General features: G+C 38.3%; 1 protein-coding gene and 3 gene segments (V, D, J or C); 3 read left to right on the top strand and 1 right to left on the bottom strand.

Annotated features, from left to right (window-relative positions):
* The first annotated feature begins 10258 nt into the window (after nt 1-10258).
* LOC308648291 (T cell receptor alpha variable 13-1-like) lies at nt 10259-11554 on the top strand. The segment is given in 2 exons: nt 10259-10277; nt 11172-11554.
* Nucleotides 11555-21126: 9572 nt separating this feature from the next.
* Nucleotides 21127-21804, bottom strand: LOC308647911 (selenoprotein K-like). The gene has a single exon (XM_081292433.1). It carries the CDS (start codon nt 21773-21775, stop codon nt 21500-21502), a length of 276 nt encoding a protein of 91 aa, XP_081148559.1. The 5' UTR covers nt 21776-21804; the 3' UTR covers nt 21127-21499.
* Nucleotides 21805-52111: 30307 nt separating this feature from the next.
* Nucleotides 52112-52642, top strand: LOC308648290 (T cell receptor alpha variable 8-4-like). The segment is given in 2 exons: nt 52112-52157; nt 52284-52642.
* A 111-nt stretch (nt 52643-52753) lies between these two features.
* Nucleotides 52754-56879, top strand: LOC308648289 (T cell receptor alpha variable 17-like). The segment is given in 2 exons: nt 52754-52799; nt 56572-56879.
* Nucleotides 56880-72089: the final 15210 nt, after the last annotated feature.

Below are 72089 nucleotides of genomic sequence, written 5' to 3'. Positions count from 1 at the left end.
TTTCCCCTCACCCTCTGTCTTTACCGAGGCACTTCCTACTGATGGTTTTGGTTATTGTTTTTCATTTCTTCCTCGTGTAGTGTTTTGCTCAAAATGCTTTGCAATGCTGGTTTTCTGGCTGCAAATTCTTTTAACTTTTGTTTATCATGAAAGATTTTTATTTCGTTGTCATACCTGAAGCTTAAGTTTGCTGGATACAGAATTCTTGGTTGGCATCCATTGTCTTTCAATGTTTGAAATACATTGTTCCATGACCTTCTTGCTCTCAGTGTCTGTGATGAAAAATCCCTTGTTAACCTTATTGGTTTACCCCTGAATGTAATCTGTCTCCTTTCTCTTGTAGCTTTTAATATTTTCTCTTTGTTCTGTATATTGGATATATTCATAACAATGTGTCTTGGCGTTGGTCTACTGTGATTTTGTGTGCTCGGTGTCCTGTATGCGTCTTCAATTTGTATATCTGTTTCCTTTTTTAATTTCTGGAAAGTTTTCTGTAATTATTTCATTCAGCAGGTTACTCATTCCCTTGGTTTGAATCTCTGTACCTTTTTCTATCCCGATGACTCGTAAGTTTGGTTTTTTTATGTTATCCCATAACTCTTGGATGTTTTTCTCGTGATTTTTTACCAGGCTTTCTGATTTGGCTAGAGTGTTTTCAAGATGATATATTTTGTCTTCATTATCTGACGTTCTGGCTTCTACTTGCTCCACTCTGTTAGTGATACTCTCAATTGAGTTTTTAATTTGGTTTATCGTTTCCTTCATTTCTAGAATTATTGTTTGATTATTTTTTATAATCTCTATCTCCTGATAAAGATGCTTAACTTCTTCTTTTATCTGTTTATGTAATTCATTCTCAATGTGTTCTTTCGCTGCTTGAATTTGCTGTCTTGTATCCTCTTTAAGGTTCCATTCCATCTGTCTAAGGTGTTCCTTGACTTCTGTATATGACCATTTTTCTGATGACTCTAGGTCCTCCTGAATATTTAGGCTGTCCTGCATTGTTTGTACTCCCTTTCTTCCTTGCTTTTTGAAGCTGCTCATGTTACTTCTTGTTCTGTTTGACTGATGAGTTACTGTTTACTCCTGTAGCCGCAGGTTTCAATGAAGTTATCTCCTCCGCCGCAGTCTGATGATGTCAGTTCTCTGCCATGGTGGTATCTCTTGCAAATGGTGACAGTTTGTTTCCCTCCATAGGATGAGAAGGGCTGACCAGTTGTTTCAGCCGGATGGATTAGTGCTGAGTCACAGCTGTTTGTTTGCGGGAAGCAGGCGAATGGGAGCTTGAATTCAGCCAATCCCGGCTCAGTGCATGTTCTGAGAGGCCCAGACTGTTCGCCCCAGATTCACGTCAGCTCAGCATTGCCTAGTGATCCGGCCGGGTTTTAATCACCTCTCAATCAGGGTGTCTGGGTAAGCTTATTAGGGGGATTCCGGATGAGCCCCCATATGTTATGGACAAATTCGGGATCCCCAAAAGACCACCAGAGACCCAAGATCGATGTAAGCAGCAAAGAGGTGTTTATTGCGAGCTAGCTCGGTCCTCCGCATGCACACACAGCAACTGGTGACGCTGAGAGGCCATGAAATGTTTTTTTTATTTCTTAATGCTCATTGCATGCTATCAAATAGTTTCTTTGATAAGAATTTTCATATAATTGATTTCTCAAATTCCCTGTTAACCACAGAATGTAAGGAAATGGGCTTACTCTCCCTGTGAGTTGACACTTAGGTTATTCCCTAAAGTGTTGCTGCCCTTCTTCATATATTTTCCCACAAATTTCTCTTCCATCAGCTACTGAAGAAAAAAATGATCTTCATTCCTTGGATACATGGCCCCCTACCCCCTGCATTGTCCTCACACAATCCTGGAGCCACCACTGCTGTCTCCCTGGGCCACTGGGGGTGGAGCTCCCTGTTAGGGGCAGGACAGAGCTCAGATGTGACTGGTACTCAGGGTGTCAGGTGGAACCTGTTGCCTGGGAGAACAAGCTTGTCTGGCCCAAGACCTGACACCTGCAGAACAGGGAGAAGAGCCAGCAGCCAGGCCAGCAGCCATGCAGAGGGGACTGGGGGTTCTGCTGGGGCTTCTGTGGGTGCAGCTTTGCTGTGAGTCGGTTTTCTCCCAGACGGGGGTGGGGGTGTTGTAGGGCTGACAGTGTGAGGGAGGGCAGGGAGAGCTGGCACCAAGCCCCCTCCCTGTGCTCCATCCTCAGGGCGTTTCCTGGGATATTCTACAGGTGTGTAAACTGGTCATGGATTCCCCAGTGACACCAGCTGAGTTTGCTTTTCTCTTTCCAAGCAGGGGTGAGAGGGCAGCAGGTGGAGCAGAGTCCTTCAGCCCTGAGGCTCCAGGAGGGAAACAACTCTACTCTGAGGTGCAATTTTTCCATCACCATGCAAACTGTGCAATGGTTTCAACAGAATCCTGGAGGAAGCCTCATCAGTCTGTTTTTCCTGACTTCAGGGACAAAGCAGGAGGGAAGGTTAAAGGGAGTACTGAATTTCCTGGAGCCCTACAGCATCCTACACATCTCGACCTCCCAGCTGGAAGACTCAGGCACCTACTTCTGTGCAGGGAGGCACAGTGCTCCCAGGGGACCTGCAGCCTGTCTGCAAACTTCAGCTGCACTTGCAGCCACCACTTGTACCTCATGGAGGACTTACACAGCAGCCTCTGCTGTGGGTGTCCTAATTCATGTCATAGCCCTGTTACCTATTGTAATGGGAGAATTCTCAGTACTGTCATTCTATTAGAGTGGGACTCTTCTACACTGAAACCCTTTGCAGAAAAATTTCTAATAAAAAAGCATTGGAGCAACTGATAAGGATATCAGGGACCGAGATACTATTAAAACAGTTCCCCCTTTCCCCTACATCCTTGCAAGTACTTATTGTTGCTTGAATTCTTGATAATTGTCATTCTGACTGGAGTGAAATGAAATCTTAGAGAAGTTTTAATTTGCATTTCTCTAATTTCTAGAAATATTGAACATTTTTTTCATATCTTTGTTGATCAATTGTATTTATTCTTCTGTGAAGTGGCTGCTCATTTCCTTAGCCCGTTTATTGATTAGGTTATTATTATTATTTTTTTGGTGTTAAGTTTTTTCAATTCTTTATATATCCTGGAGATTAGTGCTCTATCTGATGTTAATGTGGTAAAGATACTCTCGCATCCTGTTGGCTCTCTCTTTACATTGTTTGTTTCCTTTGCTGTGAAGAAGCTTTTTAATTTGAACCTCATCCATTTATTGATTCTTGATTGTATTTCTTGCAAATTAGGTATCTTGTTAAGGAAGTCAGGTCCTAAGCTGACAAGATGAAGATTTGAGCCTGCTTTTTGTCCTATTAGATGCGAAGTCTTTGTCTAATTCCTAGGTCCTGATCTACATTGAGTTGAGTTTTGTGCAGGGTGAGAGATAGAGGTTTAATTTCATTTTTTTCTGGATATGGATTTCCAGTTTTCCCAGCACCATTTGTTGAAGAGACTGTCTTTTCTCCTGGTGAAATTGCAAAATGGTGCAATCACTTTGGAAAGCAATATGGAGATTCCTTAGACAACTTGTGATAGAACCATCATTTGATCCAGCTATCCCTTGGTTTGTACCTAAAGGAGTTAAAATTAGCATACTACAGTGAAGCATTCACCTTGATTTTCATAGAAGCTCAATTCTGAATAGCTAAACTATGGAACCAGCCTAGATGCCCTTCAATCGATGAATAGATAAGAAACTCTGGAGTTGGACACAGAGGTGCATGCCTGTAATCCCACAGACCGGGGAGGCTGAGGCAGGAGGATTGTGAGTTCAAAGCCAGCCTCAGCAAAAGTGAGGTGCTAAGCAACTCAGTGAGATCCTGTCTCTAAATACAAAATACAGCTGGGGACATGGCTCAGTGGTTGAGTGCCCCTGAGTTCAATATCCAGTATCAAAAAAAAATAGAAAGAAAGAAAGAAAGAAAGAAGAAAAGAAATATCCATGGTGGCTATTACTCAGCCTTAAAGAATAACATTGTGGCATTTACAGGTATATGGATGGAGGTGGAAAATATCATGCTATGTGAAGTAAGCTAATCACAATAAACCAAAGGCCAAATATTTTCTCTGATAAGTGGATGCTTATCCATAATGGGGGATGGAGGAAAGAAAGAATGGAGGAACTTTGGATCAGGCAGAGGGTAGGGAGGGGGAGGGGAACAGGTGTGTGGAGGGAAAGATGAATGAGATGGACATTATTATCCTATATATGGGTATGATTGCTTGAATGGCGTGACTCTACATGATGTATAACCAGAGAAATTAAAAGCTGTGCTCCATTTGTGTAAACAAAAGCAATAACAGCAATAATAACAATAAAAACAGATTCCCTGGGTGAGCTTGTAAATAACATCTAAGTTATTGTGATTGAAAATGCTTGAAAAAGTATATGAGTATCAAGAAAAGAAAGAGATGTCCCAGTGTTCCAGCAGATTGTTCAATTTCCACCAAAAAGGAAAATATGATGTGACTTTAGGAATCTTGTACATATGCAATGTTTATATTCAGATTTTTTCACTCCCATAATCTCTGAAAAATGTAAAGAAAAGTTGCTTTTTATTTTTGAGTGTGGGAGTATAATGGGAAAGTGACTTTTTTGAACTTAGATGGTTACAATCCACTGAATTTTGGGTGGGATTCCCATTCAGGAAATCTGATTAGAGTTTTTGCTCTGAGCTAGACAGGGCAGAAGACTCCTGAATGCAAAGATGACTATGGATAGAATTCTACAATGTGTTCTCATACAACAGTGATGAAAATATCCATTCAATCATTTCCATATAGCACCGTTTAAAGAAATGCTCATTAATGTATAATTTTGTTATATGGAAATCCAGTGTATTTTTGCAGTTTGAATGAATCTATTACTCATGATTTTCTAACATTATTTAGCATGTGGGAAAGGGAGTACAAATCTTTCCAGCATTACCCCCAAAGAAATCTTTATTTTCTGTAGCCACCTACCCAACATTCTCACAAACAAACCCAAAGTTTAACTCTGCATGTGGAATAATTGCAATGTGAATAGATCTCAGCATTGCAAGCTCCTCATGTAAATGTAAGGGATTGCCTAGGAAGGAGTGAGTCCATGTCCTCACACCCGGGCAATTCTAGTGAAGCTGGGAGCAGGACCAGCTTCCTGGGAATGTGACCTGTGTAGTTCTCAGGGCCTGGCACTCAGAAAGGGTCTGGAGCTTGACATAATAGTGAGATGTTGCTATATTGAAATCCTTAATAATTTTGTGTTTGAACTTATGTTTTGTAAGTGAATCTGATAAGAGGATGGAGCATGTGCATGAGCAGAGGAAACACTTGGGGCTTTGTGAAAAGGACACAAGTGACCTGAGATTGAAGGGCACAATGGGCAGCCTATGAGCTGAGCAGCTGGTCTAGCCCATTTCAAGAGCAGGTGCACGCAGGGATTCCTAATGTCTGTGGGTGGGTGGCAATCAGTGTTGCTGGTAAATTTTTACAAAATAAATAAATATGTGTGGACATTGCAATAAGGCATTTTGGGGAGATTAGAATCCTTTGAAAAGTTTATAAAGTCTGGTTTTGAAAATTGATGCCATATAGCAGAGTTATTATGCACAGATGTAGAATCAGGAATGCCTGTTATTATTATTACTTCATAGAATATTAACATATATTAACATAACAAGTTTTAAATCTGCATAACAGCAAGGACAGTATTATTACTAAGTGTTGAATTAAAGCTGAAAACATCAGATTAAAGCATATCAAGTGGTCACTGTTATAGAAAAATTGTCATATAATGAAAGTTTCATATGTTTAATCACATAACTCTGTCAAGGATATATTAGGTAAAACTAAGATCTTTCTGTGGAAAGGTCTGTGAAGAAACAAAGATAAAAGCAATTGATGGAGTGGTAGCATTGAGAAATAACTTTTCAATCTTCATTCCTATTCATGCTGTTGTAATATTATTTGTATTGTGCAATTTAATTTAATTTTTTGTGGTATCTCTTTTTAAAATTCTTTCCATTTTTCATTAGTGCACTATAATTATATATTAATGATGGATTTATTGCTACATATGTACTCATACACACAATATAACAATATAATTTGGCCATTATTATTCAATAATATTTTCCCTTTCCCTCTCTTCCTCCCTCCCTCTGGTCCCTTTTTTCTACTGATGTCCCTTAGATTTTCATGAGATTTCCACCCCAAACTTTCTTTTACTTTTTGTCTGTGGCTTTCACATGTGAGAGAAAACATATGACCCTTCACTTTCTGAATTTGGCTTATTTCATCTAATCTAATGTTCTCAACTTCCATCAATTTTCCGGTAAATGACATAATTTCAGTCTCCTTTATGACTTTATAAAAACTTTAGTGTGTATATAAACCATGCTTTCTTTATCTATTCATCCACTGATAAACACCTAGGTGGCTCCATAGTTTGGCTATTGTGAATTGTGCTGCTATAAACATGGGCATGCATATATTGCTATAGGGGGATGTCTTTAATTCTTTAGAATAAATGCCCAGGTGTGGTACAGCTGCATCATATGTTGGTTTTATCCTTGGTCTTTTGTGAGACCTCCATATTGGTTATGTATGTATTTGTATTTGGGAATACAAATTAGTACAACTAATTTTATTCCCAGTGTCAAAGTCTTCCTTTTTCTCTACATGCTCTCCAACATTTATTATTATTTGTATTCTTGATAGTAGCTATTCTAACTCGTGTAAGTAGTGTCGTTCTCAGTGTTGTTTTGATTTTAATTTTTCTGATAGCTAGGGATGTTGCAGATTTTTATGTGTTTATTGGCCATTTGCATTTCTTCTTTAGAGAAGTGCCTGTTTAGTTCATTTGTTCATTTCTTAAATGGGTTATTACTTCACTTTTTGTTGTTAATTTTTTTGAGTTCTTCATATGTTTTGGATATTAGTCCTTTGTCAGAAGAGTAGCTAGCAAAAATTTTGTCTCATTCTGTAGTATCTCTCTTTCTTTCTTAATTGATTCCTTTTAGATTGTTTCAAATGTTTTTTTTTAATTGGTGTCATCCCTTTATTTACATTTGGCATTATTTCCTGAGTCTTAGGAATCCTTTGTGAATATCATTGCCTGCACTTATATGTTGGAGGGTTGACCGTATGCTTTCTTCTAGCAGTTGCATATTTTCTGATTTAATTCCTTGTTTGACACATTTTTGAGGATTTTTTTTTGCAGGGTGAGAAATAGATATCTAACTTCATTCTTCTACACATGGATATCCAGTTTTCTATCACCATTTGTTAAAAAGGCTTTGTTTTCTGCAAAATATCTTTTTAGTATAATTGTCAACGATCAGATGATTGTGTCTGTATGGCTTTTCTGTGTCTCCAGTCTTTCCCATTGGTCTATGCATCTCATTTTATGCCAGTACCATGCTGTTTTTGTTACTGTAGCACTTTAGTATAAATTGAGGTCAGGTATTGTGATGCCCCAAGAATAGCTATTTTTCCTTTTTTTCCACATGGCTACTGTAGATCTCTTACTCTTACATATGAATTTTAGGACAAATTTTTCTAAATTCTGGGATGAATGCCCATGGTATTTAATGGGGATTGAATTGCATCTCTTATTTGTATTTGGTAGCACCATCATTCTGACAGTATTATTTCAGCCTATCCATGAACATGGGAGTTCTTCCCGTCTTTTAGTGTCTTGTTCAATTTCTTTCTTTAGATTTCTATAGTTTTCATTGTAGAGTTCTCTCACCTCTTTGTGTATGTTTATTCCCAGGTGTTTTATTTTTGTTGAGGCAACTGTAGATTGGATTGTTTTCCTGATCAGATATAGGAATTATATGTAAAGATAGTAACTGATGAAGTAGAATGCCATTTATGTTTAAAGTTTTGAATGAACTTAGTTTTTCTAAGAAAGATAATTTTAAAATTAATTGTTTCTTAAAATTAAAAATACAGCATCAGGATGCATGAATAAGCATTCTGTGTTATATACACATTATGGAGTCTCTATCAAATTATCAGATATCCACCAGTTATAGAAAATATCACTGCAAATATTAAAATTTTGATGTATTAATTTACATTTAAAATTAAAGTCAGACTCACAGGAAATTGATTTGTACAAGAAGGTAATTCATGTTACAAAAATCAATTCCCTAGAAACACAAACCCTAGATTTAATAAAAGTTATTTTTCCAACTAAGCTATGAAATAATATTATTCTAGCATTTTAAGAGCTTCTGTATCTGTTCCATCATTCATCTTAAACAGAAATTATCAAAAAATCAGTTCATAGTCTTTTTTTTTAAAGAGAGAGTGAGAGAGGAGGGAGGGAGGGAGGGAGAGAGAGAGAGAGAGAGAGAGAGAGAGAATTTTTTTTTTAATATTTATTCTTTAGTTCTCAGCGGACACAACATCTTTGTTGGTATGTGGTGCTGAGGATCGAACCCGGGCCGCACGCATTCCAGGCGAGCGCGCTACCGCTTGAGCCACATCCCCAGCCCCAGCAGTCATAGTCTTGTATTGAGTAAAAGTTTTTGACAGCACTTTTAATTATAGTGCTTGAAAATGAAATTGCTAAGAGAAGGAATTTTGAAAATATAAATACAATAAATTGTATGAGCTCAATTCAGAAAGTCTTATTTTCAGTTTTGTTGGTTTGCGTCTTCTCCGTCTTTCTTTCAGGTGATTTGGCTAAGGGCTAATCAATCTTGTTTACTTTTTTCAAAGAAACAACTCATTCTTGCATGATTCCTTGTATTGATTTTTATTCTTATTTTCTTGTTTTTCTAACAAATCAGTCCACCACCACCACTCACTGGCTGCTGTTGGAGTGAGGTATAAGTGACAGGCCATCCTCAACACCCAGATCATCTCTATGGCCTTTCCTAAATGTAGCAATGTATATTCATTAGCCCAGGAAGACATCCCTGATGGGAGCATACCAACATCATCAGCATCACTTGTACATTGTAAGTCAGAATGATCACTGAAATTGAGACTCTAAGGACAACATTGTCCTCCTGTAGCTGATAGTCCCTGAAGGTAGCACAAAATCTTTTTTCTGACTGTCACAACTCAAAAAGGCAAACATTGACCCAAAGTATCTGTATCCAAGCATAGGGAATTTTGTCCCAGAAATTGAAAATTCTATTATATGAAGAATAGGCAAGTAATAGAAAAACTTAGAATGGATGAATGTTATATATATGGAAATATTTTATACACACACACACACACACACATACATACTTATTTATTGAGTCAAACATTACCATCACACATATCCTTAAATCTATAATGGCATGAAATGTGTCAGATTTACTCTCTGTGATTCCAGGGGAGTAGTGAGGACAAATCAGTGCAAAGGGACCTTGAATCTGGAAGTGAGGTCATCTTGGTTTGCCTAAAGCCATTGCTGATGGTTAGTTTTGGGGGTTCTGTGTCCTCCCTTTGTATTTTATCTTATCTTATACAGGCAATTGGCAAGCATTTCTAGATTTTTTCTTATATATATTTCAAGTAACATCAAGGAATTAAAGTAGATGAAAGCAGGCTTTTTGGCAAATAGAAATAATCCTGGAAATATGCAGAGCTGAAACATTTTATCAAAGTTTTGGGGAAATAAATTTGTAGTGTAAATCTGAAAAATCATTGATCAAGACAGCAGAAGGCCATCCTCAGAAGATTGGCTCATAGGTTAAGAGGAAATTCCAGGGAAGATATAAGACAGTCATTGCATTTACGGACAATAATCCATTTGATAGCAGAATATAAAGTTACATCAAGAATAAACTTATGGGGGCTGGGGATGTGGCTCAAGCGGGTAGTGTGCTCGCCTGGCATGCGTGCTGCGGGGGTTTGATCCTCAGCACCACATACAAATAAAGATGTTGTGTCCGCCGAAAACTAAAAAAATAAATAAATATTAAAATTCTCTCTCTCTTAAAAATTGTTCTTATAAAAAAGAATAAACTTATGTGTAGTTACATATTTTGAATCTGTAGTTTGATGATTTGAGTATCTCTTCTTTTTCTCTCAGTACTTTGCAGAATAGAAGCCATCAGAAATAGGAAAATTTTCTCAAGCATATCAAATTTCTCACTGCAATTTGATCCAATCTGTCCAACTGTTTCTGAAGTTGGATTATTAATGACTCAAGAATGTATTCCTGTACATTAAAATTATTACCATTAAAATTTGATCTTTTATACCAGGCACTTTTACTGAGGGAAGATGTCACAGTTTGACTTTGGTACTGCCTCTTCTTGGGGAATGATAAGTTATGGGCAGGACCAGGCTTGGAATAGCAGAGTCTGATATAATGTGCACTTCCAATATTCAGTGGTCTTATGTTTTTCTGTTCTTTGGCTTACAAGTTCCTTTGATGAAGAGTTTTTCTCTTAGTCATACCTTGGAGGAAGATTTTGCTGAAAGGGGAAGTATTAAGTGTTCCTTCAATTACGAGAGTGCTTCCTTGATTTCAAACTTATCAAGTCAGCCCATGGTTGTATCAACACCAACAGCACTTTTCACTTTCCGATTTATTAACAATAGCTCAGTAGTGTGCATGAACATCAACTTTGATCTCCACAAACTCACTGAGCATTTAATTTATAATCGGATATCTATTTTATTAGATCTATTGCCACTTTTATGTATCTGAGTTCCTCTTGGGGAAAGAGACCATTTTACCAGGGATTTCAGTAGTTAAGGTTGTGACCACAAGGGGGCAGTCTACTCCAGCTGGTGCAGAATAGATGACATGTTCTTTGTGATAGTTTCTGAATGCATATGCTGATGTCAGAAGCCCTTTTTTTATTGGCTGTGTAGGTAATAAGATAAGCCACCATAATTGTTAGAGGAAACAAAGTGACAACCTGATAACAGAAGGAGCTCTCCTGGCTAGAGATCAAATCTGTGGTCTAAAAGAAGAATAATGAAGACAGTGATTTATTCTTTATTCACGTTCTTGTGGCTACAGCTGAGCTGTGAGTTGAGGATTGGGGGATAATAGAGTATACTACTTAATGTTCTCTTAATATCCAGAGAGATGATTAGGTTTATTTAGATCTCCTGAATATCCTGCAGGAAAATAAAATTCTGGAGAGTAATGGCCAAACTTCTTGTTTTTCTTTTTCTTTCCAAGGTATGAGCCTAGGAAACAAGGTGGAGCAGCATCCTTCTACCCTGAGTGTTCAAGAGGGAGACAGCGCTGTTATCAACTGTACTTATTCAGATAGTAGTTCAGAGTACTTCCCTTGGTATAAGCAAGAAGCTGGAAAAGGTCTCCAGATGATTATAGACATTCGTTCAAATAAGGAGATAAATCAAATCCAAAGATTCATTGTTGTGTTGGATAAGAAAGCCAAACACTTCTCCCTGAACATCACAGCTGCCCAACCTGGAGACTCAGCTGTCTACTTCTGTGCAGCTGATGCACGATGCTTCCCAGACACCTGCAGCCTGTACTCAAACCTGCTATTGGGCCAAGCCCCACCTGTTTCCCTTACTACAGACTTTCCTGAATAGCATTTGCCATATAGTTCAAAGTGGCAAATAGCATATTAGTATATAGTAAGAAATATAGGTACATTATTACCCTGGTGCTTAATATTTTTACTATATATTACTTAACATTTTTCCTAACATTTTGTTAGGAAAGGCAAAGAGCACAAACTTTTGCTATACATATACATAGTGAAAATTGGACAGATGGATGAGGAGATACATAGGGAAGGCAGGGGGAGGAATCCCCAACTCCTGGTATGTTCACATGATCAACAATTCTAAAGCATATTCTTAGGGGGGAATTAGAACTATTTTGCCTTGAAATCTAGACATTGAAGATGCATTTACATCTGCTGTTCAGACTCTTTTCATATAAATAACTCCTTGTGATCAACATCGTAATGCCTATGATTGCTGGCCTTTGACTCTTTAGATATTGTGTTAGTTATTTTTTCTGACTAGAAAACATTATGCACCAAACACAGAAAATATGTATGATACAAAAAAAATGGGAAACTGATAATTTTGTACCCAGACAATCTGTTTCTAATATTTGTTCTAAGAATACAGAGAAGTAGATATATAGGATGAACTAGTCTAGATATCTAATATACGGTATAAGGAATATAGTTAATGGTACTGTGTTAGGGATTTCTGTCAAGTAAGTAGACTTTAGTTTTTTTTGTCAACACAAAAACTTATTATGGAAGAGAATGGATATGTAATTTGCTTCACTATATAACCATTATACTATCCTAAAACATCCTATTGTAAAAACCCCAATTATACAAACAAAATTTATTTTGAAGAAATCTATTTATTTCCAGTTATCCATGTTTCTCTTTCTTGATAAGACTCCATTTTATTAAGACAGTTAAATTTATTATTCAATAGTTAATTTATTACTCAATAGTATATGAAAAAATTATATAAGTATATATGTACAATCCTAGATACATACATATTAATCCCCACTTTACTCAACTCTTACTAGTGGATTACAGAAGGAAATTGGTTAATGATTAATTCATAGATGTCTTGATAATATGCTTTCTTTATGTCTAGACTGAATTAAACTTTATTATCACAATTTTTTTAAAAAATATATTTTAGTGATCACAATAAATCAAAGAAAATGAAGAAGCTATATAAAAAAGAAATTCCTGAAGTCTTTGACTTCTTGAGAAAGGAAGGTGAATTTTAAGAGCTCCCATATTAAGAATAGACACAGCTGGCTGTTGGTATTGATTATTCATCGGTAGATACATTTCTAACATTTTAAGTCTAATTTTATTAATCAAAAGTCACTTAATCTATGCTTCTGAGGCTGGGTTATAAGTTGGATTATTCAAGAAGTGGCATTGATGACATACTCAGCAATTCTTTAGTTATATTTTACTATTAATGGCTTTGTAGAACTGAAATAAAACACTATTGTGGCCATTGCCTCAATAAAACCTGTACCATACCACATTATTTTGCTAGTAGAAGAAGAAAACAAGATAAATTAGAAACATGTTCATTCTACCATTGAGGTGAGAAAATACTACTTAAAGTATAAAAAATTAAGGATTGGACAGGAGATATCACTGTGAGTGTTTCTAATTATCCAGAGAATTCTGTTCTGACAGTCTCAGAGACACTGTATAAGTTGTATCAGGGTTTCTGTGTTTCAAGGATCCTGGGTCAGTGCCCATATTTTAAGGACTTTCTTCTTAAGGACATTCTCTACAGAATCTTACTTAAGATCTTTAATGTGAATTACTTTTTAATTATTGTCACTGTAGGATGAGTGATGTCATACTAGTTGTTAAGTGCACTTAGGATCAGTTCCTTGTACTTTATTTGTTCACCTGCTAGTAAATACCACTTAGGTCATTTCTACAAGGTTTAAAGGCATCATTCTCTGGGTTGTTTCATCAGGTCATCGAGGTTTAGGCCATGTAAGGGCTGATGACATTAGAGGCCAGGAAAGGCAACCTGTTAGCATGCTGATGAGGATACTGATTCATAAGTTTACTTATCTTCTTAAGTTTGTGAAACATGGAATCTGTATAATTTGGGAATTTCCTGTACCTACTGGTAACTAGTTCCTGTGAAGGGGAAAAGCATAGCCACAAAAGCTTAGGTTAACAATACATTACATAGGACATGGGGGCTCAAGCATGTCTGATACAATAATTAATTTCACCTGATTTTTGTTTTTTTTTCTTTGTGGCAATGGGGGTGGAACTCAGGGCTTCACATATGCTAGGCACGCGCTCTACTGCTGAGCTATATTGTAGCATGATTCAGTACTTAATTTGATTTTGGACATTTCATTTGGTTCCAAATTTTCAGAGTATATTGAGTTGATGAAAAAAAGTAAAATTTCTGAATGAGGACAAAGTCTTGCTAACTGTCCCACAAACTTGCTTCACATGAATTGAATCAACTCAGGCAGAGAACACAAAACCAAGCTGAGTTTTGTTCATTGCAGGTGCTGTGGCTTTCTGATAGGAGGCTGCTTCAACTCATAGAAAATAGAAGACTTAATGGTACACACTTGTGACTCATGAAGGTTTTGCAACTTCATGAAATTCTTTTGGAGATGGTCAAATTGTTCCATTCCTGTTAATGTCCCATCTTTACTGTATTTATGGAACTTTTTTGGTACCAGGAAAGGCATGAACTGGCCACATTCTCTGCTATGCTAGGAAAGTTTTCCTACAAGTAAGTGTTCATTTAACGTTGCAGCCCACATGTTCCAACTGTGATGTGTTGTCTCTGAGGACTTAAGCCAGCATTCACTGGAGATCAGTTGGCTCTTCCAGGGGGTCTTTCTGGCTTTGGTAATATCTTGTGTTCATTGATCAAAGAAATCTGTCTTTTGTAGTATTTCTATGCAAACTTGGGAACCAAATGTTCTGGATCTGAGAGGAAATTGTGGAGCTTTTCCATGAATTTTTCTCTATATTGTATAAGAGATCCTTACTAAGGACTGTAGTCAGACAGGCATGTTCAGTTCAGCATGATCATCTGATCAAGCATCACCCCCTCCCCAGCTTCTGAGGTGACTCTTATAGTGTGGAACCTTGTCTTCATGACAAAATCTCTAGGATTAGCATGAAGATATAATGCACTTTAAGTATTTAGTGTCTATTTTCAAACTATCAAATTAAGAAGAGGCTAACAGGGTTATTCCTGGAGTCCTGGAGGTTTTTTAACTACATTGAAAAATGCTGACATCACTGTATATATTTTTTGTTTTCACTTTCCTCAGAGGGATCCACAAATTCAGTAACCTGAGTTAATTTTCCTTCTAATTGAAGACTAGATATATATACTGGAATCTGGTATGGTCTATGTTCAGGTTTTTATTGTTTAACATATTGAAATCAAATGTAATTCCAAATTTGGCATGAGAGTGTCAAAATATCTTTTCTGGACATGAACACTTTTTGAATAACAAAAGTACAATCATGGGATTTCTGTGAATGAGCAGTATAATGGATTTAAATAGTGTGAGAATAATTCCATCGTATCTCTTTAATTAATTAGTCATCCTCCTGGTAGAAAAATGTTCCATTTAGTACAGAGCAGAACAGTTTTCCTGTTTGTAGCATAATCAGATTTAGTGTGACTCCAGTGCCAGATCTGAAGTCTGTGTTGATGAGACCGTCAGCCAGCCACAGAGAAGTTTAAGATGACACATGCCACCTCCTGCTCCGGGAAGCCTTTGTTTCCTGCTCAAGTGCAGCAGCAGTTCATAGCCCAGTGGTTCCTCCCTCACCCTATCGGGCTCCCCTCCCAGTGCAGAGCCTGAAATCCAAGAGAAAATAGATATTTTTCAACTAGAGGAAGAACACCAACATGGTGCTGCCCAGGCTGCTGAAGCTGGTCATGGTGTCCATGTGGCTGGGTAGGGATGGTCCTTGTGGGAAGGGGCCTCCTCTGTGACCAAGGGACTGGGGAACAGAGTAGCTTTAAAGGGACGTTAGGAGGAAGGTTAGCAGGGAGCAAAAATGTACTTTCTTGTTCCCACCACTTGTTCCTCAACTTTCTGATTATGTCCGTTTTCCTTCAGGATCCAGTTTTGCCCAGAAGGTGACTCAGGCCCAGCCAGCCATGTGGGTGCAGGAGAAGGAGGCTGTGAGCCTGCTCTGCTTCTATGACACCATTTCTGGAAATTATGGTCTCCTCTGGTACAAGCAGCCCAGCAGTGGGGAGATGGTCTTCCTCATCCTTCAGAACTCTTACAGCCAGCAAAATGCCACAGAAGGTCGCTACTCAGTGAATTTGCAGAAGGCAAGCAAATCCATCCAGCTTGTCATCTCAGCCACACAGCTGGGGGACTCAGCGGTGTATTTCTGTGCACTGAGAGAGGGCACAGTGGGAGGACTGTTGGAGGGAGGTGCACAAAAACCCAGGGTCTGCCTGAGACAGCCACCTGCTGGAGGGACCAAGGCAGGGAATAGGCACCCCAGACAGGAAGTGGCCAGGGCTGTGGCAGCTCATGTCTGGGGTGGGAGGGAAAACACTCACTCTGAGGAACCCCTCTCTAGGTTCATAGACCACATCAGAATTATCACTAAACAAATCAGCCATATTCCTGAATCTCTGGATTGAACGTGGATACAGAATTTTTTTTTTCCTGTTTGGTACTCAGGGGCACTTGAACACTGAAGCACATCCCCAGCCCTATTTTGTGTTTATTTTATTTAGAGCCAGGGTCTCACTGAGTTGCTTAGTGCTGTTGCTGAATCTGGCTTTGACCTCACAATCCTCCTGTCCCAGCCTCCGGAGTTGCTGGGATTACAGATGTTCGCCACCACACCCAGCTCAGAATTTTTGACAGAATATAAAAGGGGAAGAAAAAGCACAATAAAGAATTTGTCATTTGAATGTAAAGTTTAGCTTATAGAATTGACTAGAGTAGTTTAGAAACATATGACTGAAAAGTAAGTAGCAAAAATCTTTATGGACTGTTGGATTTTCTGAACAAAATTTCCATTGAGTATTTATTGAATAAAGATTATGTTTCTAGTGTATCTTAAAATAAGGAAGGCCTTGAAATCAGTGTGTGTGTGTATGTTTAAGAAAAGTCATGCTGTTTCATACAATTTAATGAATTTTACTTATGTTTGCTTTCCTTGAGTAAAAGATACACACATTTACTTTCTCAAAGTGTCTATTATGCTATAATATTTGTTCTAAGTGTTCCTTACATCTTCTCAACAACTCTACCATGGAAGAGCCCCATTCCCATACTGAAAGCTTCGTCTCACCCTTCACATCTATGGAAAGCTCAGTAACTAGTGGCTCTTGGGTATGTGGAGGATCCACCCCACAGAGACCTCTTTACAGGTAGATAAGGGATCATTTTATCCTAAAACAGTTACCATACCTTAAAAAATATTAAATTCCCACTTTCAGTATAATATTTCCCTGCTTGATTTTTTAGTTTTATTGTTCTATTTGTTTCATTATGTGCCAGTCACAGAAAGTAGTAAATTTTATTACCTGTTAGGACAAATCACTTCTAAGCAGTAAAGTTTTCCATGAAGTTTTTACTAATTTATTGCAGAATTATTTTGCAACATAAATGTTCCAATCTTTCCCAATTTTTCCATATTCAATAACCTTACCCTAAACTAAATAAAAAAATATAAACCCAAAGAATGCTTTAACAGAAATTTGGAATTATATCTATTGAACATATTTACACAGGAAATATCCACTTACATATTAACTTAATTCAGGTAAGTGCTAATTTTCTCAACTCTTTTAAAAATTAAAGTATTATAATTCTACATAGTAGTTGGGTTTAACCTTAAACAATCATATATGCATGGAATTTGATTTTGGTTCATGTTCCTCCCGTTTTTCTTCCTCTTCTCCCTCCCTCCCCCAATTCTTTTCTCACCTGTACTGGCCTTCCATTCCCTCATCTATTTATTTTTGCTTGTGTCTTTCTACTTACACATAAAGTTGAAAAATCCTGTGGTGTATTTATATACATGTAGCACTTTTTAAAGTTAATTTTGATTTTTTTTCCAGTTTACCATACCTTCCTCTCTCCCTCTTAATCTCCTTCTACTCCATTATATTAACCATATCTTTATGATATCCAATCCTCCCTTCCTTCTTTTCTTTATTTTACTCTAGCTTCCACAAAAGAGAGAAAACATTTGACCCTTGATTTTCTGAGTCTGGCTTATTTTATTTAATATGATGTTCTTCATTTCCTTCTATTTACCAGCAAATGCAGTAATTTCATTCTTACTCTTTGAGTAAAATTCCATTGAGTGTATACAGTATAATTTCTTAATCTATTCATCTATTGCCATCTGGGTTGACTCCATAATTTAGTCATTGTGATTTGTATTCCTAAAAACTTAAAGGTAGCTAAATCATTATAGTATATTGATTTTGGTTCTTTTGGATAAATATTAAAGAGCAGGATAGCTCAGTCACATGATGGTTAAATTCCTAGTTTTTTGAGGACTCCATATTGCTTTGAAGAGTGGTTGTACTAGTGTGAAGTCCTACCAACAATGTACAAGTGTGCCTTTCCCCAACGTCCTCACCAGCCTTTATTGTTGTTTGTGTTTTGGGTCGTTGCCACTCTGACTGGAGTGAGATGAAATCTTAGTGTAGTTTTGATTTGCATTTCTTTAATTGCTAGAGATGTTGAACATTTATTTATTTATTTATTTGACCACTGTGTTTCTTCTTTTGAGAAAAATCTATTTAGTTCTGTTGTACATTTGTTAAATGGGTTATTTGTTTTTTTTTTTTTGGTGTTAAGTTTTTCGAGTTCTTTATATATTCTGGATATTAATGGCCTGTTCTAGTAGCAACTGGCAAAGATTTTCTCCCATTCTGTACAGTCTCCCTTCACATTTTTAATTATTTCCTTTGCTATGCAGAAGCTTTTTAATTTGATGGCATTCCACTTTTTCTTTTCCTTTTTGGTACCAAGGATTGAAGGCTAGATTTCTTTGAGGGTAAGCGGCTGCGGCATTTCGCCTAGCTGTCTCCATGCAAAATTCCTCATTGGCAACCTTCCATAACAAATATTGTCCTCCATTTAGCACAGATCCACACATTAGCCCAATCTGCTGGCGTCATGTCTAAGTTGGTAATGGATTCCACCATGCTCACAGTGAAGGGTGATTGCGGCCCATAGGTTGTTACAGCCTCCTTTAATTGCTTCACTGTTTTGAAATCTAAAGCACAGTGAATTCGTTGCCCTCCTGCCTGCTCAAGTACAGGGCATGCTAATCTTTGGGGTCCTTCCTCAGGATTTTGTCCATCAACTATGGGAGTTGAGGGCCGCTCAGCTGTAGATGGAGCTGTTGTTTGAATTACGCCCTCTGGTGATAGAATGGAGTTAGTAGCTGCTTCCTGTTGTAATTCTCTGCCTGATGGTTGTTTTTCCTCTAAGCTTTCTTTCTTCAAATTTTCCTCTGACTAGCTCGAGAGACCTTCTCTTTTGCTTGACCTAACATGTTTTCTACCATAGTCTGGACCTCTAACAATTTACTTAACAGTCTTTCGGTTTGTTTTTTACTAGTTTCTAATCTACTATAAAGGTAACACAACCCAATAAGATAGCATAAAACAAAACCAAAACAGAATGAAACAAAAACGGAACAAAAAATAGTTGTATCAATTTTCTCTTTCTCAGGGCCGAACAACTTCAAACCTTGAGCCAACCATTTTTCCCAGTTTGCCTGAGAAAATTCTAGGGATAGGCAGCTTGAAACAAAAACAAAATAAATCAAAACAAGAACACATTGTTGTTTGAAATGGTCACCCATTCTGTCGCCTTCCCTCAGGGGTGAGCAATTTTACTCACCTCCAAGCTTCAGGCGTCCCCCGCACGGGCCACCAATTGCCGCAGTCTGTCTGGGCACAAAATCATGAGCCACTCAAGCAGGAACAAACTTTATTTTTTGAAACTGCCGCCAATGCCCCGTACGCGCCCAGGAAGATTGCTGATCCATACACGCTGCGTTCTCCCAGAACCCCAGAGGAAGTTCCTCCCCCGGGATTCCCTCCTACTGCACTTCCCCAACCAATGGGAACTCTCCATGAGTCCCATAGCAGTCCAAGGTGAACAGCAGGAGTCCAATATCCATATGAATGCAAATCTTAACATAATCATATCATCTCAATGGCTAGCTGGCGTCACCTTTCAACCAAAAATGCCAGGCATCATATTACTTGGCTGTGGCTCTTAGCAAACTGTACTTTTTCTTTTGAAAAGGGTCTGTTTAGTTCATTGGCCCATTTGTTGAATGGGTTACTTGTTTTGGGGGTTGAGGTTTTTTTTTTTAATATGTATTCTGAACATTAAATCTCTGTTGAAAGAGTAGCTGGCAAAGATTTTCTCCCACTTTGTAAGCTGCCTCTTCACACTGCTAATTATCTTCTTTGCTGTGCCAAAGATTTTTAAATCCATGTTATTCAATTTACTAATTCTTGCTGTTATTTTCTAAGCTATAGGAACCCTATTCAGGATGCCATTGTCTGTGGCTATATACTGAAGTGTTTCCCTTGTTTTTTTCTTGTATTAATTGCAAAACTGTCTGGTCTTATACCTAGATCTTTGCTCCATTTTGAGTTAACTTTTGAGCAGGGAAGAGATAGACATCTAATTTCTTTCTTCAATATATGGATATCCAGTTTTTCCAACACCATTTAGTAAAGAGGCTGTGCTTTCCCCCAATATATCATGTTGGCACCTTTATCAAACATCAGATTACTATAATTATGTGGTTTTCTATGTCTTTTATTTCATGGTGCACATGTCTGGTTTTATGTCAGTATGATGTGCTCAAATTTATGTTATGAGTTTTTTACCACAATTTAACATAATTTTTTAAAATTGTAAAAGATACTTCCTTTTAAGATTTCTTCCCATACCTCTGCTTTCCAAATGCAAATATGAGAGTAAATTACAAGTTCACTTATTGACTGATCACTACATCTAATTTTACAGCATGAGAAAATGGAATTAGAGGTTTAAGGAAGAAATCAGAGAGAATGAAGATTTGAGACTGTGGAACATTGATTGAGCACAGCAGGACTGGAGGAGTGCAAAATGTTCCACATGATAGACTAAATGTTTTTGGAGATGAAGGGGAGGACAAGAGCAGAGAAAAGAGAGAACTCATTCTCTTGCCCCTTCACAATGTCTCTCCAAGAATTAGCAATGACTGACCATTTTATGGGTAAGATTGATACGAGATTGGTGCAGGTCAGGTTTACCAGTAGTATAGAAGTTAAGCTCATTCATCTCAGTTGTGGTAACAAGGTCATAGATGGAATAAGTGCTCCAATTGAATCACACAGGAGGTACTCACTAGTCATTATTTTGAATAAATGAATATATAAGTAAATTCCTTTTATAAAAATCAAGCTTCACTATTCTGTTATTCTTATTTATAATTTCTTAACTTAAAAATTTGTGTCTATATTCAAGAGTGAATGTTTTTATTGTTCTCTATAATATGTTGGATTAAGGTTAGGCTAGATCCATAAAATAAAATTTAAATGTCTAGGTAGTATTACACTGCAATTTTTTTTTTTAAAAGGGACACAAGCACTGAATATGCAGCCTTTATTTTCTTCAGGTTTAGAATGTTTTGTGATTAATTATATAAAGATGAGGAACCAGTTTTACAACCTAAAAATATTTACTTATTAAAACTATATTAATACTTTAATAAACTATACAAAAAAGATAATGAGACAAACATGTGCATTTATGGAATTGCATGTCAGTCAGGCCAGATCCCTGCAGAGGGAATTCCCAGCATGACCTCATTGATCTGTGAGGACACAGAGCAATCCTTATATAGATGTACACATTCCTCCACTTGTCTAGCATGGTAGCCCTCCGCTTCTTAATGGTTTCCTTCTTCTATGAATGTGTACATTTAGTTGTCTGCTTCTTAGAGCAGACATTTACCTTTCTCATCCACCACCCATTGGGGGAGGGCTGGGGCCCTGAAGATGATTGATTCGACCCATTCTTCGGGGAGGGTTTCCTGGTGGCCCTCTTCCATCATCATATCTGGAATCGGATGAGTTTCCATAGCCTCTTCTTTTTTTCACACCTTGCTGAAGCAGAGTTTTAAAAAACAAAACCACAAACTCAGCTATTCCCCAAAAGAAATCTGTTATCAAAGATAGTCTCCATGGGGACTGACTCCGGCTGTCCAACACTTGTCCGTTCGAGATGTAAACCATCTTGCCTCCGCTTCCCGGCTTCCCAGCGACTAAAAAATCAACACTGCAAATTTTAAAGGTAAAAATTCTTAGTTATATAACCAATGTAATTTTTTTAAATAGCATTTCTTTATATTTGGAATACCAAAAAAATGAATATGTAAAATAAAATTCAATTGAAAAAGTGTACACATGGAGAAGAATATGTAGGACTACATTTAAATCTAATTTATGATAACCTTTAAATATTATTGAACAACACAAAATGTCCCTTATGAATTGAGAAAATACCTTTATTCAAATTAAGAAATACTAAGTCAGTATTTCCCGTGACATATTCTATTAATGTAATTCCAACTTTCTGGTTTTATATTTTTCCCTTTGTTTTAAAGGAGTTTGTTGAACTTGTGGAAAATGGAGCACAACTTTTAACATTTGTATTGAAAAATAATTGTGCAAGTATTATCAAAAACTTCTTGAAAAGGTACTGTTGAGGAAAGATTTGTTCTAACAGGTAACACAATTTACTATGAAACTAATTCCTAAGATTACCACAGAATTAAACAAATAGATAGCAGGAACTAAATGAGTAATGTGGAAACATTATAGAGAAAGGGATAATATATTCAAAAGATGGTGATTAGGAAAAATGGTGCCTATTTATGTACAAACAAATAAGCCTGAATCTCTGTGGATGAGATCCTCCACATTTCCTCACAAAAGCCAATAATTTTTAGTCATCTATGGATTTAACAGTGGAGGGTTAGGGAAAGTTTCAGAATAGAAATTGAGCTCTTGATGTTAGAGGTGTTTAGACAGAACAAACTCTGAGAACTAAGTATGTTGCATAGTAGCAACTTCTAGAAAGTAAATGTGAGGGGCTAGGGTTGGGGCTCAGTGATAAAGCCCTTGTCTCACATGTGTGAGGCTCTGTGACCCATTCCCAGGACCACAAAAAAAAAAAAAAAAGAAAAGAAAGAAAGAAAGAAAGAAAAAGATACTAAATAAATGTGAGTATCATTTACTCTCAACAAATAAACTTAAACCAAACTAATACTTTAAATAGTATTTTAAAAGCATATACTTTCAACAAGGAAACATGCAGAGAGATTCCAAGGACTTTTTTATTAAAAAAAGGTAATACTTGTTCAATAAATGTTTATTAGACAAATTGATCTGAATATGTAACAATTCATACAGATATTTATTGATATTTTTCAGCCATATGATTTGCATAGCCAATTCTTCAACCAACACTGTTTGTTGTAGCTGCTCTCTCTTTTCTGTCTTCTGTCAAAAATTATGTCTCTGTCTTCAATCCAAAGATTCAGGACTATGGCTGGTTTGATTAGTGATGACTCTGATGTGTTCTATGAACCTAGAGAGGGGTTCCTCAGAGTGAGTGTTTTCCCTCCTAACCCAGACATGAGCTGACACAGCCCTGCCACTTCCTGTCTGGGGTGCCCACTCTCTGCCTTGGTCCCTACAGCAGATGGCTGTCTCAGGCAGACCCTGGGTTTTTGTGCACCTCCCTCCAACAGTCCTCCCACTGTGCCCTCTCTCAGTGCACAGAAATACACCTCTGAGTCCCCCAGCTGTGAGGCTGAGATGACAAGCTGGATGGATTTGCTTACCTTCGGCAAATTTAGTGGGTAGCGACCTTCAGTGGCATTTTGCTGGCTGTAAGAGTTCTGAAGGATGAGGAAGACCATCTCCCCACTGCTGGGCTGCTTGTACCAGAGGAGATCATAATTTCCAGCACTGGTGTCATAGGAGCAGTGCAGGTTCACAGCCTCCTTCTCCTGCACCCACATGGCTGGCTGGGCCTGAGTCACCTTCTGGGCAAAACTGGATCCTGAAGGGAAAAGGACAGAATCAGAAAGTTGAGGGACAAGTGGTTGGGACAAAAAAAGAAAAGGTGCAGTTTTATACATTGCTAACCATCCCTTTCAAAGTCCTTGTAAGTCTACCCTGTCCCTCAGTCCTTGGTCACAGAGGAGGCCCTGTCCCACAGGCATTGTCCTTACCCAGCCACATTGATGCCATGAGCAGCTTCAGAAGCCTGGGCAGCACCATGTTTGCCTTCTTCCTTTAGAAGAAATTCTTCTTCGACTTCAGGGCTCTGCACTGGGAGGGGAGCCTGACAGGGTGAGGGAGGAACTGCTATGCTCCAGGCTCTGCTGCCCCTGAACAGTAAACAGAGGCTTCCTGGTGCAGTGAGTTGGTGTGGGTCACCTCACACTTCTCTGTGTCCTGGCTGATAATCTCACCCACCCAGATTCCCTTCTTAATTTAACTCTTAATTTAACGACCATTGAACCTGAAAGCAAACATGGGCATACAAGAAGGCAAATAACCCCACCAACAGTTGAGCTCAGTCTTCACACCTGTGATAGCACTGGGAGGTGGCACTTGCTTAAAGCACTGTGTGTGATGGATTATGGAGACAGGTGAGAGGCCATAGTCATGTATACTCTCACCTGTGTGTGGTGCCTTTTATTCTAGTGTAAAAATCAATCATTTTATCAACAGAAGTCTCATCTGTGTTTACTAATCACTGCAGCTCTCTTCACCTGCTTACTGGTATAATAATATTCCCCCTCACTTCTAGTGTCTGTCTAGTTGCTTATCTTGGACCAAGCAGCAGAAAATGATAAGGATAATCATCATCATCATTATCATCATCATCATCATCATCATCATCATCATCTATTTGCTAAAATGTTTAGAAGGAAGCCCTCAGACAGTGAATCCTGTCATAAAAGTCCCCTTATTTTCTCAATTTAGTTTTCCCTGCCCAGCTCTGTTCATGAAGGCCAGATTAGGTACCAGAGTTGCGTCAGCAGATTATCCAACCTCTGAATTCTTATTTTTCCTTTTGCCTCAACTGGGGCCTTGATGAACCACAGCAAGTTCCCATATTCTGTGCCCAAATCTGCATGAAACCTATACTGAGTTACCTCAGACACCTCCCTAGGACAGATGACCATGGCATGAGAAACTGTGAAAACCCTTTTTTTTAATGTGCACATTAAAGATAAGGACATGTCCTAGAAACATTACTGAACAACATGATAAGCAACAAAGACACATTGCTGGCCACCCCCTGTATTTTGACAGTAGTCAAAATTATCCTCCTTCTCTCAAAATATGTGAAATTGATAATTCTGTATCTAGACAATTTGTTTCTAACATTTTGTCAAAATATATGAAGAAGTATATATGAAGAATGCGCAAGTCCACATATCTAATATACAATATAAGAATTCTAATTACTTATTTTATAGTATATATTTCTGCCATATTAATAGGTTTTTGTTAAAGAGATAGAGAGAATTTTTTAATATCTATTTTTTAGTTCTTGGCAGACACAACATCTTTGTTTGTATGTGGTGCTGAGGATCGAACCCGGGCTGCATGCATGCCAGGCAAGCGCGCTACCGCTTGAGCCACATCCCCAGCCCCAGCTGAAAAGGTTTTTTGTCTTTTCAAACATAAAAAAAACCACTAAATAAAAATATGTAATTTGGTTCTCTATATAACCATTTAACTATCTAAATGCATCCTATAACATTTTGTTGTAAACCCAAATTTTGGGTAGCAAAATTTACTTTAAATAAATGTAGTTATTTTCATTTATATATGCCTTTCTTTCTTGATAAAGTTCCAATTTATAATGAAAGCTAAATTTATTCCTTCACATTTAATATTCATTTCTCCCTTATCTTTTTTTTCTGGTGAATGTGAAAAATTTTGTATTTAGTAGGGGCATGGAGATTTACAAGGTCAATTATCTAAGGTAATACAAGGAACTAATGAACCTTATGCTGAATTTGTAGATATGCTTATTCAAACAGCTTCTAGAATATTTGGGGATACAGAACAGGCAATACCATTTATAAAAGAACTGGCTTATGACCAAGCGAATTGTTGCTGCAGAGAGGTCATTAGACCATGGAGACATGAAGATTTAAACACATATATTAAATTATGTAGAGACATTAATGAACAAGGACAAGTCTTGGCAGCAGTACAACAGGCTTTAGATGCCAGGCCAAAAACATGCTATAATTGTGATCAAACAGGACATTTTCAAAGGAGTTGCCCCAGAGTAGGAGGGTTTAACAAAGCTAGGTATCGAAGGAATAGAATACCGGGTATTTGCCCACGATGCTGTAGAGGGAGACATTGGGCTAATGAATGCCATTCTCAAACCATCATAGAGGGTATTCCGTTATCAAAAACAGACAAGGACCAAGTGTTTACCCACGATATCATGGAGAAAGGCATCAGGCTCCATTGCCAAAAAACAGACTGGAGGGCCCAATGCTCCGGGGCCCAAAACCACAAATATACGGGGCAATGGAGGAACCCAGAAGCACCATCAAGGTAGTGCCCAGGACACATTATCCATTAAATCCCTCATCAGACAAACTAGAGGGAGCACAGGGTTGGGCATCTGCGCCTCTGCCAGAGCAGTACTAACTCCAGAGATGGGAGTTCAAATCATTCCCACAGGAATAAAAGGACCTCTTCCCCAAGGAACAGTAGGCTTATTATTGGGACACAGTTCTTCTACACTAAAAGTACTTATGATAAGTCCTGGGGTAATTGATCCCGATTATGAAGGTGAAATAAAAATTATAGCTAGTTCTCCAAGAGATATATCAGTAATTTCACCAGGAGATAGAATAGCACAGTTATTAATAACACCCAACCTACATGATAAATTTTCCAGTCGTACTGTAGAAAGAGGTTCCAGGGGATTAGGCTCCACAGGTGTAGATTGGGCTATGCTGTCTTTAAATTTAGATTCTCGCCCCATGCTAAAACTAAATATTCAAGGACATGACTTTAATGGGCTACTGGACACAGGTGCTGACCTTAGCATCATATCTCGTCAAGAATGGCCAAAACATTGGCCATTACAAGAAGCCACTCAAACGCTTCGAGGCCTAGGAGTGGTGACTAATCCCCATAGAAGTGCAATGGTATTAGATTGGAAGGATCCTGAAGGATGTGAAGGAACTATACAGCCCTATGTATTGGATCATCTTCCTATAAATTTATGGGGACAAGATGTCCTAGATCAATTAGGTTTGACATTAACAAATAACATCAACCCTAACGCATCCACTACTAGGGCTAGACAAGGCTTTAGGAAAGAAAAAAGATTAAGAGAACAAGAACAAGGTATAGCAGCACCAAATCAAATAGATCAAGGAATAAATAGACATGGATTGGATTTTCAGAAAGAGCCACTGAGACAATCAAAAGTACTTGGAAATCAGAAAGACCAGTGTGGCTTCCTCAGTGGCCCCTAACTAAAGAAAAGATACAAGTAGCCCATGACCTAGTCAAACAACAATTAGCGGAGGGGCATATAGAACCTTCCATATCTCCTCATAATACTCCCATTTTTGTCATTAAAAAGAAATCTGGTAAATGGAGATTATTGCAAGATTTAAGAGCCATTAATAATGAGATGGTTATTATGGGACCTGCTCAATCAGGGATTCCCCAATTGTCTGCTTTACCAAAAACCTGGCATGCTTTAGCTATAGATATTAAGGATTATTTCTTTTCAATTCCAATTCATCCCGAGGATAGTCCACATTTTGCATTTACTATCCCTGCACTTAATCATGAAGGTCCTGATCAGAGATATGAATGGAAAGTACTCCCTCAAGGGATGGCTAACAGCCCAACTATGTATCAAATTTATGTTAACAAATCAATCCAGCCATTTAGAAATCAAAATCCTGAACTACAAATATTTCACCATATGGATGATGTGTTATTAGCACATAAAGATAAAAACACATTGCTAGAATGTAATGCCACACTTACAAATTTATTAAAAATTATAATCTAGAGATAGCAATAGATAAAGTACAATTAAATCTTCCAATTAATTATTTAGGAGTTCTATTATCCTCAAGCATGGTCTGTCCACCAAAAATTCAAATACGTGTAGATCAACTCAAATCACTTAATGACTTTCAAAAGTTATTGGGAGTCATAAATTGGATAAGGCCTTATCTAGGCATACCAACAGGAGAGCTAGGACATTTATTGGATATCCTAAAAGGTCCATCAGATCCAAATTCACCCCACATGTTAATGCCTGATCAAGAAAGGCATTACAAATCATTGAAACATATATAGAAAATATCCATTTGGATAGAATTGATATAAGTTTGCCTTTATTATTTATTGTACTACCAACAAAAAATATTCCTACAGGAGTTTTTGGCAAGAAGGTCCATTATTGTGGATACATTTATCTTATTCTTCTAACACTATTCTTACTAGGTATCCTGAGGCTGTAGGACAATTAATACTCAAAGGAATAAAAGCAGCAAAGGGAGTGTTTAGGATTTCTCCCAATAAAATTATTACTCCATATACTATGGATCAAATTGATGAGTTAGCTAATGAGTTAAATACTTGGGCAATAATCATGTGTAAATCTAATGTTTCATTTGATAATCACTTACCATCTAATCCTTTGTTGTCTTTTTGGTCTAAGCATCCTGTAGTTTTTCCAAAAATGACAAGAAAAACCCCTATCATGAATGCTCCAAATATATTCACTGATGGGTCAAATAATGGTACAGCAGCAGTAGTTACCCCTGATCAAACTTTTACATTTTTAGTACCCAAACAATCAGCTCAAAAGGTAGAGCTTAATGCAATATTACAAGCATTTATGATGTTTAAAGATTCTGTATTTAATTTATTTTCTGATAGTTAGTACATAGTTAATGCTATAGTATCCCTTGAAGATGCTGGTAGGATTTCCCCTTCTTCTACTGTTTTCTCTTTGTTTTCCACTATACAAAGTCTAATCTGGGACAGAAAAGATCCATTCTTTATAGGACATATCAGGGCACATACAGGATTGCCTGGAGCCCTTAGTATGGGCAATGAATTAGCAGATAAATCTACACATGATATACATATTTTCTCCACAATAGAAGAAGCTATAAATTTTCATAAAAGGTTCCATGTCAATGCTAATACTTTACAAAAGCATTTTAAAATAACTAAAGAACAAGGCAGACATATAATAAAACAATGTCAAAATTGTGTGACCTTTTTACCACAAGTTAATCTTGGAGTCAATCCTAGAGGACTGATACCTAACCATATTTGGCAGATGGACGTCACAAACTTGCCAAAATTTGGAAAATTAAAATATTTGCATGTTACAGTTGATACTTCTTCCAGATTTTTGATGGGCTCCCTTCATGCCGGAAAAAAAAAAAAAAAACAACTAAAGATGTTATAGCTCATTGCTTACAAAGTTTTGCCACTGTGGGCGTTCCTAAACAGTTAAAAACAGATAATGGTCCTGGTTATGCTTCTACCACTTTTAAACAATTTTGCTCATCATTTGGCATTACTCATATAACAGGAATTCCATACAATCCACAGGGACAAGGCCTAGTTGAAAGAGCTCATCAAACTATTAAAATGTGCTCATTAAAACAAAAGGAGGGAATTGGAAAGGGGTATATATCCCCCAAAGATAAACTTAAAATAAACTTTTTTACTCTAAACTTTTTAGATTTGGATTCATCAGGGCTTAGTGCTGTGGAAAGACATTTTTATCCAAAAAATGTACATAAGCCTAAGGTACTTTGGAAGGATATTCTAACAGGACAATGGAAAGGTCCGGACCCAGTGATTGTCTGGAGTCAGGGCTGTGTTTGTGTTTTTCCACAGGGAGAACAGCAGCTGATTTGGATTCCAGAGAGATTAACCAAAACAATTTCTACAGACCAAAAAGAAGATGATTTGACTCAAATCCATAACAGCTGATATCCAGAACTCCAGCTTGGCTATTCTTACATCTGTGACAGTGATTAACCAGGATGCTTTTTTCAATATCTATTTTATTATTGCTTTTTCCCACATCATAAAGTTCTATTTTATTTTTGAGCTCATACAGACCTAGGTTAATGTTTTACTGATCAGTTTTATTTTTTGACTATGGAGTTTTTAAACATTGCAATGGAGATTTCACCTAGGTAAAGCTACAAGGCCTTTACTATTATCTTATGTGTTGTATGTTACGTGTGCACACTTCTGTTTTGTGTTGTATGTGTATATGTGCGTATGTCCATATATCATATATGAGGAGCGCTCATGAATAAATGGATCTGAATTTTTTTATTATTCACGTGATTTTAATGGTTTAATTTAAATTGGGTAAACAGCTGTTGAGGATTGTTTTAATATGTGTACAAATAAGCAGGATAACAGATCTGTTTACTTTCACCTTTCCTTTTCATTATATTTAATAATTCTGTTCAGGATAATGTAAATTGTTCAAAAAATTGTTTTCTTAGTACCTGTTGGAATGTTACATAATTTTTTTTTAGCATCATTGTCAGAATTCCTATCTTCATCCCAGTGCCGGTGAAAACAAGATGAAACCAAACTACTGTTTCTTCAATAGTTATCACAACAAACTGTATAAACTGATGCATCAATGAATAATGACTCAACAAGTAATGCTCAATCACTGACTTGATTTATTTTGGGAGAAAATGGCCATATTGATAGATTCCTCCACTTTGAACTGCTTACAAAACTTGCCTGGACTATGTATCACTTGTATGCATTGTGCTCTATCTGTTGATGCAGCGAATTATGGTAATGCTGGCGTATCTTTGCTGATGTGTCTCCAGTGTTGCAATTTTCCCTAAAGAGCCGTCAATTGACTTGGTGTTGTGGCATTTCTGTATCCTCTTCCCTTCTACTAGTGATGGTCTAATTTTGGGGGCCAACAGAGGTGAGGCAAAGAACCTCATCCCCCCACTGGCACCAAGGCCAAATTTGGGGGCCAACAGAGGTGAGGCAAAGAACCTCACCCCTGCACTGGTGCATAGGCCTATCCACAAGTATGGCTATATGCTGGACCAGTAGTCAGTGACGGGTAGGATCCAATTGCAGTGGTATCAACCTAAGACAGGAGGCTGACGCCTAGAGGTCAGTTTTCCGATGACGGGTAAGAACCATATGTTGAATTGGACAAACCTAACAGGCACGGTCCCTAGCCACATTGCTTGTTGCTTAATGAAACAGAAGGGGGGAGATGCTAAGAGCCACAGCCAAGTAATATGATGCATGGCATTTTTGGTTGAAAGGTGATGCCAGCTAGCCATTGAGATGATATGATTATGTTAAGATTTGCATTCATATGGATATTGGAGTCCTGCTGTTCACCTCGGCCTGCTACAGGACTCCTGGACAGTTCCCATTGGTTGGGGAAGTGCAGTAGGAGGGAATTCCGGGGGAGGAACTTCCTCTGGGGTTCCGGGAGAATGCCATGTGTGTAGATCGGCAATCTTCCCGGGCGCGTATGGGGCATTGGCGGCAGTTTCAAAAAATAAAGTTTGTTCCTGCTTGAGTGGCTCGTGATTTTGTGCCCAGTCAGACTGCGGCAACAGTTGGTGTGCAATTACTCGAAAAATTGTTCTACATATTTAGCTATCATGGAAATGAAAATCAAAACTACACTGAAAGTCTCTCTCGCTTCAAAAAGAATGACAATCACAAAGTATAAAATAAGAAATGAATGCTGGTTAGGATGTGGGGGAAAGGAAGGCTTATACATTGTTAGCACAAATGGAAATTGATACAGCATGGAGATTCCTCAAAACTCCTGAAAACAGAACTGCTATATTACCTGTAATACCACTCCTTAATACTTACCCAAAGGATACCCGTGTTTATTACAGCATAATTCATAATAGCAAAATTATGGAACTATCATAGGTATCCATCAACAGATGAATGGATAATGAAATACTGGTATATATACACAATGGAGTTATATTCAGCCATAAAGAAGAATAAAACTATGTCATTTGCTGGAAAATGGATGGAACTGGACAGCATCAGGTAAGTAAAGTAATCCAGACTCAAAAAATTAAGGACTTTATGTTTTCTTTGTTATGTGGAACCTAGTGGAAAAAGAGGGAGGGGAAAAAAACACAAAGGACTCCATGAAAGTAGAAGGGAGGCCAACAGGGTAGAGGGAGGAGATTTGGGAAAGGAAGACAGCAGAGTAGGGGAGGTACTGGGGAGTGAAATTGATTAAATTGTGTTATATGCACGTATCAACATGCCACAGTGACACTCACCATTCTGTATAATTAATACACACCAACTTAAAAACATGACTACCTTAATGATTTTGGGAATACCGTTAAGTACATTCACATTGTTTTGCAGCTGAACTATTTTTATTCTGACAGACTTAACTCTGTGATGTACTATTTTTGTTGATATTTCAACACCATTCCAACTCATTTTGATGTCTGCCCATATATCAGAATAAAAATTTGCAAGTAATTTTCCAGAATTTCTTTCTAGAATGGTTTTGAGTTAGTGTTTGATACTGGGATCTGGAAGATAGAGGAAGGGGAGAAGAGACATTTGACCCACTCAGATATCTGGGCCTGAATTACTTAACTATGTATCTGAGAGGCTATTACAGGTTGACTCTGGACTCAGGAGATCCTTTTTCTGAATCCGTGGAGAGAGAACTCCTGGCAACAGACTGGATTAAACTTTGTCTCCCTTGTGAAAAGCCCTTGAGGCCAGACCTGCATTGGAGTGTAGCTTTAGCGCCTGCCTGAGTTGCATAGCTGGACTTCTTGTCTTGGATCCATTGAAACAGTGGGGATCTTGGATCATTCTCTAGGGATCCAACTGCTTTAATTATCATGTTCTTCTGTCATATGTTTTGCTTTGCAATGATTTGAAATTCTGGAATACTTGTGTATTGTTTAGATAGTGAGTGACCCACCTAACTCCAAAAAGCTCTTATTGAAAAGATAATATCTCTAAAATCTGATATTATTTTTAAGACAGAGAAACTGTAGTCTTTCCACTAGCAGTGACCCCTCACCCAAAAGCCACCTATTTATTATTCTTGTTTCACTTAGTACATATTAATTGTGTACCTATGAAATGTCAGTCACTGTTCCACAGGTGGAATACAATGCTAAAAACCATACAATCTCCGAATTATGACTTGAATTCTTATTACTTCCTAAGATTCAAAGCCAAAACACTTTTATGACATTTCAATGAGATGCATGAGAATACAAAGGCCTGAATTACAATGTCCAAGATAAGTGGTATCTTATCAGTTACAAAGACATTCTAGGATGTTCATCTAAAGCATTTACATGTCAGATAGAGTTCTAGGAACAAAAAAGACCTTAGAAATTATGATATCTGTCCCTTAGATTTACAAGGGCCTCCTAAAGACTAATATGTGCTTAATAATGAGGCCAGGGATGAGGACGTAGTTCTGACTTCTGAAAGGAGTCTAGGAAATCATTCTTCCCAGATCAGTCCCTGTCCACCAGGGGGTGCAGCTTCCTAACCCTAGCTCACTTCCTGTATGAATTGTAACTTTAGGTTTATCATTTCTCTAAGACTTCAACATTCTTCATGTTAAGAATCAAGAACATTATTTAGTTGACTCTCTAAAGATGAACGCTTCTCCAGGATTAGTGACTGTGATGCTCTTGATATTTGGTGAGTAAAGTGTCTTTATTCTATTATGTTAGCAATTCATTAGCCATGAATTTATCTGGGAGTTTAATCACCAAGATGATACATATCTCTTTTTTTCCTCCTAGGAAGGACCCTTGGACAATCAGTGACCCAGACGGAAGGTCAAGTGACCATATCAGAAGGGTTTTTCCTTACTATAAACTGCACTTATTCATCCAGTGGGTACGCTTACCTGTTCTGGTATGTTCAATACCCTGGAGAAGGTCCACAGCTCCTACTGAAAGCCATGAAGGCCAATGATAAGGGAAGGGAGAAAGGTTTTGAAGCCACATACAAGAAAGAAACCACCTCCTTCCACTTGGAGAAAGCCTCCATCCAAGAGTCAGACTCGGCTGTGTACTACTGTGCTCTGAGTGACACAGTGGCAGAAACTGCAGGGGGAGCTGAGCACAAACTCTGAGCAGCACCTAGGGGCCTGCTGCTGAACAACTGCCTCTGGGGTTCACTCTGGTTTCAGCACAGTTAATGGTGTGTGCTGCTCAGTTTCTCAGAGCAGAACAATAAGAATGGACCTCCCCCAACTCAGCTCTTCATTAGTAAAAGTCACAGTGGAGACTGGCAGTGATACTTCCTTAAGCAGGCTTAAGTAATTTCAAAGTAATACCATGTAAACAAGAAAGTGGTCTGTGTAGTCATTCTTGTAGACAAAGTGCAGTCCCACATTATTTTTCCTCCAAAATTTGGAAAATAATTTTATTTGGGACAAATAAAATCTCCATTATCAGTGGACAATGTGGAGTCCTTAAAGCATAGTAGTTGAAGTGGCACAAAGATGACAGGGATTTGGGGAATGTGGCTTCTATTTGGGCAGCATTCTGTCTTTGCTCTGAAACTTGTCTCCCTTCAGGATCCATCCATGCAGTCACCACACCTTGTCCCAGGTCACCTATGTAGACACAGATGTGTCCTATATTTTTAGAGAGCCAATTGTGCCCAAGAAAGTGGAATGTGCAAAACTTCTCCCTAGCTGAGTGTGGAAGGACAAGTGGTAGGAAAACAACCGTCCAATAGAAAGAAAGCAAAAAACCCAGGACAGAAAAGAAAACACCAGGTTCTTCACAGAGAAGAAAGGAGGAGAAACAACCTCACGTGCAAAAACAATGTAACAAGAGAAAGCAGCTTTAATCATGCAGAGGAGGGGGCTCATTTTGGTAAGTCAGGCTGGTGTTGAAAAGGGAGGGAGGGAACAGAAGTATAATTGAAGAAGTCTAAGTGCTGAGTAGTTCAGGGCAGTCACCTACATCAGCTGGTTTCTAACAAGGCCTCCAGTGCGCTAGTTTTCAGGGGCAGGAGAAGACTACGTGTACAGTTTATTCTGCATCACTGTGAAACCCAATGAAAACACAGTAAGGAAACTGAAAAGGGCACAATCCCATAAAATACCGAAGAGATTTTGGCAGTGATATCAATGAAATTTTGAAGGGTGAGAAATATATAGAAAAATGAAAGCTTTTAGAGCAGACCAGGAAATGATGAAATCTGGGCCCAGTGGGAGAAGCCACCAACCTCATGGGAAGTTTTAGTAGAAGTGCTACCCTCTTACCTTTGAATCCTTGGGAAATGAAATGGTGTGTGTGTGTGTGTGTGTGTGTGTGTGTGCGCGCGCACATGCGTACCCATGTGTGTGTTGAGGGTGTTTGGAAAGGAGAGGATGAAGGACCTTGTAAGAAATGTAAAAGTAACAGACCACCCACACTTTCCACTACCATCTGCAAATGATTTTTTCCCAGAAAGTTGGAAATATCTGAGAAACCCAGGAATAGATCCTCAGCACCACATAAAAGTAAATAAATGAATTAAAGATATTATGTCCATCTATAACTAAAAAATAAGAGTTTATTTTTAAAAGAAGGTAAGCAAGACAAAAAATTAAAATAAATGAATAGAATAGTTGATGACTCAACAGAAGGATATAAAATATTGTTAAAGAAAAGGACATATTTATAATATGCCATGTGGTTCAAAAAATTGTCCCCTGGATAACTTTTACTCTCATATCATCAACAGTGCTGACCGGGAAGCATACCTGTTTCCCCCAATTCTTGTATACTACCAAACTTTTTGGCTTTTACTTATCAGTTAGGTTTGCTTTATTTATATAAATAATTCATTCAATTTTGAATCAGATTGGGTTTCTTTTAATATTTTTAAATTTATTTGCATTTCTCTATATATTGTCCATTTATCTGTTCATTTTTAATGTTATTGTCTTTGTTATTCATATTTACCATTATTACATCCATCACGTATTAGCACACTTCCAACATATTATTTAAAAACAATAGTTCTAGAGTAGTTACATTTTACAGTGAAATCAAGAGAAGGGTACAGGAATTTCTCATATATTGATAAACCTCTCCTACCTCCCATAAGCACACCCTCCACCAGAGTAGTACACTCATTACAAATAATGAAACTAAATTCACACATCATTATCACCCAAAGTGCATGGTTTACATTGGAGTCACCTGTGTTGTTTTATGTCATATACACTTGGACAAATGCATAGTGACATGTACCTACCATTATAGTATGATATAGAATGATATCAGTGCTCTAAATGTCTTCTGTGCTTTACCTATTCATTCCATTCCCACCCATACCTTAGCAATCACTGACTTTTACTGTATTCATTGCTTGTCTTTTCCAGACTGTCATTTAATTGCAATCATAAAGTATGCAGTCATTTCTAACTAAAAATTTTCACTTCATAACATGTGTTTATGCTTTCTTCATGTCTTGATAGCACATTTCTTTTATCATTGAATAAGATATCATTTTATAGATATATCAATTTATTTAGACATTCTTCTCCAGAAACCCATAGTAGCTGCTTCCACATTTTGGCAATTAACAATTGTTGGGATGTGGGCAGATGTTTTCAAGCTCTTTAGGTAAATACCAAGAACCTTGATTGCCAGATCATACCAAAAGAAGCTGTCAAACTGGCAGTACCCTTTTGCATTCCCATCTGCATATCCTCACCAGCATTGGGTGGTGTTGTGTTCCTCATTTAGCCATTCTAATAGGTATACCAGTGGTATGTTATTGTTTTAATTTTTATTTCCCTGATGACATATGAGATGGAGTTTCTTTTCACATGCTTACTTGCTATTTGTACATATTTATTGGTAAAGTGTCTGTTTAGATCTTTGGTCCATTTCTATTAGTTTATTTTTCCCTTATTGTTGAGATTTTCTTATTGCTGAAATTCAAGATTTCTTTGTATATTTTGGATCTTTGGTTTGGAAATGAGGTGTCTCCCATAATCTCCTGTGCTAATACAGGGATATACAAGGTAAATGATTACATCATGAGAGCTGTAACCTAATTAGTCCATCTTATTTTCAATGGGCTTAGTGGTAACTCAAGGCAGATGAGGTGTGACTGGAAGAGATGGCACATGGGGGCATTCCTTGAAAGGGTTAGTCTTCCCTGTGGCCTCTTCCCCTTTTTCTCTCTCTGATTTCCAACCACCATGTCCTGTGCAAATTCCTTCCACCAGTGCTTCTTCTCCCATGATGTGCTATCTCACCTGGCTAACCATGGACTGAGTCTCTAAAACTGTGGGCCAGAATAAACTTTTTCTCCTCTGAGTTGGTCTTTTCAGGTATTTTGGTCACAACATTGAAAAGCTGACTAACACAAGTTCTTTATCAGATGTGACATTTCCAGTATTTTCTCATAGTCTGGCTTTTCCATCAGTAACCTAGTACTTGAAGTATCTCAAGGGTTGTAAAACTGATGCTGGAGACCAAGACAACACTTCTTGATTTTACTGGGAAGAAGAATCATATATTCCAGACTATGATCCTCTACTTACCTTAGGGTCAGGAATTAAGATACTCCTTCATGAGATGGAGGCTCTGAGCACTCTGATTTTTTTTCATTATGCTCACTGCATTGCAACAAGAGGGCCCATAAGCAGAGAATTATTTATGTCTCATCTGACAGAAATCAAAGCACTTAGGTAATCAAAATTCAATACCATGTTTTCCTATAGTTCTTTGTAGTATTTTCTCCCTCAAAGTCCATTCTCTTCTTTCTTGGAGGTCGACAATGGTGTCCAGACTGTACCTTTACTCTGAGCATCATTTCCATAACATCTTTGAATCAAATGGTGCTGTGCTGCTGAGTCTGCTCTGTGACTTCATGATAAATATGTCATCTTTTCACAAACTCATTAATACCTGGAGCATTTCAATTGACATAAAGGGAATACCATCATTTGTTAAGTGATTATTGATTATGGACTAAAAATGAGAAATATAAAATCAATAGTTAAGAGCAAGGATTTAGAATTGGATGTGTTTGAATTTGACCCTGAAGGCCTTTATCATTAGGACCTTGGTTAATTAAGTTACTAACTTTTTAACTCCCAGTTGTAGTGGGGATTCAATGAATTAATTCATGTGGTGTTAGACCAGGATGCAAAGAAAAGATCACTGACTCCAATTAAAATCAAATTACAGCAAGCTTATTATTTCAACCAGCTGGGCTGCCTCTCCCAACAAAAACCAAGGGAACAAGACAGCACTGCATTTTCTTGCAGTCCAGCTTTATAGGCCAGAAAGTTACACAAAGGCAGGGTTACAGATAACAAAACTCTTAGGAGCACAACACAAAGGCTAGTGTACATTTTTGCTGGCCCTGACATCAGAATTTATGAAGGTCTTTAGAGCCTCAGAGAGGGTGTTTATCTGGTCACGGAAGGCCAAGATTTATGAGGTGTCACTAAGGTTTCAGAGAGGGCTGCTATCTGGTCAGAGAGAGCCAGGCATGGGTGAGTTCAAGCATGGGAAGGCATTCCAAGCTAGTTCAGAATTTGCAGTAATTTATAGTAAAGCCGAAATTAGCTTTCCATATCTTTGTGGTGAGATGGATCCTAATTTTAAGAGGGAATCAGATTGGGTCTATCAGTGGAAACCTGGTTCATAACAGTGCTCAGGAAGCATATCTGATAGTAACAACTATTATGAAAATTTACATAATATCAAGAAATCAAGAAGTTCTGTTCAGGGATCAAAAGTTATTTTCCTCTTGCTTTATCAGTTAGCAGATAAATAAGAAAAGAGAATGATTATGAAGGGCTCAAATGTACCATATACTGCATGAGGAACTTTGATTCTACTGATAGCAGTATAGAATATTGATCGGATTTACCCAGAATAAAACTATCACAGTAAACTTAGAAATTGAGGAACAAGTATATTGAGAAATAAGAATTTACCCAATAGGTAGAATTCCAAGTACATGGAACAAAGTATGTAGAACAAACAAATTTTAAAAGTATTCTCATAAGATCATTGTGGCACAAAAAGATAAATGGAAGCTTATGAAGAAATAGAAATTATAATTTGATCTTAAGAAGAGACACACATGGAATTTCTTCATTAGATAATTATTTATTAAATATCAATAAGTGACTGGTGTTTTAGTAGATATAAGGAATAGAGTAATAAACAAGAGACAAAAGCAAACACAAGAGAGCTTTCCCAGGAGGCTTGTCTCTTGCTTTGTTTATAGTGTTAAATTTATTTTTTAGTAATGACCTATGAGGTTTATGTTCCAACACAGGCATTTGCTTTGGTTATTTTAGCAACTGGAAAGTTCATATAGTGGTGAAAAGTCATAGGCACAGAAGTTTTGTATCTGTCACTTACTAAATGTTGTAACCATAGACAGAGTTTATGAGACTTAGAGCATTTTTTGTTTACAGTTCATCTTTTGTAATAACTTAAAGATGATCATCCCCTGGTTGTAAGAAATGAATTAAATCTATGACTTTAATTCAATGATCAATTGTTATTAGAAAATGATTTTTTAACTAATGGTAATTATTCCTGGACGTAGATGGAATGATGTAGTTAAGGTAATTTTAGAAAAAAATAACAAGAAAACTTAAGAATGGATTAAACTTTGCTCCATTCTCTTGATATTAATTGTATTTTCTCACCATGATTATGTCTGGGTCACTCTTTGTTTCACATTGACTTAATCCCAAACAAATATTTGTACTGATTATAATGACTTTCCTGTTTGTTTGTTTTTCTCTCCTAGAATTTAAGCATAGGAAATGATAATTTTGGTGGAATTCGATGTAAATTCTATTAAAAAACAAAAAAGTTTGATGGATCAAGGCTCATGTATAACATCAATATGGTGCTACCATGCCAAGAATTACATTCATACTTAGAAGCTCACTTAAAAGATTTCTGCATTGGAAAGGATAAAAAAAATGTTTCTAATTTTTTTCTTGGAGAAGAGATGCTTTTTATTGAATGGTAACTGCTAAAATAATATTATAAAAAAAGAAAAAAATCTTAAGAACAAACAATAGTTTAATTTTGGGGTATACCTATACAGCTATACCATTCTATGAAAGGTACATTTTTTATTCTGCATTTATTAATTTTCTCTTTTATCTTTGCATTATATTTAGTTATTTCTATGCCAGAAAACCAATTTTAAATAATTGTAGTTTTAAATAATTGGTTAATTTCTTTATGTAGATTTATTTAAAAATGTTAAATAAATATTGTTAAATAAATATTAAATTTTAATATTGTTTCTAATTATCTAATATTATACACAATGTTTCAATTAATATAATTATATTTTCATTTAAAGGAAATAAATTTGCTTAAATATGAGAAAACATATGACATCAAATGCTTAATATCCATGAAGATATTTTTTCACCAAACTATTTTTAACAGTAGCACAATATGATGTGGATTTCCCAGTATTTTACAAACTGTGAATGATATTAAAGCAGCCATTTTGGTAAATAAATAATTTTACACTTTTTAATTTAATTGCCTATTAACCTGTGAGGTTATACACTTTGCCTTTAAGAAAATAGCTAAAACAGGATTAAGAAACCATCATAGTCCATCGCACACAAAAGTATCCTTTCATACTGTAAGATTTATTTAAAAAATATCTAAAATGCATTGTTCTGGTCCAAGATATCTTCTCACTGTGCCTTCTCTCTTTCCAGGAATCAATTGCACATGCTCCTCAGAGTGAGGAAGAGCAGTATCTGGACTTGTGAAAACTCTCAGCATCCCCAGGTCTATGGAACTGAGTTTCCCTGCTAATAAGATCCCCCAGGAGCTTCCACCACTTACAATTTAGAGAAGCACCAATCTGAAGGGTTGGCAGAGTGATCTTTTTAGAGCATAAATCAGAAGCTTCCTTTCCTTGATTGGTGTGCTTCAATGATTTTCTGTTGCTCCCAGAATAAAATGCAGTTCAAGCTGTGACATATGAGATTCTACATAACTTGAACCTGACCTGATCTTTCAGTCTTAGCCTTTGTCTCTCCTTTCCTGGATCTATGTGAAGCAATAACTCAAGTCTCCTTCAGTTTTCTGAACTTGCCACATCCTTTCCAACACATTCTGACTTATTCTTTTATCTTCCTGAAGTGTTCTTCCCTCAAGTCTTGGTGAGCCTGACTCATTTTCATCCTTCGGATCTCAGTTCAAATATCACAACTGTTGAGAAATCCTTTGATTTCTGCTGCTCTTCCTGACTATAGCAGTCATCTGTAGCTCTCTGCTATTGCTGCAGCCTGGTTGTTTTCCTTATGGTAAAAACTAAAGCTGCAGTTATATTGATTTATTAATAAATGTATTGATTGATTGTGCCTCCAATTAGAATACAAGCTTTATGAGGTCCAGGATATTGTTCAGTAAAGTCACTGCTTTATCCTTAGTTTCTAGATTAGTGACTGGCCCATAGTAGTCATTTCAGTATGTATGTATATTACTTCTATGGCCCAGTAGTCATCAGAAGGGCTGAGCCAACTCTAAGCCTAGTAAGCCCATGGGGAAATGTCAAAAAGAAAAAGACTTAGCTGTAAGACATGGGAAAGTACAAAAGTAACTTCTTAAGTCCAATAATCACGAGCACCTGTCAAAGTGTTATTTCAAATTACTCCTAGTTAGAAAGTTCCTCAGTGGGGGACAAAGTACATAATCAGCCTCAGTAGACAATTTGTAGAAGATCAGACTTTAAAATGATATGATTAAAGATCATTACTGTGGTCAATTAACTGGTTAATGAGTATTCTACTATCAATTGTAGTGGCAATTAAACTTCTCAGGAGATTAATAGTCATCAGAGTATGTAGCACTAATTTCACAGGAGTCTTTATTTCATAAAGGATATCAGAAAATCACTCATAAATTTTCTCAGAAGTGTTTAATTCTTCTAAGGGGCTATATAAGTGGACCTTTAAAGCAGGTCCATTTTAGACCAGTTTTGAAAAACTGATCTTTCTTAAAAGTAATTCAAATATTTGGTAGAGAGGGGGTTGTCATGTATTGTATTGTACCTTTCTTCAAACTAATAACTTTGTTGTTTTATTGTCAATAAGACACAAGTCTTCCTGGTCAGAGACAAAGGACTTTATTGGTGTAGTTGCCTCACTTTCCCTTTTCCTTATGTCCTAAAGTGGGGATACAATGGGTGCAGATGGATTTATGCACACAGTGATGGTGTGTCACAGCTGAGGAACTCTGAGCTTGAAGAATTTCCTTCTTTGGTAGCATGGTTTATGTATGTTTGCTCTTTATCTCAGTGAGAGACACTACCTCAACCCTTGAGATTTCTTGCTGCAAGTCTTACTCCCAGAAATGGTCCAGGTAGTGTGGTCACAGCCTTACATTATTGGTACACTCTGTAAGGTGTGTAAGGGCATAAGAGATTTGCAGTGGACTATATTTTAACAATATTCACTCCTGGTCCAATATTGTGTTAGGGTCTAGAATTTTTCTCATGTGCAGGCCACTTGTGCTTAATCTGACTCACAGGGGCAGATTATATTCAATTTGTCTCAAATAGCATTTAATTAGATCTACTTGAACAGAATTCTAAGCGTCAGGATGAAACCCATCTGTGGAATTGACCACACACTCAAGTCTCCTATGATTCCAGATTCAGCTAACTTTGAATAAATCCCAAAACATAGACAACAAGGATATAATGTATTATCCATTATGACCCAGACCTTGGAGTTTGTACCGATGGGACAATCTTTGGTTTAATCATCAAAAAAGAGACAAAAACCCAACCATCATTCCCAATACAGAGATTTTCTATGTCCCTTTCCCCCCAATAATGTGTAAAGTATTAAAAGGACAGGTTAATCTTATCGGGGATTTATTGCTAAACTTTATTTAGATTGGTATTGCATTTCCTTGGTTAAACTGTAGGAGCAGTGTAACTGAGTATCTGCAACCTCTGTAGGCATTCATGGACTAACCAGTACTGCTCAGACACCATGAGCAACATATATTTGTATTGGTCAGATGAAAAAAAATGTGCTGATTCTTGTGTTTGTAGAGTGTGGGAATGCACCTCCAGGCTGGGAAGTTGCCCTTGATGTAGTAGAATAACTTAGGAGAGGCCATCTTCAGGTGAGTTTCCAGTTTCCATGGAATGTGGAAGGGAATGACAAGCAAGCTGAAGGTTAGATTTCCAGCTGCAGCTGCTGCTTCACTCCAACAAATCATGTCGTTACTGTGCTGAGTTGTCGTGCTTGCTTCAGCAAAGAGAGTGTTAATCTCCCCCCTCTCTCCATCTCCAAGGGTCTAGGGTTTTCTCTTGCCAGATGACTGAGTGATTTATTTTTCTTTATCAGAACATCAGTGTGGTCTCTCTGCTTTATTTATTTATTTTAACAGTAATTTCCTAGTCACATCCAAGCCTATTGTCTAGAAGAAAGAAGAGCAGCAGGGACAAGGGTATTTTCAAGACATGTACAGAAACCCATGAGAGTCACTATCTGGCTGTCTTGGGATACTGTAGAGGAACTCACATGGAGTGAACACAAATAAATGGTAGTTATCTTTTTGATGTAGGATAAAAACAGGTGAATCCAGGCTCAACAACAATCCAGTTTTAAGACCATCTGACAAGATTGCTAGAAGGAGGATGTACCAATCGCATTGATGTCGACCATTGATTATATATCTGAAAAACACTATTTTTTTTTCAAAATTAAAGGAGAAATTGAGATTATTCCAAGGTATATAAGACTTAGGGTGTTCTTACTTGCAACTCTTCCCTACAAGAAATTCTAAAGAGAGTTTTCCAAGGCTGAAATGAAATGGCATAAGGAAGTAACTTGGAACCACAGAGAAATCATGAACTTGGTAAAGATCATTAAATAGATAAACAGAAAACCAGCCTTTTGTTTTTCTCTTTATTTCTATATAACTTAAATATTTATGTTGGTATATGTGATAATATCCCACAGGTGTCTTAGGCTGTTTCTTACTTTCATTCTTTTTTTTAACTTGTACAATTTACATATTTCAAATGGACCCCCAAATTAGTAGCATTTATAGTAGCATTTATCTTAATTTATGAATTGCCTGTGGAGGGGAAAAAGATTTCAGTGTGTTGCGGCTCACAAAACAAATCTACCAAATTACAACTGTAGAAAATAAAGACTGCTTAATGCAAATGAGGGAAAAATGTGGTTTTCCTTTTTTGACTGATTGCCATAACACTGTCCTGCAGGCACCCAAAGTATTTTCACATTTATTTAGACATCATTAAGCACAGAGACTTTTTTTCAGGATAAAACTGATGAATTCTATCATCTTCCCATCACTAATGTGGCCCTTGGATTTACCACCAATTAGATGTATTAACTCATTTACATTATTTTGGGACAGATCTTTAAAAAGTGGTACATTTCTTAAAAGACTGTGCCTCAGGTCCATATGATTTCTAGGCCTTATGTTTCATTTTCATACACTTTCAAGGCTGAGGTGGCTGCCATCTTCTGCATCTATTATTCCTACTTTGGTTTTATCTTTATTAAACAGTGCTATTGTTATTTTTATCAAGTATAACAAATGCTTGAAAGAAAAGACTTTGATATTGTCTTCTTCCCTCTTTTTCTGATACTAAGCTGAAGGGAATGGGAAGGTTCTGACCAGGCCATCATTGGTGGATGCTGGTTACATGGCTCTTGAGTAGAGAAGGGCCTGCTGCTTTGCTGCCCTCCAGCCACCAACTTCAGAAACCACATGAAGCAGGCTGCAGGACAAGGGAGGAATATGAGCTGTATGTGCTTGTCTCTCTGTAGACCCAGCTGGGCTTCTAGCTTAGTTACCCTCTGATAGATCTGGCTGGGTGGTTAGTTAGGAAGCAGATGCAAAGGAGGAAAGAAATCTTATCCAGAACTTTCAAAGGTCAACCCCTAGATATCAGGCCTTTATTCAAGAGAGGAGAATAAGAAAGATTAGACAAATGGTTAACAGTGGGTTTTAGTTAGAGCCTAGGTATTGAAGGCAGCCCTGCCTCTCCTGCATGAACTCAAGTGAGTACTTTTTGGACACAGGTGTGTCACTGTTGTTAAATGGATAAAATCATCCAAACTTCTCTTGTTTCTGACCTTGTTAGAAAATGTTTCCCAGACTGAGAGCTGAAAGCCAGATTTTCAACCATTCTGTATTGTAAGAACTCTGTTACAAATAACTTTAAAAATGAGAGATGAGGGTGTGGTATGAGGATGTCTCAATTTGAATTGGGAAACATGAAATGGTGCTTGAATTGTAAGACCCTCACACAGATTGCTATGATAGAACTGTTAGGAATGATTTTCAGTGCAGGAAAGTAGCCATTTAAAATAATTACTCTCAATCAGAAAAGGGGCCTTTGGATATAAAATACATACACATATACATGCCTCCCCACCTTAACTTGGAACAAATGCTTTTAAAGTTTTAAATATAACTCAAGTGGAAGAATTTTAGTGTTAACTGTTTACCCTTAGGAAGGGTGACTATCATGAGTCCACAAGATGGCAGTGTCTTCTTCTCAGGGACCTTTAGGAAAGCTGTCAGGTGCTTCTCTGTGTGTGTTGGGGCGGGGTAAAGGGATAGGGGGTTGGGAGGGGGAAAGCTTGTTGGAGTGCAGGGATAGCAAAAAACACCTCTTTTTTTTCTAGTTGGAAGAACAGATTCTTTTTATGTTTTATAAAGCAGAAGACTCAGAAACATCTAAATGAGCTTCCTCCCCTCTCTTTAGGGTTTACCATCTGATCCTCAGTGAACCAGGGAGAAGAGAATGATGAAATCCCTGAGTGTTTTACTACTGATCCTGTGGCTTCAGCTGAGCTGTGAGTTTGGGCATTTCTGTGGGAGTATACAGAACAATATTTGAAGTTATAATCTATTCTAGGCCCGTGAGAAGAAACATGAATGATTTTACCTTTTAAGTAGGGGAGGGCAGGAGGCCCATGAAAGGTAATTTAAATCCTGTGGAGTGTCCACTTCCAACCACTCTTCTTGGACCATTTTTTTTGCACAGGGGTGAGCAGCCAACAGAAGGCAGTGGAACAGAGTCCTGCAGCCCTCAGTGTTCCAGAGGGAGCCATAGCCTCCCTCAACTGCACTTACAGTGACAGTGCTTCTCAGAACTTCATGTGGTATCAACAGTATTCTGGGAAAGGTCTCAAGTTGCTGATATCCATATTCTCCAATGGTGAAAAAGGTGAAAGAAGATTCACAGCACAGCTTGATACAGCCAGGTGGCATCTTTTCCTGCACATCAGAGCCTCCCAGCTCAGTGACTCAGCCACTTACTTCTGTGCATTGAGCACACAATGCTCTCCAAGCACCTGCAGCTGCACAGAAACCTACTGGCTCAGGAGGCCTGAGGTAGAGCATAGACCACATAGCAGAGAATCTTTTGTGCTCTAAATGGAATTGGAATTAAGAGGAGTAAACATTGCATTAGGAGTGCAATCCCAAAACAGAAATGCAAAGGGAAGAAAGAAGTCACAAAAAATTCCAATTTGGGAAAGTGTTTAAGCCCAAATTATTATTATTTTTTTGGGGGGGTACCAGCGATTGAACTCAGGGGCACTCAACCATTGAGCTACATCCCCAGATCTACTTGGTATTTTATTTAGAGACAGAGTCTCACTGAGTTGCTTATTGCCTCAAAATTGCTGAGGCTGGCACTGAACTCACAATCCTTCTGCCTCAGTCTCCCCAGCTACTGGGATTACAGGTGGGTGCAACCACACCTGGCTCCCAAATCATTTTAGTTATTAATCCCCGTCTCATAATTCACTCTTAGCTGCAACCCCACTCCTGGATATTGGATGGGTAGGAGGAAGGACTAGAGTGAATAGGTGAGAATTGGTGAGAATTGGTAAAACAAGAATTGTGCAAAACCAATGGTCCTTACCTTAGCTTGGCAAAGAAGTGCTTCAGCTCTGGGCGTGAGCAATACCCAATGTGATTGGGCAACTCTCCTTTTGAAATATTATTTCCTGCCTTATTTGGGTGGAATAGTTCATCGAATGTCTTTTCCCTAATAAATAGAGGGGTTCTGGGTACACTTGCTCTCTTGCCCTCTTGCCTTCCCTCATGGAAGAGGACCCTTGAGGTCGCAGAGCAGTCCCACCCTCGATATGAGAAACTCATGTTCGTTTGTTGAGTGATTTCTTCTCCATTTTCTTAGCTTAATGTTGTAGCCAGCTCTTCTGAACCCAGCTCATCTCTTCAGTGTGGGCAGCTGGCAAGAACTCTTAGCATGTGGGGATTGTTCACACCAACCTGGGACAGGGGATTTAGGCTGAACACCAACATTGTCTGCTGTTAACATGGAAATCTGCTGGAACATGAGTGGCATTCACTTGCTGAGAGACTTTCTAATTTCTGATTTCTAATTTTTACTTTCATCATTTACTTAATAGGGTATCTATAGCTGGTCTTATCATTCTTGAAGAGTTGAAATAATTGAACTCAAATTACTTGTTAATAGAAAAGATTTAAATAAGTATTAGGGATTATTATTTAAAACTAAGTCTTAAAAATTAAAATAAAACTAAGTCTTAAACTTTTTTAAGAGCAGTGTTTTAGTCATCTTTTTCACCATTGTGACTTAAGGACCCAACCAGAACAATTGTAGTGGAGGGAAGTTTACTTGAGGGCTCACAGTTTCAGAGGTCTTAGTCCATTGAAGGCTGGCTCCATTCCTCAGGGCTCCAGGTGAAGCAGAACATCATGGCAGAACAGTGAGGCAGAGGGAAGCAGCTCACATAGGGATCAGGAAGCAGAGAGAGACTCTGCTCACCAGATACAAAATATATACCACATAGTCACACCACAATTCCCACTTCCTCCAGCTACACCATACCACTTCAGATAACACTCAATGTATCCCTATCAAGGGATTAATTCACTAATTAGATTAAGGCTGTAACCCAATTATTTCTCCTCCAAAGTTTCTTGCATTGTCACATCCATGAGGTTTTTGGGGACACCACATTAAACCATAATAAGCAATGACCAGGAAACTAGTATATTATTATATCAGTTTGTTTTAGGAATGATTTTATGACACTATGTCTGTAACTTTACCTAAGCAGAAATGCCTCTGATAATCAGTTGATCATTTTGTGATTTCATGCATAAAAGACATAGAGGAACAGATCCCACCAAGTACACTTGGGAATGACTAACATTATTCTGTTCTTTGTTTATCTTTAAGAATGAAGGGCTGGGTTTCAGCACAGACTCCCTATGTCTTTGTGCACATGCTCCATTCAAGGTGCCTTCTTGAATGGGGTTGGTTGGTAGGATGGTCTGTGGGCATGCACGTGCATGGACAGGGTTCTCATTAAGATGAAAGTGCAGGCAGTGATCAGTTCAGTTGCTCCTTTTCTTCCTTGTGTCTAATGCCAGTTTGAAGATGGATGAACTCTGTCAACTACTCACATTAAAATCTTCAGCCTTCCCAGATGGCTCATTGCAATTTAGTGAGAGCTGAGTGTCTGGGTGGGAATGACCTACTGTGCTCCTCACACACAAGCACAGCAGCAGGATCAAGGGCTCAGAGGGAGGCTGCTGTCCCCTTCACACACTCCTTTGTGTCCTTCCCTCCTGCCCTCCAGCACACCTACTCTCTCTCAGCCCAGAGCTGCTCCAGGGTCCGATGGAACTGGTCTCCTCCACTCACATTCTTACTGCGATCTTCACAGGGCTCATTCTGGGCTGTGCTTTTCCTTTCTCTGTTTCATCCATCAGTGGGCTCTTGTCTGTTTTCCATTTTATGATGTTGATGTATTTCTCTTATAATTTTCTTGCCATCATGAGATTAATCTGTTTATTTCTTTAAAAAAATTTTTATGTATTGATTTTGTTCATTTTTTGCCTTGAGCCAAGGGAAAGTTATGACTTATCACTTCAACATTATACTTCATTGGTTTCTCAATTTCATGATAATCTCATAGAAACTATTGGGGAAAAAAACTCTCTCTACTTCAACAAGCAATTTTCTTTAGCTCCTTAAATATGTAACTTCCAAATTAAAATTATTTTAAAAGGAAACATGTTTGTATTTTTAAATATGGGTTATATACATATTTTTTGGAGGGTGGGTCATTAAGTTGCCCAGACTGGCCATAAGTTTGTGGGTTCTGACAATCCTGCTGCCCCAGCCTCCTAAGCAGGTGGGACTCCAGGCTTCACCATGCCCTGATGTACAAAATGTTCATCCTTGCCTTGATAAAGATCAAACAGATTTTCTGCCACTGAGTAGTAATCAAATTCTGACTTCATCTGAACAGGGAGATAGAATTCTTCTCTGTTGGGAGCCATCCATGAGCTGTGTTTGTGAACTACGTACATTGAAGCTATATGAAGGGACAAGTCTGGCATTGCACGCTGATTGGGCTGCATGATGCAAGTGTGCCTCTCCTGTAGCTCTGCCTGTGATCCCATACAGCACCTGAAATGGGTGTGACTTGCCAAGATGTCAATCAATCTGCTGACCACAAGATATCAGGAAGCAAGACTCTACCTTTGAAACCTTATCGCCTGCCTTATTTGGTGAAGAACTTTTCATGAAAAATCCTTTGTGTGTCCATCCTTCCCCCCATAAAAATAGATGCCGGTGCAGCTCTCTTTTTCCAATGAATTGAAGCATAGAAGCTGACCCTTAAGGTTGCAGAGCAATCTCACCCTCAATCTGAGGAACTCAGCTCCATGTGTTGAGTGGTTTCTTCCCTGTTATCTTAGTTTAATGTTGCAGCCAGCTCCTTTGAACTGAGCTCATCTCAGTGTCAGGGCAGATGATGGTGAGACTTCTCCTTTTTTGTTTCTTTGTTTCTGAGCAGTAAGGGAAAAAGGAAAGAATGGCAGGGAATAGGCAAAGAAGGAAGGAACCCTACACATGTGGACGAATTCCCCGCACTGTGCTCCTTGAGATAAATTGCTGAGAGACTGAATCCTTCCAAGGACACTTATCTTTCCATTCCCCTTGAGTTGCTTCATAGGGGCTATGCAATTGTACTATATCCCTGTTTGAACATTGTCTTTGCATCCCCCAGCCTTGTACAACACAGCACCTTCTTCCCTTTGTGCTTTTGGAGGTTTCTGGTGTTTCCTCACCCCATGCCGTCTTGCATGGCTCTAGGCTTCATGTTCCATACCACATCCAGGTCACATCTTCAGTCTCCCCTGGACAAACTTCTTCCTCTGGGGCCCATGCTTCCGAGGAGTGTAGATGCTAAAATCCAGTACTAAAATTTATGGACTTGCTAGATACATTACGGAAGAATTGAATTAAGTGCTAGGCTGTATGTCTACTCCTGGCCTCCAAAGTTTTACTTACTTAAGAATTTTATTGGTTCCTTATCATTATACCTCATAATGGGATTCATTGTGACATATTTGAACATACACATGATGTAATTTGAAAAAACTAATGCCCTTCCTACCTCCCTCTTCAAATCCTCTTCTACTTACTGATTTCCTATTATTATTTTTCTTAAAAGTAATAATATATCTGGTAGATAAGAGATGAATACATGTACTTAGAAAATTTTAATCAGAAGCACATTCTAGAGACATTTAAAATTTCAAACTGACTATAAGATTTGGTTTTATATATGTAAGAAACTATATGCAGGATGGTGACCCAGATTAGAACCCAAGGGAGAAGTGGTTTCAGGCTGGTATGGGTAGGTGTAGTGTTCGTAAAGAGGTTCTTCTGACTTTGGAAAAGGATTCCTGTTGGTTAGACTCTCATTTCACTGGTGATTCTCTCCTTATTTCTATTTGTATTTCACTTTTAGGCTCCGATCGTATTTTTTTTTAATTTAATTTTTTTATTAGCTACACATGACATTACAATGATCTTGGCAATTCATACATTTGAATCATTGAGGTATAATTTCTCATTTTATGTTAAAATAAGCTGTTCATATCATTAGGCCACAGAGCAGACTGCTCTCATTTGTTTGGCATGTTTCCCACCTGTATGGGCTCACTTCATGCTTAGCTCAGGTGAGGGTCACTGACAACCTCTCCTTTATCTTCTGTAGTTCCGAAAGTAGATTTCTTTTACTTCTGGTCTGCCGGTTGTACTCCCTTCTGTCTTACTGAGTTCATGAATATTTGCTACCTTTTTGTTTGGTCTCTTTTTCATTATTTCCAGAATCGAATATTTCTGCCTTATCTTCTTAACCCTAATCATTCTACCTATATGTCTATGTAGGTGGGTCTCTGTTAGTCTCCCTTTTTTTGTGTGATGTTCCCATAACTGAGCATAGTATACCAGTCTGTTCCAACCATTGATAATGACAGCAGGACTCTCACTTTCTTTTCTTAAACGTGGTACTTCAATGATTTTCTCATAGCCTTAACAAATATTAGACTTTTTGAACGGAAATCAAGGAGTCATCACACTTTCTGTCAAAGAAAATTATAGCTTTTATTAGTTTGGGTAGATTGATTAATTAATGACATGTGATCCAGGCTGAGATTCAGTATGAGTCTCTTGTTTATTTTGCTTTTTTGCTTTAGCAACAAATAAATAATTTGTTTTCCTCACTCTGATGCTTACCTGTAGCAGCACGTGGCCTTATGAAGACTTACCTCAGCCTAAGGTCACTGATTCTTACCCACTCTGTCCGAGGAATGGCTTTGCAAAATACTATGGAGAATCATCTGTGCTCAGAGTCTAGAATACAATCTTCTCTGACTAATTTTCAGTTAAACTGTTGTTCTCTTCTCCTGTCACATAACTATCACTTCTCGTGTACTTTAAGATTAAGTCCTGGGGGCTGGGGATGTGGCTCAGCGGTAGCGCGCTCGCCTGGCATGCATGCGGCCCGGGTTCGACCCTCAGCACCACATACCAACAAAGATGTTGTGTCGCCGAGAACTAAAAAATAAATATTAAAAACTCTCTCTCTCTCTCTCTCTCTCTCTCTCTCTCTCTCTCTCTCTCTCTCTCTCTCTCCTCTCTCACTCTCTCTTAAAAAAAAAAAGATTAAGTCCCATGTACTGCAGAAGGTGACATCATCACAGATTCTGAAAGGGACACGCACATTCCTGGAAGTTGGAACATCACACCTTGACATGGGAAGGGCACAGCCTGTCTAGATCCCCCCCCCCGGTCCCGCCTCTGGCCTCCAGAGGGCGATGTTGCACAAGGAGGCGTCAGTTCTCACTGAGCATCCTCTTCATCCACGGAGCCCCTCCGCCCTGCCCCTGGCTGATGCTTCTTCACTGATGTAGTTAAGGGACCTGTCACTAGAACAAGGGACCAGAGAGCATCCAGACTGCTTAAAGGAAAGCCTCTTTCTAACCGTTTCTGAAACTTGTCCAAGCAAAGGACTCGTGCAGCGCCTCCTCTCCACTCAGTGCCCCAGAGGCTCAGCCACCGCGACCTTCCACCCGCGGATCCCTGTAGTTTTCCCCACCAGCCATGCTCCTGCTGCTCCTGCCGGTGCTCGCCATGGTTTTCACCCTGAGTGAGTACATGCCATTCCCTCTCCCCTCCACCAAAGTGACCATGATTTGATTGGAACTGGAGAGAGACGCGTCTTCTCCACAGCCAGGTCTGCGCTGCTTTTCCTGACTCAGCATCAATGTTGCAGGAGGAAGTGGAGCCCAGTCAGTGACCCAGCCTGACCGCCACGTCCTGGTCTCTGAAGGAGCCCCTCTGCAGCTGAGGTGCAGCTACTCATCTTCTGTATCACCCTATCTCTTCTGGTACCAGCAACGCCCCAGCCAAGGCCCCCAGCTCCTCCTGAAGTACATGTCAGGGGCCACCCTGGTGACAGGCATCAATGGTTTCCAGGCTGAACTTAGGAAGAATGAAACCTCCTTCCACCTGACGAAGCCCTCAGCCCATTGGAGCGACTCAGCTGAGTACTTCTGTGCTTTGAGTGACACAGTGCCTGGGGCTGCAGGGGGAGCTGAGCACAAACCTCCTGACACAGGGCACTTTCTGTGACACACAGGCTCAAGCTGGGGAGTTTTCAAGAGGTTTTCCTTTTCTGTGAAGCCCAAGAGGACAGAGTGGCCTGAGCCCTGGGGAATATTTGTCTCCTGAATATTTGCCTCCATGTCTGTGTACTGCCGCCTTCAGATTGGCTGTGACGCAGATAAAGGTTTATGTTGAATTTCTCCAGGAGGGACCCCTGTCTTCCCCCACAACTTCATGCTCCAACTCCCACCTGACACCTGCACTCTGAAGAACATAGCTATAAGGGCTCTCAAGTTAAAAAGGCAGCAGCACTTTAATTTTTAAAAGTCACTTCTAGCATCCACTGTGATGGTTAGCATTGCCTCAATGGAACTTTATTTAGTGTCTGGCTACAGACATCCTCTAGTTTCTTTTTGGTGTGCTATTTCTTCCCATTTTACTTCTGTACCCCTTTTCATTTCTGTTTGGAGTTTTCCTGACATGACATTTACCCTTTCATTGTCCTTTATTTCAGTCAGGTTTACACTTTTCAGGGACAAGAATATTTTAAAGTTATGGTGAAAACACTTACGTTCTACTGTTTTTTAAAACTGCAAGTCTGCAATTCAGTAACTAGGAGCAAAATATAGTACAACAGATCTCTAGAACTTTTTTATATTGTTGACACTTGGTTCTCCTGGACCAGCATCTCCCGATATCATCATCTTTTTAGTCCCTGGCAACCACCATTCTACTCTGCTATGAGTTTGACTAGTTTTGATACTTCATCTAAGTGGAATCATGCTGTATTTGTCCTTCTAAGACTGGTTTATTTCAATTAGCATGATGTTCACAAGGTTCATCTGTATTGTTACACATGGCAAGGTCACTATATTTTTAAAGGATAATAATATTTAATTTATGTATATGCCACATTTTTTATCCATTTATCTACTGTCTGACTTAGGTTGTTTTCACACCTTGATTGTTGTGAATAATACCACAACACACAAGGGAGTGCAAATATCTCATTGAGGTCCCAGTTTTAATTATTTTGGATAAATACCTAGAAGTGGAATTGTTGAATTATACAATAGTTCTATCTGTAAATTTTTGAGGAATGTCCATACTGCTTACCCTAATGGATGCAACATTTTGCATTCCCACAACCATGTTCAAGGGTTCTAATTTCTCAGCTTCCTCACCAATACTAGACTGTCTTTTATTTTAAGACAGTAGCCATCTTCATAGATGTGAGTTAAAATCTAATTGAAATATCTCATTCCTCTGATGATTGGTGAGTTGAGCACAAAGGACCCTGAAGAGACCTAAGACCATTTTGAGAAATTAGAACAAACCTGAAGGTATAACACCTCCTGGGTTCTGAATATATTACAAATCTTCAGTAATTAAAACAGTGTGATTATGTAATTAAGACATACATACAAACTAATGGAACACAACAGAGAACCCAGATATAAGGTCATGAATGTACATTCAAATGATCTTTGTCAAGGATACCAAGCTCACACAATGAGTGATGAAATAAAGATAAATGTTCAATTTAAAATATTTCTACAAAGGATTATGTTAATAACTTATGGTTAAAAATTTTAGCAACTCATAACTACCATGAAAATCGGTAGGACTGATTAGAAGGAAACTGTTTTTAAGCCAGAGAAGATGAAATGTTACTTAGCACTAATTCATAATTGAGGAAGTGAGTGTGATAGTGTTTGAGTGGTGTCGTTCCTTCTCTGGTCACCATTGGTGGTCCTGTTGCTGAGCTGCCCTCTGTGTAGCTAGGAAACAGCTGGCTGAAAGCCCCATGAGATCCTGTACACAGAGTATAGAAGAATTTAATTTTCTATTAATTACTATTAAAAATATTCACATCTGATTGGCCTGTGCTGAGAGCTATGGATAAAATTCAAAAATTGTATTTAGAATAAAAATTATACCTTTTAAACTGAGTCCCCTTTCTGCATTTTCAACAATACAGAATGAAAGTAATGTGCTTGCTTTGGTAATTTTGACTTTTGTAGCTTTTATAAAACTAAAAAACATTGTTCTGGCAAGCCAGGTGACTCTCGTGTATGAACACAACTTCTTTATAGAGAGTGAGCTGTACATGCTTTCCCCAAAGTATCTGGTAGACTTTGTCATTGTTCATACCAAGGAAAAAGGATAGTGGACTAGCAGTTATAATGGAATATTATTGAGAATATTTTAAAATAGTCTTTAAGTAAATGGTCTAATTTCTACATAATTATTACCCTGAAGTGTCTTTTTTGACACTGTAATAACTGATGCCTCAGTGTGCTTGATTTTAGCAGCTTAAAGCAGTGCTTATTAAGGAAATATAAATATGAAGTACCTCACATTGAAAGTTATTGTACTATATTTTTAATGTAACAGTGCAAATCTTGTTAGACATGGATGTGTATAATTATGTTAAACGCAAATGTTTTAGTCATCTTTTTTACTGTCATGATTAAAGACCTGACAAAGAACCAGTTCAGGGGAGGAAAAGTTTATTTGAGGGCTCAACAGTTTCAAGGTCTACATCCAAGCATAGTATGCCTCATTCCACCATGGCAAAAGAGTGTAGCTGGGGGAAGAAGCTCATATGAGGATCAGGAGAGAGACTCCACCTGCCAGATACAAAATATATAGCCCAAAGCCATGCGCCTGACGCCCACCTCCTCCAGAACACCACTCAATTAATCCCCACCAGGTTCATAGGACAAACAACAACAAAAAGAATGCGTAATGGCAAACTAGAATCCCCTTAGTGATTTGTGAATATTTATTAACACTTCCCTGATTATTAGTGATGTTGGACATATTTTATATATCTTTGGCCATTTATATGTCTTTATGGAAGTGGCTAGTCAAGTCCTTTTCTCATTTTTAAATCAGTATTTTTATTTTTTTCTATTGAGTTATAGGATTTTTATAATATATATATTGGGGATGAACCTCATATCAGACATGATTGTGAATATTTTCTTTCATCCCATAGGTTACTTTTTTGCTCTATAAATTGTTTCCTTTACTGAGGTGATTCAGTTACAACAGGGTCATCTGGGTGTCTCTCATCCAAAATGACCTGTGTGCATGTAAGGAGAGGAGATTAGGGCACAGATAGCAGAGGCAGAAGGGGGACCAGTTGAGGACACACTGAGAAGATGTCTATCTGCAAGTCAAGGAGAGAAGAAACATTTGTAGAAATTGTAATAGTAGCAAACTTAACAGTGCTTCTCAAGGGTATCCAGTAGTTTCTGGGTTCCAACATTCTTCCTTCATTGAGTTCTTACCTGCATTCAACTGTATCTGCTTTTACTCTAAGCTGGAACCAGCATTCAAGGCAGGAAGAGAATGGACTACATTTCAGGTTCCTTCTGTGTCAGTTCTGCACATTTCACCATCCAGAGCCCATTCCATCAGCAGGATGATATTGAGGCCACCAGATGTCAGTGTCTCCCTCTTCTTAGACTTAACTTTCAATGTGTGTGTGTGTGTGTGTGTGTGTGTGTGTGTGTGTGTGTGTGTTGGTGTGTTTGCGCATGTGCTTCCTTCCTTACTTGCTTGCATGTGTATTTACAGCAAAGGATTGAATTTGCTTTTGACTGGCTGGGTAAAAATAATCAAGACTCTGGCAGGGAACCGGAAGACTAGATAAACGTTCAGCAATGGGGACTCTTCTGACTGAGGGGTTTGGCTCCTTTTTAGGTCCCAGAGCTGTGTCTCCTGTGATCCCAATAAGAAACGAAGATGCAGAAACTCCTGAGAGTGTGTTTGGTGACACTGTGGTTTCAATTGGCCAGTGAGTGGGGGGGGGGCTGGTGGAGATGGGAACAGGAGACCAGAATCTAGAACCCACATGCTAGAGAGGTGAGGTCTTCCTATGATTTGGGGAATAGGATTTGAAAGTTCAGTAGTGACTTCTTGTCTCTGGATTCATTTCTGCCTAGGAGTGAACAGCCAACAAGAAGAAGAGAGCCCTCAGGTCCTGAGTGTCCAGGAGGGTGAAAATGCCACCATGAACTGCAGTTACGAAAGTAGTACTATCACTCTGCAGTGGTATAGACAGGACTCAGGTAAAGGTCCTGCTTTGGTGATTTTAATACGTTCAAATGAGAGAGAAAAACACAGCGGAAGACTAACAGCCACCCTGGACACCTCCACCAAAAGAAGTGTCCTGTCCATCATGGCTTCCCAGGCTGCAGACACTGCCACTTACTTCTGTGCTACAGATGCACAGAGATCAGCAGGCACCTGACGCAAACCCTGCCAGGGCCACTTCCCAGAAGCCCTGACCTTGGATGGACTTGGTGGTTTCACATTCTCCATGGGGTGGGAAGAGAGTCCGTTCAAATTTGTGATTTTTTTTGAAGCATTTTGGAATAGGGTTAAGGTCATGAGATATGGAAAGGGAACAGCAATGCCAGGCTCAGTTCTGCCCATCATGGATCCATGTCCTCAGGCTCATCCTCAGTATAGGTGCCTTCTATATCCTAATGTGACTTGAAGGATTTCAATCCCTGATTCCAAATGATTCTTCATATTCTAATTTTATCAGGGAAAGAAAGTAAGCCCTGAACACCAGCGGAGGACAAGGAAAGAATGCTCAGTATTGGAAGGTGATTTAGTCAGGTTTTTTCTTTTTTTTTTTTTTATCCTGTGACTTAAAGATCTGAATAGAACAATTTTAGAAGAGTAAAAGTTTATTTGGGGGCTCACAGTTTCAGAGGACTCAGTCCACAGAAGTCTGGCTGCATTTCTTGGTGCTTGAGGTAAGGCAGAACATCATGGCAGAAGAGTGTGGCAGAGGGAAGTGGCTCACATGATGATTTAGGAAGCAGAGAGAGACTCCATTAGAGAGAAACAAAATATATAACCTAAAGCCACGCCCCCAATGCCACACCTCCTCCAGCTGCACACTACCCACCTTCAATTGCCACTCAGGTAATCCCTATCATGGGATTAATTCACTGATTGTTAAGGTTCTCATAACCTAATCATTTCTCCTCTAAACCTTCTTGTATTGTTTCACATGTGAGTTTTGGGGGGGACTCCTCACATTCAAATTGTAACAGAGAGTCTCACCTGTCCTATTGCAGTGCTAGACCCATTTTATCTCAAGGTCCTCAGGCTCATCCTCAGGGGGGTCTTTGAGTTGCCTGAGATAACTCTCATTTTCCTCTGGTTCCAGGAAGTGGTGAACTCTCAGGCATTGGGGTTAGGAGGGATCTTAGGATGTGTCCAAGCAAACCTTCCATTTCATAGCTGAGGATTGGAGCTGTTGTGTGATAAGAGAGGGAAACATCTGAATTGGATTCTGCCATTTAAGGGTTGTGTAATTTCCAAGCCTCAACTTCTACATGAGGAAAAAGGGAATCTGTAAGAAAGTCCTAGTTTCCCCATCTAACAGGAGGGTATATTCTCAATAGCCAGGACCTAAAATGCTGTGTTGTGAAAGGCTTCTAGGATCAAGTACATTGGTTTTCCATCTATTTATTCCCATTCCTATTAAAATAAGTAAATGCTGACTATGGTTTTCTTGACACAGTTTTGAAACTACTGAAAATGTGTTTGTGGAGAAAATCAGGGCATATATTTATAATGCATGCTTGGTGAGAAAGATGCAGGGGGAGGGGAAACACAGGTCAGCACTGTGGTTCCCCAAAGCCCCACCTTGACCTGCCAGCATCACCTGTGCCAGAGGACCCTAGAGCACCACAGAAGTTGTGGACTACTGGGCTCAGTGCTGGCTCACTCAGTGGGCTCTGTCAAGGTGATGGGTTTGTTTTTTTAATGAATATATCAGCATTATTTAGAGATTGGCAGAGCTTCTTGTTATAGAAGACCCCGGGAGTGTTTTTAACAAGGAGGAGGTTACTTTTCTCTCATATGAAATAGTTCTATACAAAGCAGGGCTGTCATTTGTTGGGGGCTTCATCATGTTGTGAGGGACCTCAGGTCTTTCCAGCTTAATGTTTCTCATCCTTCAGGTGTTCCTGTTGTGTTTACATTCCCCCCCCCCAAAAAAAAAAAACCTGCTAGAGAGCATTTCATGTCATACCCCTTCTAGGCGGAGAGAAGACTTGCTGGCAGAGGAAGTCCTTTCCCGAAGCCCCACCCAGCGGTCTTCATTGACATTTCACTCACCAATCACCAGATGTGCCCCCCACTCCCACCAATGGAGGGGTAGATGGGGTTCCAGGACTTCTTTTAAAAAATGTGCCTGTGCTGCCATCCACATCAAAATAGAGTTCTATTTTTAAGTTTGGAATTTTCTGTTGGATGACAAATAAATGTTTTCAATTTTTGTTTTTATAATAGTTTATTTTATCAACACATATTAATTATGAATATTAATGGGGTTTGATGTGATAATTCCATATGTACATACAGTATGCACTGACCAATCCTACCACTGTTCCCTCCCCTCAGCCATCCCCGTCATTAGTAATCACTATGCTACTTTCAGGTCAACTATTTTTTTTAATTCCATAAATGAGAGAGAACAGACTTTGTCTGACTTATTTCACTTAAAATAATATATTCTAGTTTCATCCATTTTGCTACAAATGAAAAGACTTTGTTCTTATTAATGGCTAGGCAATATTCCATTGTGTATATATAAGACATTTTTCATTATCTACTCATCTGCTGACAGGCACCTCAGTTGATTCTTTATCTTAGCTGTTGTGATTCACATGAACACAGGTGTGCAGGTATCTCTTAGGTTTGCTCATCTCACTTTTATTTCCTAGAAGTAGGGTAGCTGGATCATACAGTGGTTCTATTTTCATTTTTTGTGGAATCCTTATACTTCAGAGGTTCTAATAATTTGCATTTCTGCTACCAGTGTATAAGAATTCTATTTCCTCCACATTCTTATCAACATTTACTGTTCTTATTATATTAATTATTTTGGTAATAATTCTAACTTGAATATAGTTGTGATTTGTGTATCTATAGTGGCTTAGATAATGAAATGTTTTGTTTTTCTTCTTCTAAGAAGTATCTATTCAAATAATTTGTGCAGTTTTAAATTATAGGACTTGCTTTTGGTTGTTATGTTTTTTGAGTTCCTTACATATTCTGGATATTAACCCTGTCAGATTAAATTTTGGCATATATATTTATTGCATTCTGTAGATTGTCTTTTCACTCTATTGATTGTTTCCTTTGCTGTTCAGAACTTTTTCATTTGATATAATCCCATTATTCTTTGTTGTTGTTGTTGTTAATACTGGGAAGGGAATTGAACCTATGGGTGCTTTGCCACTGAGATTCATCTACAGACCATTTTTTTTTAATATTTTGAGGCAAGGTCTCACTAAGTTGCTGAGGCTGGTCTCCTATTTGTGATTTTCCTGCCTCAGCCTCCAGAGTTGCTGAGATTGGAAGTGTGCACCACTGCACTCAGCCCATTAGTCAATTTTTGAATAAAAGCATATGTCTAAGCATCTGAGTGACTAACTTATAATTAAACATTCCTATTGATTATGATTTTTGTGTCATTTTCACCAAATTAAAGGTAAAAATGGGATAATAACATTTTATAAACCAAGGCATCATGGTTGCTTCAGTGGATAAAAGTTTTCAGAACAATTTTGTTATTATTTTGATTATCTTCTACACACAGGCTAAATGCCAAAGAATTTGCATTAACATAGTCACAGCTATCTTCTTTGCAACTTGCATTCCACTCTAGGGAAAATACCACATTCAAAGATGGAGAACAGGCTACAGGGACAGGGAGAGCACAGAGGGCACTGTCCCTTCTTGAGGCTATTTGACAAATTCCCCTTCTGCGCATTTCTCTTTGCTTCAGCTGTGGCAAAATCTTATAGGGCAGTTTGTCTTGCTTAATACCTGAGCCATATTTTGAAGAAAATTCCACAAGGAATCAAGCAAGTAGAGGAAGAACTGTCTCAACTTTGGTGAATTCATGAATGAAACCTTCTGCTGACTCTCAGACAGCCATGCTATATGCTTCCTGCTCAGGACTGGTGATCTTGTCTATATTCAGGGAGCAGCATTTACTACTCAAAATGGCTAAGATGTTCTATGCCTTGGTTTTAGGATGACCTTCAACCCTCTTGGGATTGGAGAATATCCCTATTACATTTCCAGTGTAACAATGCCTTTGGTATATTAAGAAGGGTGCCATAGAGACTCTATGACCCAGGCAGAGGGCCTGTTATGCTCCCCACACTCCCAGAGGGAGTTATGACCCTGAACTGCACGTACAGACACAGCTGTCCCTTTCCTTTTCTGGTATGTCCAGGTATCTAAACTAAGGGCCTGGGCTCCTCCTGAGAAGCTCATCAGGAGACCAGCAGTGTTTCCAGGCAAGCCAGCTAGGGGCAACAGCTCCTTCCCCATAAAGAAACCCTGCCTATACAGGTGAGCCTGGCATGGCACTGTGCTTTGAGGCTCTTGACGGGCTGCACAGGTGCAGCACAAACTCAAAGGGTGAGGAGGTCCTGGGTGTGGTCACCCAGGGAGGGGTGATTCCTCTGTCCAGTATTCCTGGCTAGAGATCTCTGTCAGGACTTTCCAGCTCTGTTGCCTCAGAGCCAGGACATCTGGGGTTCTTGGATTACTCTCCAGGGCAGAATTGGGGAAGGGACAATGTCAAAGGGAACTGGGTTGTTTCCCAGTGGAGCCTGTGTTCAGCACAGATGTTTCCTTTCTTCCATAGATAAAGAACATGCCTAACAAGGTCCACTAGCTCTGCTACAGGACATTTTAGTTAGTTGGTCTGTGCTGAAACAAATCAGTTTAACTGCTTATAAATAAGCTGAGGCAAAATAGTTTATGAGCTAATCTGTGATTTCTTCTTACAACTGGAACCAGGAATGTGTGTCTTCCTGATTCTTTTGTTTTAATTTGTTATATATGACAGCAGAATGCATTACAATTTATATTACACATATAGAGCACAATTTTTCATATCTCTGGTTGTACACAAAATAGGGTCACACCATTTGTGTCTTCACACATGTACTTAGGGTAATGATGTCCATCTCATTCCTGTCTTTCCTACCCTCTTTCCCCCTCCCTTTACCTCCCTCCCCTCTGCCCTATCTAAAGTTTGTCAAATCCTCGCATTCTACCCCCCAAACCCATTAAGAATCAGCATCCCTTTATCAGAGAAAACATTAGCATTTTTTTGGGGGGGGGATTGGCTAACTTCACTTAGCAATAATCTTCTCCAACTCCATCTATTAACCTTCAAATACCATGATTTTATTTTCTTTCAATGATGAATAGTGTTCCATTGTGTATATATACCACATTTTCTTTGTCCATTCATCAACTGAAGAGCATCTAGGTTGGTTCCACAGTTTAGCTATTGTGAGTTGTGCTGCTATAAATATTGATGTGGTTGTGTCCTTGTAGTGTGCTGTTTTTTAAGTCCTTTGGGAATAGACCAAAGAGTGGGATAGCTAGGTCAAATAGTTCCATTCCAGTTTTCCAAGGAGCCTTCATGCTGCTTTACACATTGGCTGAACCAATTTGCATTCCCACCAGCAATGTATGAGTGTACTTTTCTCCCCACATCCTCGCCAATACTTCTTGTTGTTTGCATTCTTAATAGCTGCCATTCTGACTTAGAGTAGTTTTGACTTGCATTTCTCTAATTGCTAGACATGTTGAACATTTTTGCATATATTTGTTGATTGATTGTATATCATCTGCTGAGAAGTGTCTGTTTAGTTTATTGGCCTATTTATTAATTGGGGGTTATTTGTTTTTTGGTGTTAAGATTTTTGATTTTTTAATATATCCTAGAGATTAATGCTTTATCTGATGTGCATGTGGCAAAAATTTGCTCCCAAAATGTAGGCTCTCTATTCGCCTCACTGATTGTTTCTTTCGCTGAGAAAACCTTTTTTAGTTTGAGTCCATCCCATTTATTGATTCTTGATTTTAATTATAGTGCTACAGGAGTCTTATTAAGGATGTCGGGCATGATGCTGATTTGGGCCTTCTTTTACTTGTAATAGGCACAGTATCTCAGGTTTAATTCTTAGGTCCTTGATCCATTTTGTTTCTTACTGATTTTAACAAGAGAAACTCCATCTTTAGTAAATGGAACTTTTTTTGCTCTGCCCTTGATTTCTTTTTCCCATGGTGTTGTTTAGAAATGTGAATGCTTAAAACATTTTTTAAGAGGACAGCTAAGAATAGCATTTATTAATTTCCGTATATTGAACCAGCCTTGCATCCCAGGGATAAATCCTACTTGATCATGGTGCACAAGTTTTTTGATATGTTTTTGTATTCGATTCGCCAGAATTTTATTGAGAATTTTTGCATCCAAGTTCATTAGAGATATTGGTCTGTAGTTTTCTTTCTTTGAAGTGTCTTTGTCTGGTTTTGGGATCAGAGTGATGTTGGCCTCATAGAATGAATTTGGAAGAGCTCCTTCTTTTTCTATTTCTTGAAATAGCTTGAAAAGTATTGGTATTAATTCTTCTTTGAAGGTTTTGTAGAACTCCGCTGTATACCCATCTGGTCCAGGGCTTTTCTTGGTTGGTAGTCTTTTGATGGCTTCTTCTATTTCTTCCTTTGTTATTGGTCTGTTTAAATTGTGTGTGTCTTCCTGTCTCAATCTGGGCAGATCATATGCCTTAAGAAATTTATCGATATCTTCACTATCTTCTATTTTATTGGAATATAGGGTTTCAAAATACTTTCTAATTGTCTTCTGTATTTCTGTAGCATCTGTTGTGATATTGCCTTTTACATCCCGTATGTTGGTAATTTGAGTTCTCTCTCTTCTTCTCTTCATTAGCATGACTAAGGGCCTGTCTATCTTATTTATTTTTTCAAAGAACCAACTTTTAGTTTTATCAATTTTTTCAATGTTTTTTTTGTTTCAATTTCGTTGATTTCTGCTCTAATTTTAATTATTTCTTGTCTTCTACTACATTTGCTGTTGTTTTGCTCTTCCTTTTCTAGGTTTTTGAGGTGTAGTGTGAGTTCATTTATTTGTTGGTTATTTCTTTTTTTTGAGGAAAGAACTCCAAGAAATGAATTTTCCTCTTAAAACTGCTTTCATTGTGTCCCAGAGATTCCGGTATGTTGTGTCTGTATTATCATTTGTCTCTAAGAATTTTTTCATCTCCTCCTTTATGTCTTCTGTAACCCCTTGATCATTCAGTAACATATTGTTCATTTTCCATGTGATGTAGGATTTTCCCTTCCTTCTTTTATCATTGATTTCCAATTTCATTCCATTGTGATCAGATATGGTGCATGGTATTATCTCCACGCCTTTATACTTACTAAGCGTTGCCTTATGGCATAATATACGGTCTATCTTTGAGTAGGATCCATGTGCTGCTGAGAAGAACATGTATCCACTTGATGATGGTTGATATATTCTATATATGTCGGTTAAGTCTAGGTTATTGATTGTGCTATTGAGTTCTATAGTTTCTTTATTCAGTTTTTGTCTAGAGGATCTGTCTAATGGCGAGAGTGGTGTGTTGAAGTCACCCATAATTATTGTGTTGTGGTCTATTTGACTCTTGAACTTGAGGAGAGTTTGTTTTATGAACGTTGCAGCTCCATTGTTTGGTGCATACAAATTGATAATTGTTATGTCTTGCAGGGAAATGGATGGCATTAGAGAAGATTATGCTAAGTGAAGCTAGCCAAGCCCTAAAAAACAAATGCCAAATGTCTTCTTTGATATAAAGAGAGCAACTAAGAACAGAACAGGAAGGAAGAGCATGAGGAAAAGACTAATAATAAACAAAGACGAATGGGGGGAGAGAAAGGGAGAGAGAAGGAAAAGCATATGGAAATGGTAGGAGACCTTCAATGATACACAAAATTATAAGAGGTTATGAGGGGCAAGGGGGAGGGGGGAAAAGGGGAGAGAATTGAACAACAGCAGAGGAGGTAGAGAGGGAAGATGGGAGGGGAGGGGAGGGGAGGGGGGGGATAGTAGGGGATAGGAAAGGTAGCAGAATACAACAGACACTAATATGCCATTATGTAATAATGTGAGTATGTAACAGTTGTGATTCTGCAATCTGTATTTGGGGTAAAAATGGGAGTTCAAAACCCAATTGAGTCTAATGTATGAAAGATGATATGTCATGAGCTCTGTAATGTTTTGAACAATCAATAAAAAAATAATTCAGTATACCTCTCTAAAATAGAGTCTTTAAAAAAAAAACCCCAACCCTATTGCTATTGTTACAAATAACCAAAGTTAACATCACTTCCTTAATAATAATATCCAGTCAAGTTACCAAAAAAAAAAAAAAAGAGGACAGCTAAGAGAGACCGTCCTCCTGTCTGGGACACTGTAGGTTCCGAGCAGCCCTGTCAGTACAGGCTGTTCCAGGGCATCTTGCTCCCACTGTGCCAACACACCTCACTCTGACCTTTCACTCAGTCTGGCAACTCTTCAATGCTGAAGAATGACCTTGAGGTTCTGTGCTCTGAGATGTTCAGGGTTCTACACATGACTCTAGCAGTGAAACCTGACCTGTTTTTTTTTTCCATTGTATTTGTGCAACCATACTCCTGCAGCAACCAACAAAAAATTCAGGTGTCTGCTGACAACAGCGGAGGATGCCCATGTTCACTGGGATCCCAAATGGATAAAATACTCTCATGTTTCTCCACACCAACTGAACATAAACAGATGAATTTTGGCTCCTACTGCAACTCTTGGGGAGTCAGATCACTAGGGGAAGGTCCCTAACCTTTTGAAGATCTGGAGCCCTGCATGTTCTTTTTCTACCTTGCATTCTCTGGGCTTGGCAGGTGTAAGGCAGGCTTTGCAAGGCCTGATGCTGCTCTCATTTCAGTGGCTGGAATAGCAAGAAGCCATGGCATAAAAGCTTGATTTGTTTCTTGATAAATCTGTCTGGGCATCACATAGAGATTAACTTTCTTTATAAGAATGAATTATTATGGGCTGTGGGTGTAACTCAGTGGTAGAGCACTTGACTAGCATGCATAAGACCCTGTGTTTAATTCCCAGCACTGAAAAAAAAACAATTAATTATTATAATAGCCTCAGTTTGTGCTGATTTCCTCAGGTTTCCCTGCCACAAGTCAAGCTTTCCACCACAATAGATGAGTCAATTAACTATCTTTCATATATTTTCACTTTTATCAATTTTAAATAACAGTTTTATTGAGATGTAACTCCCATGCCATAAATGTATCCTTTTAGTATATTCACGGAATTGTGTAGTCATCACTACTAATTGTAGTACATTAGGGCAGTAAAACAATTCTGTCTCATACTGTAATGGTGGACACATGTCACTATGTGTTTGTCTCAACCCAGTGAATGAACGGCTCTGACATTGAAACCTAACGTAAACTACACACTCTGGCTGACAACGATGAGTCCATGCAGTTTCTTAAGTTACAAAAAATGTATCTCTCTGCTGCAGGATATTGATAGAGGGAGGCTATGTATAAAGGGGTCAGAGTCAGTTTGTGACTCAGGAGACATGATATGAAATTATTCATTAACAATAAATAAAGTATTTCCCATGTTATTTTTGCCAGATTCCATGATTGGCAAGGTAGGAACAAAGGTTTTGACTAAAAGTTTACCTTCTTGTTAGAAAGTCCAAACTCTGTTTTTACTTTTTACCTTAATACCATCTGTAGGAATAAAAAGGCATATGTAAGACCAAAAGATATATGACCATGTTAGCCTATGACTATAGTTCATAATAATTTTAAGTTCTCCATTTTACATCAAATAACATACTGAAAATGATCCAACCCAATAAGTTATAAAACAGCTTCTCAGAGCTGTCATCTCCCACTATACAGGAAGCATGTGACAGGACCCAGGCAAACCTGCCCCATATCTGGTAACTCCATTTCCTGTTAGAGCAGATGCAGTGCATAGCCCAGTAACTTTGCTTGAACCCCTTGAGCACAAGGTACAGAATTAAGATCTGGATTTGAGACGAAACATAGAGCATTTCTCTCGGGAAAGAGCTACCACTATGCTGGCCACCAGCCTGCTGGGAGCAGCCATCGCCTCCATCTGTCTTGGTAAGGATGTGCACAAGCACAGGGCTCAGGCTCTTCTCAGCCCTGAAGGTCCTGCAGAGAAGATCTTTGTTTTCTGATGAGGTTCTGAGGGATGAATAAAAGGCAATGGGATCAGAGTGCTGGGTCCTTAGTCACTCTATCCTTTTGACTCCCATAGTTCCAGATAAAGAATTAGTCTATTTCTTCCTCTCTCCTGCAGGAACCAGCATGGCCCAGAAGGTAATTCAAGCTCAGACTGAAATTTCTGTGGTGGAGAACAAGGCTGTGACCTTGGACTGTGTGTATGAAACCAGTGATTCTACTTATTACTTATTCTGGTACAAACAACTACCCAGTGGGAAACTGACTCTCCTTATTCGTCAGGAATCTTACAATCAGCAAAATGCAACAGAGGGTCTCTATTCCCTCAACTTCCAGAAGGCATCCAGTTCCATCCAGCTCACCATCACAGCCTCACAGCTCATGGATGCAGCAGTGTATTTCTGTGCCCTGAGAGAGGCCACAGTGAGAGGGCTGCCTGTGGGAGTCCCACAAAAACCTCAAGAAGAGGTAGGGCCTCTGGGGGGAGACCCCACCACAGACAGGGAGGAGCAGGGGCTGTGTCAGCACAGGTGGGGGTTGGGCAAGGAAACCTGAGTGCAGTTCATGTAGAATGTCCAGATGTTCACTTGTGAGAAGGATGTGTAGCTCCTGTTCTGTGTGATAGGTTGAGATAGAACATGTAGTACATATTTTTATAACACATGCAAAATTTATTTTCAAAATACAGTTTAATAAGACTTATTAATCTGTATTAATTTCATTGAATTGAGAAAGTTTTCAAATTACCTTTATACCCAATCATGATTTTATTGATGAGTTGTTAAATTTTTAGAGTCATAAATGCATTTATGCATTCATTAGTACGTTAAATGCTCTAATCCACTTGTAAAACAAATGCTTTTCATTTTTTTGAGAAATTTTCACAGTATTTTTTCTCAAAAATAATCAGAATAATTTTTTTTATTGGTTATTCAAAACATTACAAAGCTCTTGACATATCATATTTCATACATTTGATTCAAGTGGGTTATGAACTCCCATTTTTACCCCATATACAGATTGCAGAATCACATCAGTTTTCTGAAAAATAATCAGTTTTCTGAAAAATAATTATTTCTCAAAAATAATCAGAATAATTTTTTAATCAATCAGGTGAAATAAATTATTTAATTTAGAGCTTTTCCCATAATCATACTAGGAACCTTTTGTACAAGCAGAGTATATCTGAAATGTTCCCTAATTTGCCATGGTCTGGCTTCCCTCTTTTTGATATGATTATGATTTTTTAAAAGCATCTATATCTATTGCTGCCTACAAAGGGAGATAATTAGTTGAAAATTTCTCCTGACCTGTGGATTCTCTTGTCTTCATCCTTTCTCTTCAAGTTACTGCCAGTTTGAAGATGAGAAGAGATCAAGACCAGAATGGCAGCTGTCATAGCTGCCAACACCAGAGGGTCTTTGCCAGTGTCAATCTCTAGACTAAACATGAAAATGTTCCCAGGTGTATAACCAGTGCTCAAGGACAAGGATTTTATTTGTCTTTCTCCACACATGTTTCAAAAACCTAGGAATTTTATTGTCATCATTTAGAACTCAGATATCATATTAAAAACAATATTTCTTGCTTTCCTAAATAAATTGGAGATCTATAAATGCTACATCCTTTGGGATAGAGGTTAAATGTTCTACTTGAACATGTAAAGACTTTAAAGAATATTCATTTATTTTAAAATATGTAAATTTACCATTCATTTTATAATATAAATTTCTATAAATTTAAAATGTTCACTTATTAGTTACAAAATTATTTATATCAACAAAGAAATCCATAATATAGACAAATATGAATTAATGTTTTTTTAAAGTGTGTCTGTTTTTTTCCCATAATTTCATGTATCAAACTGTTTCCAGTCTGGACATTGAAGTGTAGGTTATTCATTAATGTATAATTAATTTGAGAGATTCTGAGTTTCTATTATAGGTGTTAGAAAATTATTAGGTAACTAGATAAGATTCCTGCCTTTATGGATGTGAAAATCAGTGTGTTTTACTGGTATCTGTTACAGAATAGCAGGCAGAAAGAACACTGAACTGAAGTTTTAGAGATCATTACATATATAACCTATGTGATGTTAAGACAATTAACTTCTTTGAACCTCTGTTTCCTTATCTGCAAGTGCAGAGGTTTAAAGTAGGCAGTGGTATTGAATAGTTCTTTCCAAAATTCTTCTGGCCTCACAAACACTTATTTCACTCTTTTTGAGTTCATAACACTTATTAGCTACCCTTCTATATTTGGAAGAAGACAACTGGGTGTCACATAAACTTCCATGGTGTTCCACCCACTGCAGAAGAGTGTAACAGGAATAACAAGGAGCCAGAGGGAGGTTGGAGTGAGGAGAGTGACCTGGGAAATCACCTGCTACCAACACACTGGTGTTGCTGTTCTAGGTAGGTATGATGGAGAGGGAGAGGGAGAAGGAGAGGAGAAAGAGATGGATGGAAGTAGCATGAGGAGGGGAAGGGAATGAGGAAAGAAGAAGGAGAAGGAGGAGGAAGGATGAAACTGAGGGATCAGGAGAGAGGAACAAAGGAAAAGAGAAGAAAGGAGTGAGGGAGAGAACAGGTGTCCACTCATGAATAAAGCAGCTTCTATTGAAATGTGATGTTGTGGTCTCTTTCAGAACTTATCAGACTCACTTTCTTTCCTCCATGTAGAGAATCAGAAGTGTAGAAAATGCCCACTTGACAAACATGAGGTCACTGACATTTGCCAGCTAGCTGGAGCTCCAGATGACACAGCCTCTTGAGAAGTCCTAAGGTAGATGAAGAGACAGGCATTTTAAATCAGCAGTGCCAAATGTCCTTGTAAAGTGAACATAATTCCCTATTCCTAGTGGAGCTAAGAACTTTGTAGGTGTTTGGGGCTCCTTCAGCATCAAAACCCTATCTAGAGCTGGGTTGCAAAGGCAGATGCTCACAGGTGTTTACAGGAAACTGTACATAAGTGTGACTGTCTAAATGTTTGAAAAATGGGGAAAACCTGGTGCTCTATTAACTGGCACTGGACCATGGTGTTAAAGGATAAAAGAAGGTGACATGGTAAACTTCACTTTCTCTGAAGTAGAGTGGAGATGCCAATAAGTTATACAAGATTAAAGGTCTTTCACTTTGTCCCTGATTCCTATCTGAGTCAGGCTGCAAGCTTATTGCAGGTGGACAAGCCTGGTGAATAAGATGATTGATAATGACCATCAGGCTCCAGCCCTGTTACCTCCTCTACAGGTGCTCCCTGAAATTAGTCACTCCCATGCCCACACCTCAGAGGCTGTGGTCTTGTACATCTATCTCCACTGTAGGGTTGTGGCAGAATTCCTGGAATAGAAATTAATATGAAAATCAAAGGAAAGTAACAGCAGTCAGTAACAAAAATGCCAGGAGTGCCCCTGCATTCTCAATAAGCTGTCCAGGGTCCTGAACCACGTTGCTCTTATGACTTTTGGATGAGATCCACTCTCATACGTTTTACTTTGTAAAGAAAAGAAGAAAGTAAATATTAGACACACATTAAATGGATACAAATAAGCTCTGAACTCCACCTCTGATCCCTCTCTACTTTTGTGCCGGTTGCATTTGCTTTTCACCTGGTCCTAGTGCAGCCTGCTCTCCACCTTTATCCTTTTGATGTTGGCCCTTATCACCATCTTATTCCAGAGACAGAAACAGCTCAAGGCTCTGCTCATGCCAAATGGCATTTTTGAAAGCTCTCCCACCTGATTTCTTAACTGAAGTTTCCTTTTATTTGAGAATGAGGAAAATTGCCATCAGAGAGAGATGTCTTCGGGAGTAAATAACACAATGCCAAATATGTCCTTTGTTACCTGTAAAGTCTCACACCAGTATTATACTATGACCTTCAGTCTACCTCAGCATTTCCCAACAGAGACACTAAATTAGTTGAATGTGAAATATTACTCAACCCAATGGGTTTTCAGGAGAAAAAAATTTCTTTGTTTCTTCTTTACTATGTCTGAAAATATATTGCCATCTAGAAGAATTACTAATTCACAATAAGTACAAAGGACAGAGGGATATATTAAACTTATCATAATTATCTCATAAGCAAAATTCATAGTGTTATAAATTCTGCAGGACAAAAAACTCTGAATTTTTCAACAATAAGCTTCAGAAAATGAAATGGAATGAGGAAACCTAGAAAATAAAGTTTCTGAAAATGAATCAATCCCTTAGGTGGATGCTGAATCAAACAAATTGTAAAATAATTGAAAAATTGAATATATATTGGTCATTCAATTGTATTAAGGAATTACTATTAAGTTTTGGGTGTGATAATGGCCTTGTGATTGTTTATAAAAGTCAAAATTTAGAGATTTGCTATACAATTATCAAAGACAAAAATTCTATATCTAGGACTTTTAAAATGGTTAAAGGAAAAGTTGTTGAGTAATAAGTGAAAGAAGTTTGGTCATAAATTAATAATTATGAAACTGAGTGATGGGTACATGGGGCTTAATTTCTCCATACACTAAACGTTCAAATATATTTGAAATTATCCTTAATATAACAAAAAGTACAAATCAGCTAGATTCAAACCCTATCATCTTCATTGCAGAATGACCTTTGACATACTCTCTAACTTGTTGGTGCCTCACTTTCCTTATTTGTAAAATAGTGATATATAACTTATCATGTAGAGTTGGGAATCAAACAAAACCATGAGTCTATATAAATTATGTATATCTATTTATATCAGTTGTATATACACCATATGTACATCAATGTAAATTATCATATATATACACACTATATATATGTGTGTGTACACACAAGCATGAATACACAAAGTTGTTAGTTTTTTTTTTCATTACTGGGGTTTGAACCTAGGGCTTCACACATATTAGGTAAACATCTACCACTGAACTATCTAAATTTTTTTATTTTGAGACAGTATTGTCAAATTGCCAAGCTTGGCCTTGCAATTGAGGTCCTCCTCCCCCAGCTTCCTAAGTAGTTAGGATTATAGGTGTGTGCCATCACAACCAGGGAGCATGTTAATTTGACACAGTGGAAACTCAGTTTGTGCTAGCTATTATTAGTATAAAGGGTAAAGGTGGTTCTTGGACCAGCATCACAATTTCAATCATGAACTCTTTTCATAACACTATGCTGCTCCTTGACATGATTTTCAAAGCAGAAAGCAAATAAGGCAGGAGATCCTGGCACAGCCTCAAAAAATTGCCCCACCAGGGAAAGTGATTCTTGGTAAGTTTCCCCATCCATAGCTGCCCTTCCAACAGCACACACACTCCCAACAACCCCAGGCCTTGACAGATATGCAGCTTATGTTTCACATAGAG

The sequence above is a fragment of the Spermophilus citellus genome (genome assembly GCF_964194105.1).
Source record: "Spermophilus citellus genome assembly, chromosome: 4".
NCBI classification, from domain to species: Eukaryota; Metazoa; Chordata; class Mammalia; order Rodentia; family Sciuridae; genus Spermophilus; species Spermophilus citellus.
This window is presented reverse-complemented; position numbering and strand designations above follow the sequence as displayed.

Coding starts and splice junctions, on each gene's coding strand:
- LOC308647911 (XM_081292433.1), bottom strand. CDS start 21,775: ATGGTTTACATCTCGAACGGACAAGTGTTGGACAGCCGGAGTCAGTCC.